General features: G+C 39.2%; 2 protein-coding genes across 7 annotated transcripts in view; both read left to right on the plus strand.

The window, feature by feature from the left end:
* The first annotated feature begins 24,366 nt into the window (after positions 1-24,366).
* Eif2a (eukaryotic translation initiation factor 2A) lies at positions 24,367-60,471 on the plus strand. 6 transcript variants are annotated; one of them, XM_048793959.1, is made up of 15 exons: positions 25,082-25,085; positions 30,737-30,742; positions 32,476-32,545; positions 35,888-35,962; positions 38,398-38,516; positions 40,235-40,334; positions 40,933-41,015; positions 44,296-44,369; positions 44,512-44,656; positions 45,050-45,166; positions 47,931-48,502; positions 49,806-49,919; positions 53,813-53,941; positions 54,935-55,000; positions 55,740-56,122. In XM_048793959.1, the coding sequence occupies exons 3-15, from the start codon at positions 32,499-32,501 to the stop codon at positions 55,803-55,805; spliced, it is 1,707 nt and encodes a 568-aa protein (XP_048649916.1). In that variant the 5' UTR covers positions 25,082-25,085; positions 30,737-30,742; positions 32,476-32,498; the 3' UTR covers positions 55,806-56,122. The 6 variants fall into 6 exon arrangements, with proteins under 6 accessions (XP_015342388.1, XP_048649920.1, XP_048649917.1 ...); XM_015486902.1 differs by lacking the exons at positions 25,082-25,085; positions 30,737-30,742 and adding an exon at positions 24,367-24,470; XM_048793963.1 differs by lacking the exons at positions 25,082-25,085; positions 30,737-30,742; positions 54,935-55,000; positions 55,740-56,122 and adding exons at positions 24,381-24,470; positions 60,461-60,471 and having other exon boundaries at positions 53,813-53,839.
* A 3,528-nt stretch (positions 60,472-63,999) lies between these two features.
* Selenot (selenoprotein T) overlaps positions 64,000-72,089 on the plus strand; it is a 24,591-nt gene continuing 16,501 nt past the window's right edge. Inside the window, exons 1-2 of the mRNA XM_015486732.2 lie at positions 64,000-64,054; positions 66,677-66,812. Coding sequence (XP_015342218.1) covers positions 64,000-64,054; positions 66,677-66,812 — 191 coding nt within the window. The remainder of the gene's footprint in view (positions 64,055-66,676; positions 66,813-72,089) is intronic.

Genomic DNA, 72,089 nt, shown 5'->3' on the forward strand with positions numbered 1-72,089 from the left:
AAGGATCAGGTGTCTAACTCTTTAGCTTCCTTCTGTTTTACATCATGAAAGAGCCAGTAGATGCATGCTGTCAGTTTATAACCATGTGCAAGAAGATTATAAAGGCTTGATACTGCTCCTTAAATTGCAATAAGCAAGTAAAAAGCAAGCCGTGGTAAAGATCAGCCTGCAGAGGGGCCAATGAACAGGAAGCCAAAGTCCCCAAAGCACTTAAAGTACAGGCTGACACTAGTGCAAGTAGAGGGAGGTCCCTGGGTGGCAAAGTCGTGCTCCTGGTGTGTGCACCTGTGGAAGAGAAGAATCAGTTAAGAACGAGAAGGCAAGATGGCCAGAGATGGCAGGCAGCTGGGCTGTGAAGTCCAGTGCCTCCCCAGCTTGCAGGGGACCTGTGCCCTACTGTGGAGTTGGTTTAGGTATTCCTTGGGGACAGGTGCCTTTAAATTTTCAACAACAAGAGGCTGACAGGCTGATCTGCATCTGACTACAAGGTGGCTGCGTGTGTTACCTGGAGGGGTCAGTTCCCTCCTAGAAGGCCTTTGCAGTGGCTGTCACTCTTTTGACAATGATCATGTGATCATTGTTGGCTGGACACAGGCATAGCTGAGGGAGGGGTAGATAAGAATTCCAAGCCACATGTCCAAATTCCACTTTTTCATTTTTTGGAGCCCTAGAAACCAGTCATTTTGCAGCATGTCCACTTAGGAGATCTGAGATACCACACCCACCCCTTCTTTCCTTTCCTCTCCCGCTTCCCCCAGGTCAAGACTAACTCTTTCACCTTACCTGCTGTCCCATCTGAAGGTTTCATTATCTTATGCAAATGAACATAAATCCTCAGGGGACTTTTGTGATACTTGCTTGATTAAAATGACTGCATAGCACTTCCAAACACTCTGTGCTATGCACTATCTCGACTATAAGGAAGCAGCACTGCTGATGAATGGGGACATGTGATTCTGTCAGGTGACATTGTTCTCCTGAATTGTTCCTAATTAGCCAGTAGTTTGTTCAGCAGGACAATAAGCACCAAAGGCCTGGGGAATATGTAGGAGGGTAATGCAAGTGACCAGAGGGTCACAGGGTCTGACAGCACCTGCTAGGGAGACGCGCATCTGAGGTTACCTAACTGCTTAAATAAATGCACAAACACCATGAAGTGGCACATGATCCTTTTCTATGTACCTTTCCTCCAAATAATGTTGTCCTCAAATCACAAAAGTATTCCTTATAGCAAAAGTGATCCAAAACCCCCGAAAGTAGAAGCTACCCAAATGTCCACCTCTGAATGAATGGATAGACAAAATGTGAAACACACACACACACACACACACACACACACAGAGCAATGTTAGGCTGCTTTAGAAAGGATGTTCTGACATATGGATGCCCCAGCATGGATGAGCCTGGACAGCACTGCCCAAGTGAGAGCATCCAGCGACCAGATCAAACACTGCTGATCCACTTAGGAGCAGCACCTGCAATAGCCAGGTTCATAGAAATAGAGAAGGGCAGTTAGCCTGCTGGGGGGAAGGGATGGGGGAATGGCTTAATGTGTAGAGTTTCAGTTTTTTTTTTTTTTTTTTGAAGTTGTAGATTGACACTGCCTTCGTTTTACTTACTTATTTTTATGTGGTGCTGAGAATCTAACCCAGTGCCTCACATGTGCTAGGCAAGTGCTCTACCACTGAGCCCCAACCCCAGCCCCCAGTTTCAGTTTTACAAGATAAAAATGGGATTAAATTTTGGAAAATCATATTAATAAAGGTTTATGTCTGTATATAAGGAATTCTTACAACTAAATAATAAAAAACAAACAGCTCATTTTTAAAAAATAAACAAAGGATCTAAATCGATTTCCCACAAATATATACTAATGTGTAGATGGGTGGGGTGGTGCACACCTGTAATCCCAGCGGCTCAGGAGGCTGAGGCAGGATTACGAGTTCAAAGCCAGCCTCAGCAACAAAGAGGCACTAAGCAACTCAGTGAGATCCTGCCTCTAAATAAAACACAAAATAGGGCTGGGAATGTGGCTCTGTGGTCAAGTGCCCCTGAGTTCAATCCCTGGTACCCCCCGAAAAAAAGGTACACTAATGTGATCTCGGAAAGATGCTCCACATCACAAGTCATGGGGAAATGTGAATCCAAAGCACTGTGAGATGATGATTCACAGCTGCTAAGACGGCTAGAATCCAAAAGGCAAGAGAGGAGAGTGGTGAAGACAGGAAGAACTGGACCCTTACACGTTGCTGGTGGAAATACAGATGGTGTAGCTGCTTCTTAACCAACCGCTTAACCAGTTACACAGCATTACAAATGATCCAGCCGTTCCACTACCAGGTATGGACCTCAAAGAAATTAACACATACGTCCACTGTCCACACAAAAATGTGACCTGAGTATCCACAGCAGCGTTATTCATAATGGGCAAGGGGTGGAAAAATCCAAATGTGCCCCTGGTGGATGGATAAAGAGAATGTCTATGCTCAGACAATGGAATATTTTTCAGCAATAAAAAGAAACGACACAAAGATGATTAACTATGTGAGGTAATGAATTTGATAATTGGCTACAGTTAACTGTTCCACAATGAATCTGTGCCTCAAAACATCATGTTATACATGAAAAAAAAAAATACAATATTATCTGTTAGCTAAAAAGAAAAATGAGACACTGATAAATGCTGTGACTTGGGTTTACCCTGAAAACAAGCCCATCACAAGGATTGGATATTGTGAAATTCCATTTATATGAAATATTCAGAATAGACTGATCTACAGGGAGCAGAGGAGTGGTTTCGTGGGCCTACCTGGGGAGTGGGGTTTTTGGGGTGAAAAAGAACAAACAGTGCCAGTGAATTTAACCAGCACAGTGCTGAGAAAGCCAGGCATCCTACCTGGGGAGTGGGGTTTTTGGGGTAAAAAAGAACGAACAGTGCCAGTGAATTTAACCAGCACAGTGCTGAGAAAGCCAGGCACCAGGATGCACATGCTGCTGGAGCAGGGACACCCGTCCAAGGGCAGGACAGGACCGCAGAGCTGACCTCTGAGGTTACTGCCTGGGCACAGGGCCCTGGGGCACTGGAGTGGCCTGTTAGGGAGACCTGGAGGGACAGTGCACATGCATACAGAATGCGCTCAGTTGCATTTGCTTACTGTGTGAGTTAAACCACGATTTAAAAAACAAAGCTGTCTGGCAAAATAAAGAGCACCATCCCTCTTGGTTAGCCTGCGCACCTCCCCTCCCGAGACCACACCCACCATGCCTGCTGCTCTCCTCTCCTCCAGGGCCTGCATTTCAGCCTCCTTCAATTGTCACTGCTAACTGGCTTCAAGCAGATAGGATAGTGGTGACAGGGTGACAGGAAGGAAGGGGAGGGACAGGGAGAGGGAAGGAGAGACTTGTCGGGTCCCAGCTGCTCCCCTGTTTGTCCTCCTTCACTTTAGGTCATTTCTACTCATGTCAGAGCTGGAAATAAACTTTTGGGGTTGCTTCTCTCGAGGGTCCAGTTGCTCTGCATTGAATGCGGCTCCTCTCCCCACACCGCTCTCCTCCTTCACCCCAGAGAAGGCCAAAGGCCATGCATGTTTCTGTCCACGCAGGACAGGCATAGGATTCAGGCTCCACTGCCCCTGACCCAGCAAGGCCAAAGCAAAGATGGCAGGTCCTTGTCGCAGGAGGCCACGCTGGCTTGGGAAGCCCAGAGTTTCCGGGGACAGTGGTGGGCCCAACTGTCTCTCTCCTGGTGGAGGCCTCCTCCTCTCCCCAGTCACAGCCTTAGTGGCAAGGTGCGTTCCCAGGGACAAGCTGGGGAGCCGCTCTGTGGCATCTGGTCTTCCTCTCACTGTCCCCTCCCGCACCCCTTTGCCACGTGTACCTGCCAGCAGCTGGTGTGGAGTCACTCCCTTCTCTGTGACCGACACAGAAAAGGGGAAGAATCCTCCGCTTGCCTCACAGGACAGCTGCTAAAAGTCCCCAAGACACAGTGTTGAATACTCCCAGGAAGAGAAACACAACTACCTGATGCATGCGACAGTGGCTTAAACTGAAAGACGTCACATAAGTGACCAAGAGGTCATTTTAACTATGGAAATCCAAAATTCTGGTCAGGCAGCAAGTAATTGAAAGCACAAGAACGGGCTCCTCTGTGGGGCCTTTGGGTCCCTGAAATCTGAAAAGAACCGAACCAACCTCGAGGGGGCAGCAATGCTCAGGAAATGACATCACAGCACTCCCAGAGCCTCAGCCAGCAAGACTCACCAGTGCCTAAACACAGTGCCCAAATGGGTGGCCAAGGACTGTCCAGAGGTGGGCTCAGCCTGAGGGGGCCCTGGGTTCCATCTCCCACCCTGGGGATGGCCAGCAGCAGCAGCTGAACTGCCAACCTGCTGAAGTGCGTTCTCAGCTCTGCCCCAGGCTGCTGAAGCAGAGCCCTGTGTGTGTGTATGTGTGTGCCCCATGAGTGAGTGTGTGTGTGTGTGTGTGTGTGTGTGTGAGAGAGAGAGAGAGAGAGAGAGAGAGAGAGAGAGAGAGAGAGAGAGAATGAGAATCAGGCTTTAGGGCCCTCCAGGTGCACCCAGCTTCTCCCAGCTCCCAAGCACCAGCGCGATGGAGGTCTTTGACCCTCCTCCAGTTCTGGGCAGAATTTATCTGCTCTGTGTGTGGTTTCAGGCTACAGCCTTGGCCTCACTTTCTGTTACCTTCCTTCAGACCCTCCTGACCAGCGCGGAGGGAAACAGGCACAGGCAGAGCTGGAAACTGGGCCTCGCCCAGAAGCCATCAGACTCTAGCTGACTTTCTCAAGGTCCCAGACTCCACACCCCAAAGGCCTCAGCAATCCTCTGCTCCCATGGGTCCCCCACTTCCTGTCCCCTGTAGCACTTCCAGCCCCAGGAACTTGCTGTACCACTCCACTCCCAGCCTCCAGGTCCCACCCTCCCACCCTCCACAGTCCCATCCTCCTCATCCTGGTTTCCTTGGGCTTTTACAAAAGACCTGGGAAGGCTGGACTTTGGGTGGCTTCTGCATTTAATCCTGCAAGAAGAGCCCAAATTTAAAGAGAACCAACACAAATTAACATGGGCATTTCCTACTCTCACTGGAGTAATCTGATGGTATATGCTATTTAACACCCTTTGGTTTATGTATAACAGGAAAAATATGAAAATTTGCAAACAAGTTGTAATTACAACAATAAGCAAAAGTGTATTTTTCTCTTTCTTTATCTTTGCTTTTTAAACAATTATCAAATGTTTATTATGGACATATTTATCAAAATATAATTTTTAAAAACACACCAAACCTATCACAATAAAAAAGAATCCATTGAGTTAATATGTCCTGTTTTCCTTTCCCATTTTAGTATGCATAGATCAGTACACTTGGTATTTTATATCCTTTCTCAGTTACTATCCATGATTTCCATGTTACCACACAGCCTTGTGAAACTAATTCACAGGACCGCCTGGAACTGACTAAAATATGTGCATATATTTCAACATACTAATTCCACTCTCGGAATTCCATTTACACAAGCATTCAGAGCAAGTTTTTCAGTCTTCTCTCCCTGGGAAATCTTTCACTCCTCCCTACATTAGAATAAACAGAATGCTTGGAGAATTCACCCCATCCCCAGACTCTCCTCTGCTTGAAGAAGCAACTGCCCATCAAGTGCCTCTCTGTGCAGGACGCTGACAGATAAAGGCCTGGCCACTCCTGAAGGAGGTCAGTTTCCTGCTCTCCCTGCTCTTCACCATTTCCCTAGGTGAGGCTTGCAGTTCCTAGGTGGGGCTTGCAGAGTTGCCCACAAGGTGCTTGCGGAGCTGTTATATGGCCAAAATCTGCTTCATCTTCCTTCCAAAAAACAAAAGTGCTAAGGCCCAACCCTGAAATCTGAAGGAAAGAGTCCTGAATACAGTTCATTTTTCAAACTCCTGTACAAAGGAGCTGTCTGGAGGGGTTCGGAGAATGGATTTCTGTCCCCAGAACTTTGAAGCATTTCTACAAATCAACAGCAGCACCTGCTACCTATCCAAAGAGAACTAGAATCAAATGTTCATTTAATACTCTCTTAGATTTTCTCAGAAATTTCAGGAGGAAATAAGAGAAATGTTAAAGTACAGTTGGCCTTCCATCTTGGTGGATTCCATATTTGTAATTTAACCACCACAGATGGAAAATATTTTTTAGAAAATTGTGTTTATACTGAACAGATTTCTTTCTAGTCATTATTCCCTGAACAATATAGTATAACAACTATTTACATAGTTACATGTATATTTACAAAGTACATAACAACTGTATACATTGTGTTAGGTCTTATAAGTAATTTAGAGATGATTTAAAATATGCAGGGTGTGTGTGTGTGTGTGTGTGTGTAGGTTCCATGCAAATGCCACATCATTTTATATAAGGGACTCAAGCATCCTCAGATTTTGGTATCCCAGTTGGGTCTTGGAACCAGCCCCCTGTGGACACCAAAGGATGAATGTAGCAAGGGATGCACCTTAGAAAGGAAACAGAACCTAGAAGAAATGACATGCAAGAAGGAATGGTGACCTAGGCAGTGGAGGAGCATGGAGGAGCAAGGAGGGAGGGAGGGAGGCAGGAAATTCATTAAAAACAACAGCAATAGGGGCTGGGGCTGGGGCTCAGTGGTAGAGCAGTCACCTAGCACACGGGTCCTCGGCTCCACATAAAAATAAATAAATAAAATAAAGGTACTGTGTCCAACTACAACTAAGAAAAAAATTAACAAAACAAAACAATGGTAACAGCGTACTGTGGGAAGCCATCTGTGAATTACATGAGGGTCTTCTCTCAGAGTGGAAGCCAGGGAGATTTAGGTTTGGCCTTGGGAACTTTCCATGGCTCTCCCACAGCAATAGCCTGCCCAATGCACGTGACCTTTATCTCAGCTCTACTAGGAAGCTCCCTCCTAGTTCCTCCAGAGATGGGTATAACCCACTGGGAACTGGACAGCCCAAATTTAACCTTTTCTGGTGAAGAACATTCTATGGAAGGCCTTTGATGTTTCCCGATATAAATGAAGCAGGCGCAGGCTCATTTTGCCAGAGTCTAGAAGCGCAATCCATCTGGTCAGCCTGCCCGTCCTGCCCCTGCTGTTGAAACTGCTGTCTGTGTCCTGTGTTTTTTCATGGTTCTACTTTTCTTAGCTGTTATTTCTCAGCCAACCCATCCCACCAGGGGACCCCTTGCCCACCCAGGGAGTGGGGAATCTCAGCCAGCCCATCCCACCAGGGGAACTCCATGCCCACCCAGGGAGTGGGAGTCTCAGCTAGCCCATTCCACCAGGGGACCCCATTCCCACCCCAGGGAGTGGGGGTCTCAGCCAGCCCATTCCACCAGGGGACCCCATTCCCACCTCTGGGAGTGGGGGTCTCAGCCAGCCCATCCCACCAGGGGACTCCATTCTCACCCTGGGAGTGGGGGTGAGAGTTTATTTTTGCAGAAGATACTAGACATGAACATAAAATAGGGAAGAGAGATTGTCCTATCCGTCATTTAAAGGTCTTTGTTGGAGAAGAAAGTAGAGGTCAGATTAATTTTAGACTTCACCAAATACAGCTGGTGAGGTGGAAAGGGTACTTGTTGGGAACACAGAAGTAGACTGTGTAGTCAAGGAAGGCACAGAGGGGACAATGTGACAAAGACACGCAGGCCGCTGTCCTGCTACACAACAGCACCAGGTGGCCCTGGTGTGTCTCACACACTGGGAGGAGGTGGAGACCCAGACCTCCACTGAAGTGCTGCTAAGGAGACGTGACAGCAGGAGAGGTGAGGATGTGACGGATTCTGAACTGGCCTTCAAGGAGATCGGTCCAGCAAGCCCATGTGAGGGGAATGTTGGAAAGTGGAAGCAACATGTTTCAATGAAATTGAAAAGCAGTTTGGAGACAGTCTTCAGACTTTGCATGAATGAGCCTGGGAGATACTGCCTGACAGGGCTGTGGTACTTTATGTCATATTCCAACAAAACTGCACGTCGAAAGCCACGTGAAGCCTAGGGACAAGCTGCAGCAGGGCAGGTTCCTTGCACCCTGCAGATGGTGCCAGATGAGGGCCTGGGAGATGACGGTGACAATACTGAGAAGCTCTAAATCCAGCTCAACACTCCGCAGTTCTTCTGAAGATTGCCGCACAACCTGGACCAAGGCCATATCCAGGAGGAGGACTAAAGGGGATCAGGATGAATGAAGAGCGCTGGACATTGATTTCCAAAGTCTGTTTTAAAGTATGTTTCTTTACAAACTCACGGTGCTAAATTATCCTAAGTCAAATGTTAAACCCACTTTGTTCTTCTGTTGTCATGGAATTTACTTGGATCAAAGAACACACATCTGCTTTTTAGAGAGAAAGGGGAAAAAAAGTGTTGCTAGTTTTCCTGATCTGATTACTTAGTAACTTTATGTTTTGAATAAATTCTCTGCCCTAAAATGATCCTGGATCATGTGTAAAGCCCCCTTCTGACTAGCCTGGACACTGACCCTCGTCTTTTTCTAAACTCCTGCTCCTTCAATGTCCCCTTGAAATTTTGATGACGTTTTAAGGAGGGCAGAAAGGCTCTGATATTGCAGTGCCTGCGCCTGTGTTCGTGGGGCAGGGGCTCGTGGTTATTTTTAGTGACATCAAACACATCCCTTTCCTAATCTTCTGTTGTCATCACAAAGAAGTCAACACCACAATATTCCCAGATAGTTGATAGTTGGCTTTGATTTTATAAGATTAGTAGTTGCAGAAATTGAACTCTGGGTGGCACCCAACTACCATCAAAAATACTATTGTGCTCCTTTTTGTTTTAATAATGTGAACGGAAAATTCCACAAGCAAAAGAGATTATCATTTTAATCCTTTGCTACAGCTCAAGTTTTAAATCTTTTTTTTTTTTTTTAAGTGCTGGGGATCAAACCAAGGGCCTTGCATATCTAAGCAAATGCTCTAAAACTGAGCTATAGTCCCAGCCCCCAAATTTTTGCTTGGAAATAATTTCTAACTTGTAAAATATTGTGAAAATAAAAATAGTGCCCAAACAATATGCCCTTTACCCAGATTACTCATATTAAATCATTCACTTTGTGCTGCTGTGTGTGTGAGCACATGTGTGCAGATAAATCATGTCGCGGGTCTTTACCCTAAATATTTTAGTGTGCTTTTCTTCATAACAGGGATACTCAAGAGTATTCTTTTGATGAACAAGCATTATAGTGAATATTTTTACAGTTCAAAAGATCATGATTAAAATGTCGTTTTTCCCCCCAAAAAAGCTACATCGTAAGCTATAGTTCTATGTGCTTATGTAAGCTTAAATTATGACTTATAACTGAAAAAACAATTTCATATTAAGTTCTACAAAGTAAGCCTTTCTTGAATTAATCCCAAACTAGGGGAAGAAAAGGAACTATAACTTAATGAGAAGAAAGTATTGGTATGTTCAAGTTCAATCCCCAGCACCTCCCCCCCAAAAGGTGAACATATACATGTATTTATTATATATGCCATTTTGGATACAGAGGAATATATTTGATTATGTGTTCTAAATAAAAATACAGTTGAATATATATTTAAAGACTATATATACATATATCCCACATCAAATATAGTGAGGAATATATTTAATTATGAATTCTAAATAAAAATACAGTTGAATATATATTTAAAGACTATATATACATATATCTCACATCAAATATAGTAGACTGTAGTGGAGAAGCTTTATTAGAAATTAGGATGGATATTACACAGTAAAAAGAAAAGTACCTTGAACTTGAACATACCAATCAGAGCCTAAAAATATTTAAAGTAAAAATTTAAAGAAATATTGAAAGAATTTACAAACCTATGAGCCTCTATCAAAAAGTTAAAAAGACTAATAAGTATCTAGATTTAAACCACATAATTAACAACATGAACAAAGGAACAAATAAACCTGGCCTTGTGGTCCAGAGAACACACATTGTTCAAGCATAAATAGTAGGTCACCAAAAGTGACCAGCTAGGGACACTGCACTCCATCACACTGCTGATGGGAATGTACAACATCAATGGAAGGGCATTTGACAATCCCTAACACGTGTATCCCTTGACGCAGAAATCTTACTTCTAAGGATTTATCCCCCAAATACACTTGCAAAAATATGAAAAGACAAAATACCCAGGACAAATATTTTTTCAGTTCTCTATTTGTAGTAACATGAGGTGGTAAAACAACCCCAATGCCCCTGAATAGTGACTGGTTGGATAAGTTATGGCGCGTCCTGATTGTGAGGCTACAAAGCGACTGGAATAATTTCTGTTCGTTGAAGTGGCCAGATGCTCAGCATATAATTTTTTTTTTCCTTTTCTTTTTCAGGATATATTTTAGGTAGAAGAAATAGGGTGGAAAAAGAGCATCTGTGCAGTGCTGCTATTTATCTAAAAAAAATGGATAATTATACACCCAGAGCTATCCATCTAATTACCTCTCTGAATGACAGAAGAAAGCAAAAAAGTTTTGTTAAAAGTTACCAAAAGTTCAGCAATTATTATCCGAGGTAAATACCTGAGAGAGAAGAAACACACATGTTCAACACAAAAAATGTGTAACCGAATGTTCACAGCAACATTGATCATAACAGACACAAATGGAGACAACCCAGATGTCCACCAGCTGATGAACGGATACACAAATAAAAAGAAATGAAGTCTTAATTCCCACTGTAAAATAAATGAACCTTGAAAACATCATACTAAGTAAAAGAAGTCAGTCATAAAAGGCCACATGTTGTATCATTCCATTTATATAAAGAGTCTAAAATAGGTAAGTCCAGAGAAAGAAAGTAGGTTACTGTTGCCAGGGGCTGGGCTGGGCTGGGGAAGCGAGGCTGCATGGGTGCGGAGTCTCTGTGGGAGGAGACAAAATATTCTTAAGGGGGTGAGAGTTATAGTACATTAATTGTATCTCAAAAATGTCAATCGTTAAACAACTCAGTGAGCCTCTGTCTCTAAATAAAATACAAAAAAATCGGGCTGGGGATGTGGTTGAGTGCCCCTGAGTTCAATTCCTAGTATTCAAAAAAAAAAAAAAAAAAGTTGATCTTATCAATAGGAAGAAGCAACAAAGTAGAAATGATAGGAATAGAAACTGAGTTTCTCTGAATATACCTTAATACATTTGAAATTAGGATCATGTTAAATAAGGCACATGGCTATTAAGGTAAATTGAATTAAAAGTTAAAAGACGACTCCTAACATTCTACCTCTGGATGGCAACGTGAACCCTCCTGGGCCTACTCCACAGTGAAGTTGCTGAAAAGCATTTAAAAAATATTTGAATTCTCTGGAAATTGCCTTAGAGCTGTGCAGCAAGTGAAGAAACATTTATTCAAGAAAAGCTATTTAAACTAGGAAAGAATAAGAAGTCTGTGACATCAGAACCATGACCCAGTTCCTTCCCCTTCCCCATTCAGAGTTATGGAAACTACTTGGGATAAACATAGCTGAGAACACAGGCCCCCTCTGCCCATGGCTCCAAACCCAAGGAGTAGTGTTCTACGGTATTCCTTCCAAGAAGGCTGGGAGGTCTGCAGTTCTCATAAACCCTGGGGAGTTGGCCATACCTGGTCCCCAGCTGTGGTAGAGGCTGTGTCTTTAGTTAGGTGCATTGAGAACATCTAGTCTGATTTCCTTCCCCCAAGTTCAGTCATAAAGCCAAGGATAGGCAAGCCAGGAATTACCATCAGCTATGGAGCAGAAATTAGAGAAGCTGAGATGAGGAAAACAACAGAGAAGATGAATGAACCTAAAGTTGGTTCTCTGGAACAACAAAGTTGACCAGTCTTGAGCTAGGTTGATCAAATAAATGAGAGAGGGGGTGGGGAGGGAAGTCTCAAATGAAAGAGTAAACATTACTATTGACATTTAGAAATATAAAAAAAGACTGTGAAGAAGTATTATGAACAATTGTAAACCAATAAATTATATAAACGTTGAGAAATATAAGTATAAATAAATAATTTAGAAAAATGGGCAAATTCCTAAAAAAGACAAAAACTGCTAAAACCAAGTCAAGAATAGAAAACCTAAGTAGACCTACAACAAATAAAAGGTTGAATTTATACAATAGAAATAACAAGAAATCCATAAAGAAAAGCCCAGGCCCTGATGGTTTCCTGGGTGAATTCTTCTGAACATTTAAGGAAGAATTAATGCTAATTCCTCACAAAGTCTTCAAGGAACTAGAAGAGGAGGGAATAATTTCTGTTTCATTCTAAGAGGCTATTGTTATCCTCATACAAAAACCTGCACCTCAAAGTAAGAAAACTTACACCAGGATCGCTTATGAGATCTCTTAAGATACATACATACAGAAATCCTCAACAATATGCTACCAAACCAAAATATCTACCTGAAAAAAAAAAAAAGGTATCTACAAAAAATCCACAGCTAACATCACAGTTAGGGATGACAGACCAAGACAGAATGCTGTGTAGCCACTTATACATTGCCTTGAAACAATCTCACGTTCATAAATTGGAAGACAATTTATGAACTGAAGTTGCAATGCTTCCCAAATTGATATAGAGATTTAACACAATCCCTATCAGAATACCAACTGGCTTCTTTGTAGACTGACAAGCTGATCTGAAAATTCATACGGAAACTCTAGGAACCCAAAATAGCTAAAACACTCTTGAAAAAGAACCATTCTGGGTGACTCATGCTTCCTGATTCGAAAGCCTAATACAGCTGGACACAGTGGCACATGCCTGCCATCCCAGCAGCTCTGGAGGCTGAGGCAGGAGGATGGCAAGTTCAAAGCCAGCCTCAGCAAATGCGAGGTGCTAAGCAACTCAGTGAGACCCTGTCTCTAAATAAAATACAAAATAGGACTGGGGATGTGGCTCAGTGGTCGAGTGCCCCAGAGTTCAAACCCTGGTACCAAAAACAAGCAAACAAAATAAAAAACAAAAACACAGGCTGGGGCTAAGGCTCAGCGGTAGCACACTTGCCTGGCATGTGTGAGGCACTGGGTTCAATTCTCAGCACCGCATATACATAAATAAAATAAAGGTCTATCAACAACTAAATAAATAAATAAATAAACAAATAAAAACAACAATAAAACAAAGCAAGGGTAATCAGGCACTGGGACTGATACTGGGCTAGACATATAGATCAATAGATCAGAACTGTGAGTCCAGAAATAAACCCATATGTATATGGGTCAACTGATTTTCAACAAGACTGACAAGATGATTCACTGAAGAAAAGTGGTGGCAGACACCTATAATCCTAGCACTCAGGAGGACAAGTCAAGTTTGAAGCCAGCCTCGGCAATTTAATGAGACCCTCAGAACCTTAGCAAGACCCTGTCTCAAAATGAAAAAATAAAAAAGGACTAGGGATGTACCTCAATGGTAAAGCATACCTGGGTTTAATCTCCAGTACCAATATATATTGGCATATATATTTAATTTAAATATTTATTTATGTATATTACACACACACACACACACACACACATATACACAACTTCAATGAAGAACCAAAACTGTAAAACTCTTTAAAAGAGAGAAACATCCTCATGACCTTGAATTTGGCCATGGATATCTTAGATATAAAATCAAAAGCAAAAGCTACAAAATTAAGAAGTAGGTAAATTGGGTTGTGTCTAAATTTAAAAATCTGAGTTAGGTGCAGTGACACATGCCTGTAATCCCAGCACTCAGGAGGCTGAGGCAGGAGATTGAAGGCAGATTAAAGGCCACCTCAGCAATTTAGTGAGGCCCTAAGCAACTTAGCAAGACCCTATCTCAAAATAAAAAATAAAAAGGGCTCATTATGTAGCTTAATGGTAAAGGGTGCCCATGTCCAATCCCTAGTGACAAATAAAAATAAAATCTTCTGGAATCTAAAGGATACTACCGAGAAAGTGAAAAGACAATCCACAGACTGGGAGAAAATATTTGCAAATCATGTATCTGATACAGGGTTTATATCTAGAATATATTTTTAAAATGCTTATAATTAAATAAGAGATAAATAACTTAGTTTTAAAAATGGGCAAAGAATCTGCATAGATATTTCACCAAAGAAGATGCACATGGCCAGTAAACACACGAAGATCATTAGTCATCAGGGAAACAAATCAAAGCTACATGATATCCCACTGCCCACGTGCTAGGGTGGCTGGAACGGAGAAGACAGGCAATCACAGGTGTTGATCCAGAGAAGAAACTGGAACCCTCTCACTGCCAATAGGAATGTAGATGGTTCAGCGCTTTGCAAGCAGCCTGCTGTCCTCAGAAAGGTAGGCACACGTGCCACTTGGCCCAGCAGCAGTACTCCAGGGCGTGTGCCAAGACAGATGGAACAGGCTCTCACAAAAATTGTATAGGAAGACTCACAGCAGCCTCTGCCATGAAAACTAAAGGTAGAAACTACCCAAATCTCCACCAACTAATGAGTAATCCACAAACTACAGGAGAGCCGCATAATGGAAGGTCCGAAAGAGGAAGCGTTGATACAACAGGGGTGAAGCCAGTCCAGAGACAGCGGGTCCAACCATGCGCTGATGGAAATATCCATGCAAGGCAAATACAGAGGCAGAAAGTGACTTCATGGTTGCTCTAGGCTGTATGTGAGGGATGAGAGTTGAGCAGTGATAGTTATAGATTCCTTTTAACATAATAAAAGCATCATGATTATAGTGATGGTTGTACACCTCTATAAATCCATTAAAAACCAATTAATTATATGCTCTAAATGGGTAAATTGTATGGTATGTGAATTTCTTCTCAATAAAACTTTTCTCTTTTTTTTTTAAAGAGAGAGAGAATTTTTTAATATTTATTTTTTTAGTTTTCGGAGGACACAACATCTTTATTTTATTTTTATGAGGTGCTGAGGATGGAATCCAGAGCCCCACGCATGCCAGGCGAGCACACTACCACTTGAGCCCCAGCCCAAGCCTTCCTTCCTTCCTTCCTTCCTTCCTTCCTTCCTTCCTTCCTTCCTTCCTTCCGTGTGCCAGGAATTGAACTCAGGGCACTCAACCACTGAGCCACATCCCCAGCCCTATTTTGTTTTTTCTTTAGAGAGGATCTCACTGAGTTGCTTAGCACCTCAATTTTCCTGAGGCTGGCTTTGAACTCTTGATCCTCTTCTCGCAGCCTCCTGAGCTGCTAGGATTATAGGCATGCTCCACGGTGCCCGGCTCAACAAAATTTTTTTTTAAAAAGGAAGCTCTAAACATAAAAATCAAATGGAACAAATAAACCTATGTATCCAGTTAGTGGCATAACTAAATATAAACTTTGGGTGACTTAAAAGCAGGAATTTGACTCTACTTTCCTCAAGAAATATTATCTAGGGACAAAAAGGAGTGCAAAGAAACTTTGAAAACCAAACTTTTCATAATTGCATTGCTAGTAATAAAGTTGGTATTGTTATTCTGCAAGCATTGTGTAGGTAATAAGATAAAGCAGCTAGACAATTATTTTAACGTTAGGAACCAAGATTTTCAATGTAGTTTAAGGGCGATTACAAACAGAAAGTTAAGGACATAAGTGAAGACCTGTAATTTCAAATTTGAGTTGGTAGTATCAGTGTAAATTCATGGTACATTTTCTCTTAAAACAATGTGTTCTGGGGCTGTGGCTGAGGTTCAGCGGTAGTGCACTTGCCTGGCATGTGTGAGACACTGGGTTTCATTCTCAGCACTGCATATAAATAAATAAAATAAAGGTCTATCAACAACTAAAAAAAAATGTTCTGGGGACAGCTCAGTCATAGACAACATGCTTAGCAACATGTATAAGGCCCTGGACTCCGTCCTTCTTCCCCAAAACAACAAAAATAAAAGCTTTGTTTACTAAAGTCTTAGAAGCAAGTCAGCACAGTTGCATGAGTTCCCTTAGAGTGGACATTGCAGTCTGTAAATCCACATCCTGATGGAAAACAGCAGGCTCCTTGGGGAAATGGCTTGTTCAAGCCAGGGAGGGAAACATCTCAGATGAACCTGGGGCTTCTGCTCTGCCTGTCTCACTTCTGCACGCTTTCCATGAACAAACCCACCTCATCTTGATTTTATACTTGAGGAAACTGAAATAGATTGCTCAAGGTCACATAGGTACAAAGTGACAAAACAACAGAAACAAATCTATAATTAATTTTGTAAGATGTATATAAAAGGAAGCTAAGTAGAGGATATACAGAAATTTTCTGTACTATCTTTGAGACTTCTCTGTAAATCTAGGTTTATTTTAAAATGATTAAAGGTATCAAATCAAATTCCATACATTTTCCCTAAATGGTTCTCCAGTTGTCTTAATGAGGACCCAAGCATTTTCAGGTTCAAGGCTGGGAGCCCATATGTTTGTGAAGGGCCTTTTCACATCCAGGTGGCTTTGGTATCATCACTGCGCTTCCCCAGTGGTGCTGATTTGGTTGTAAGTAATAGAAGGGGTGCGGTAAGAATCACCAAAGCAGGTTGCTGCTGTGAGGGAGCCATCTTTATGGTTTGTTTTTTAAAAGTTTTGTTTGCTTGTTATACAACTTACATCAAGGAAATTATATAGAATGAATGAGCAAGCTCTGGGAACAACAAGCTCTCTAGTTTCTCCTCACTTTTCCAAATGCCAACAGATCTTCCTGGAGGACTGGCACATGGCAGTCACTCCATAGCTGGACATGACTCACAATCGTACAGGTTTCCAGTGGTCCTTCAGAGGCAAAGCTTTGAAAAGGTTGAATTATAATTTGGGGTTTGTAAATAGCCAATGATACTAAGAAGATGGATCACTTCCTGCCAAATCAAAGAGGAAGGCTATTATTCCTTTTATTTGGGGTGGGGAAAGCACTTCGCCCTATCACAAATCTGTTTTTGCAGTTCACAAAGTCAGTCTTATCTTATTTGCAGAGTATTTTTAAATTTAAGTGTTTTTGTCATCATTAGATTTCATAAGGGCTGCTTGAGGCAGAGGGTGCTTCCTTCACCACAAAGAAAAGGAAGCCTGAGGAGGTTGTGGGATTGATCACCATGGAGCTAGTTAGTGCCAGAGCTGGATGAAAACCCAAGCCCTTTCAATAGTTCTCAAAGTTCTCTGTGCAGGCAGATCACCAGGGGGATGATCCATAAAGATGGAGATTCAGTGGGCCTTGGGTGGGGTGGCAGATACTGTATTTCTAACAGGCTTCCAGGACTCTGCTGGTCCCAGGACGATACTCTGAGCAGATTAGCCCAGGTTAGGCATTGAATTTCACTGGTCAGCTTTCCTTGTGTGTACTTGGCACCATATGGATTTCCACAGCATGTTTTGCAAAAGAAATGTTTCTCGCTTCAAAACACATCTTAATACTGTTCTCATGCAAGAACAAGTGACTAAGATTTGGGGATGGATTTCATTTCCTGTGGTGCCTTCCTTCTCCTTATAATCCACTGGTAATTAACAGGTGGGCTGTACACTAGTGACTAGGGCTGGAGTTAGGTAAAAGCATGCTTTAATGCTCCCAATGTTTATATACCTTTATGATTTGGGCCTTATAAGAAATTATGTCTCAATTCCAGATGGATTTGTGCTCAGGAATCTGCAGTTGTGCATTTATTGGTGCATCAAATAGAGCAGGTTTCCTCTGGTCTCAAGGGGCTCCCGGTGCCAGGAGCTGAGCTGTGTGGCTCCTGTGCTCTGTGTGGCTCCACGGATGGTATTTTCCCACAAGGGTCTAGGGAGTGCCCCTTGCACAACACATGTGGCCTGGTTTGGTAACCACACCACATTCTAAATGCTAGTCATGTGGTATGACCCTGCTGTGAGGGAATCTGTGAGGAGGAGCTGTCTTCCCAGGGCTAGGTCTGGTTTGAGAAATGTCCACAGGCCTGGTATGGAGAAGAGGCACCCGGGTGGTGTCCTGGCTTTCCTGAATCCTGGGATGGAGGTAGGCAGGGGCAGCTGACAACTCACAGGCACCCCTCTGCAGGGCAGACACAGCTGTGCTTCTTTCCTGTAACTGGACTGACTGGTTGGTGAAGTGTTAGCTTCTTTGATAAAGCACTATTTGGTTTTCTCAATGACACCAGCTATGACTGTTCTAAATATGACTGAAGGACAAATATCACTCTGTTGAAATATTTCCAAATATCAAGCCTATCCTGTGTGACTGTGCTTCGTGGGTAGAGAAACTGAATTTTGGTAATGAAGGCAGACATTAACCAGAGATCACTGGACTGGAAGTAATGAGTGACTGTTTTGCCAGGGTTAGAGGATTTACAAGACATGTTTCTTAAAGATTATTATTTTTATAAGGTTTTTTTTTTTAGTTGTAGATGCATACCTTTATTTTATTTATTTTTATGCGGTGCTGAGAATTGAACCCAGTGCCTCATGCATGCTAGGCAAGTGCTCTACCACTGAGCTACAGCAACAGCCCCAAGATTATTTTATTATAAGGCATTCATTGCTCTTTTTATCACTCAACAATGTTGAGTTCCCACTATGTGTATAAAGCTCCATACTAGCCTTGGGGGTGGTCAGAGTAGAAAACAGTAAGAAAGAAAAAGACTTGGCCCCTCTCTATACTTGATCTGAGAAACTCAGAAACAAAACAATTCAATATGGTCTAAGTGCTAACTGCCCAGTCATCAATCCCCAAGTGCATCTGGTTTCTAGAGGAAAAAGAAACTTTACAGAGGAAGTGAAATGAAAGCTGGGTCTGAAAAGACAGGTAGAACTTTAATGTGGGAGAATGAGCAGAAACATTTTCAAAAGTATTGGAAACTGTGCAATGAGGGGAAACTGGGGACAAGGCTGAAAACGCAGGTTCAGCCACGTGGTGGAGAGCCCTGAAAACCAGACTCTTTCAGATTTCACCTCTATGAAAAACCCACGGGGCCTCATGAGATTAATACACAAGGTAAAAGGAGCCCTGTTTCCTCAGGTGCTGGGGATGTGACCTAGGGCCGTGCACAGCCCAGGTGAGCTCTCTACCTCTGAGGCACATCCTTACCATACTGAAAAGCCAGTTTGGTTTTTCTAATTTTTGTTGTGTTACTGGCACTGGTGGGAGAAAGATTAACTTTTCTTGACTGTCTGTCATTTCCTCAGATATAAAGAGGCCAATGAAGATCATATCTAGAGCTTCTAAATAAATTATTCTAGTTCTAAATCAATTATTCTCATCTTCCTGCTGGACCAACAGTGAGAAAATGCCCGTTCCTAGTTTATCTACTGACTATGAAACAATCTTGTAAAATTCTTTTTATAAGTTTCACAAATATGCTTTTTTAAAAAATTCTTTTCATGTTTCATAGATTTTTTTTTTTTTTAAATTAGAGCTTTATAGCAATACATAGCAGTTGGGTGAAACCATTGTAATTACTTAAATTTATAGATTTAGTTCTATCTGCATTCCAAAATAGAAACACACTGAACCTTTGGTATCAAAAGTATCTTTGGAGAACACTTGTTACATTTCTTGAACTACTAGACTACCTAATCATTATTTTTAAAAATAAGTTTATTGTAGGATTATTCTTAAACATCACAGATAAAAATATTAAAAACAAAATACAAAATAATTCTTAAAGACATAAACCTTACTAATTTGATCTTTGATTTTTCTGCTATACAAGAAACACCAATAGTAATTGTCACTTAAATTCACTCTCAAAAGAAATTGCACCCAAAGGATCAGATAGGGAGCGAAAGGGGAAGTGCTGAGGAGTGATATTCGCCAAACTATGTTATACTGTGTGCATGTACAAACATGTAACAATAAATCCCACCATTATGTAACCATAAGGTACCAATAAAAATAGTGGAAAAATGAAAAAAAAATTCACCCATTAAAGGATAAATTTTTGATTAGCAACCTGAAAAAATAAATATAATTTTTCTAAAAGCAGAAGCAAAGTGCTCATGAAACAGAAGTGCTATGTACATTTTGCAATTTCTGACTTCTTCAGCGAGTCAAGAAACCTCAGTTCTGTTTCTGCTCCCCAATAACTCTGTGACGGCAAGATCATTTATCTTTTCCTTTGAAATATGTACAATTATTCTTATGCTTTCTGTTATCTGCTCCCCTCCACCAGATTGAAAGATACTTGAATATTGGGACTCTATTCACAGCTCTATCTAGATATAGCATGTTACTGAGTATTCACTGAAAAAATATTTTATCTGTAAGTTAAAGCGGTTCAACTAAATTCTCCATGTCCTGTTTCTGTGAAATGTATGAATTTAATTTGAATTATGAAAGCTCAGTTAAAAATTTCCTTTCAGTTTTTTAGCCTTTTACTGCTCTTAATATTCCTTCCCAGTATGGACGTGTCCTAATTCCACTTGAAGATAAAGTAATTGAATTGTCTAGAGTGGAACTGCATTTAACAGGAAAAGCTCTAAGAGAGTGACAGAATTTGTTGTTTAAGTCAACTCCTGAAGTTAAAGTCAAAAACAATTTTAAAAAATCTAACTAAAAAAGTAGGTAAAGTCAAATCAAACCTAAGAACAATTTCTAAATGGAGAATCTGATGATATTCTAAATTTTCAGATGCTAAAGCACATGGGAATTTTGTTAGTGGATCTACTACTGAGCCCTACAATAGAGCTGTGCCTGTTAGTCCTTTGGGCCAACAGAACCCAAGTAACCTCAGTGAGAATTCACGGCTCTGCGGGTGAATGTATCTGTACATCTTTAATGTTAGTTAAAATCTGGTACGTGCACCCTGTTACACTGAGAATCTTATTTTGGAAGCCCATTTAGTTTGAGCAACATTATATATAACCTAACAGATGCAATGAAATAACTTAACTCCTGAAGTATTAGAGCAAAAATCAGAGTAAATAGATGGGGACAATCCCAAGTAAGCACTTATTCTTAAGTTGTGCTCAACATCAGATGATCTGTAAAATTGAACTGAGAAAGGAGATCAAAGAATTGTACTTTTTCCTTGAATCAGACTTGGGTAATGAAATGAAAATACCCTAAGTAGAAAAAGTTCTTAATTCATTTTACTTCTTATATATTTTTCTTTTTAGTCACTTTAAAAAAATACTTTAATTAACAAATTAATTAATTTATGTGGTACTGAGAACCCAACCCAGTACCTCACACATGCTAGGCAAACACTTTACCACTGAGCCACAACCCCAGCCCGCTAGCCCCTTCTTACAAATCTTATATCTGTGCCTCTCGGTATTATTCTTTTAACTTAAATGTAAGATAATACACTCAGATAAGAACTCTGTAAAATCATTTTCTTTGAGAAGAAAAGCATCAAATATTCAGGGAACTTTATTTTTAAACGATAAATCAAATAGACACAGCTTTCATTTACCCAAACATGCATAATCCAACCTGAATATATAACGCACTCAATTGGCAAATTACACATGAAATACAAAGGGAATGCAATTTTACATATGTGAAATGATTGCCAGCTATAGCAACTTAACAAATTAAAATTGTTGTACATTAAAAAACAAAAACAAAAACCACCTTAAAGCCAATTATCTATAGTAAACCAAGGGCAAGTTTGATACGGAATGATTTGATTCAAGCAAAGAGTAAGGCACCTGCTATGAATTTAGAGCAATAACTTTCATTTTTAAAGTTACAATAAAATAGAATTAGGTAACCAAGACTTGTTTCAAAGAGGAAAACAAGTATAGGGATTGATTTACTGGGTGAGAAAGGCAGGTAAAGTTCAGCTAAAAACCTGCTGGCCCAAGGTTGGCCAATTCCTCTCCTAGGGGAGCAGTTAAGTTCCTAGATGCCCTTAACCACTCCTCCCCTTTACTCTCCTCCTTCCACAAGGGTATGTCGGGAGTCCCCTATGAGGTTCGCACTGTGTATATATTAGGTAGCAGATTTCCCTTCTGTTCCTCTTAAAACAGCTTATTTTAAAAGAGATATCCTGAGGCGATTAACAAAGCAAATATAAGCAGCCTTCTACCAATTCATTAGTACACACACGCTGCTCAGGCTTTTTGCACCAAGTTATGGCTAAGTAGAGCCAACACTTGCAGTTTTCAACAGTACTAGAAAACACAGAATCTGCCTTATCACCCTCACCCTTACTATTAATAAGAAAATCTGATCAATCATGACCTATAAAATCATATAAAGGAAGACCGATCCTTAGCAGTAAACCCATTTAATTTCAAATGCCACTATACACTGATATATCTAGTACCCATCCTAAGGGCATTTTAATTATAAACCTAGAAAAAACGCTTTCAAACCTTAAGTGGAACTTATTAGTTGATGTGCCTTTTTTGGTATTAAAAAGTGCTATAGATATGCTAAGATGTCTTATGGCACTCTGGACTCAATGGTAGGTCTTGATGATACATAGATTTCTAGTAGCATTTTTCCTTAAAATTTTGTCTAACATAGTAAACTCCTTTGATATATTAAAATAATCCTGGTGAAATCAATGTGACATAAACCTTCCCTGACTTCACTCCACCATGGTAATTTTTAGTGAAACCTCAGTGACTGATTAAGTTACAAAATGCTTTATTTTTTTCCCCCTAAAAACGGGATCTTACGTTATGCTCACTCATGCAAAATCCAAGGTAGTGTAATAGAAACAAATTCATGAAAACAGATGTGGCTTATATATAAGCATCTCTGCTTGTATTATGCATTCAGAAGCTTTTCAAAATTTTTGAATGCTAATTGTTATGGTAAAACTAGGCTGTGTTCCATTTATAAGCACCTTATTACAGGACAGTTACATGACCCTATAATGGAGTGTGCTTTTGACTCAAGAGTAATAAAGTGCCTAGCTATATAAAAACCTCAAGATTCCAAATTTTAAATTAAGCTGACTACACTTTACATGTTAGAGTTAACAAAATCTAGACTCTGTCTACACAGATTTAATCTAATTATTCATACTGCATACTGTTTTAACAACCACATTAAAAAAAAAAACTTACACTTTACTAAGTAGGGTCCACTACTATAGTTTAACAATCAAATTTTATTGCTTTATTCATGTGGTGCTTTTTGCAAGGCACTGTGGTATGAACTAGAAAACCTGGAATGACTCGTGATAAACCTTGGAATGACACATGAAGGATGCTATGAAAGTCATTCTGAGGCAGGATGCTTTACTGAATCGGTTTTAACCAGGGTATCAAACATCAGGAATGAGTTCAAGTTAAAATTCACAGGAGAATGGAAACATCTTAAGGTGAGTGACTTCACATGCCCATCCTGATACTCTGAATAATCTGGAAAATTGCTGTGAAGAGAAAGAACAAATGTTAAAACAAGCTTTGAATAAAATACATCTAGCAACTGCAAAATTACCTATTAAGGTAGTTAAGAATCTGAGGTTACTCTTACAATCATTTGCAAAAGCCATCTAGCTTCACTGTAAGAAGACAGGCCTATCTTAACAAATAAAACAATTAAATGCTCATAAAGTTTTATTATTTTCCAGTGCTAGGAAATGAACTGAAGGCCTCCCACCTGCTAGGCAGATGATCTACCTCGAAGCAACATTCCCAAATCAAGTTATATTTTATTTTATTTATTTTTATTTTTATAAAGAGAGAGGGAGAGAGAGAGAGAATTCTAACATTTTATTTTTTTTTTTTAGTTCTTGGCGGACACAATGTCTTCGTTTGTATGTGGTGCTGAGGGTCGAACCCAGGCCGCATGCATGCCAGGCGAGCGCGCTACCGCTTGAGCCACATCCCCAGCCCCTCAAGTTATTTTTTAAATCCTAGCTTCCCTAAATTTTATGTTAAGTGTCCAAATGAGCCTGCACATATAGGAAATCATTTTAGAAAGAACTTAAAGCCAGCCTGGGAAGCTGAGGCAGGAAGACTGTGAGTTCAAAGCCAGCCTCATCAAAAGCAAGGCGCTGAGCAAGTCAGTGAGACCCTCTTTTAAAAGGGCTAGGGATGTGGCTCAGTGGTCGAGTGCCCCTGAATTCAATCCATGGTACCAAAAAATAAGTAAATAAAAATAAAAAGAACTTAAAACACCAGCGTACACAGGTTTTTCTAGATAGATTGATTTTGGCTTATTCCTAAATAATTAAGCATCCTTTAAAGCCCTGGCCAATAACATATGCATGTTTCCTCATTCTCACAAAGCTGAAATTCAATCATCTTTGGGTTATATAAACTGCTTGGCTCTCAGCCATTTATCAGGAAAGCTTCCAATTGGTAGGTTTAGGAGAAAGGCAAAGCAAAATGTTAAACAGAAATCTCAGAAACATTAGAATGTGGAAAACAGAATCATTTACCTCAATATGAACAGTGGGCATAATAAGGTAATAAATGAAAAAGGCCATNAGTCGGCCCCGAGGCTGGCGGCCCCGGAAGCACTCGCTCGCAGCCTCCACGCCTGGGGAGACGTGTAGGGGCCGGGTTCGGCCCTCGTTGAACTCTCACCCCAGCGCACGGGTTTCTTTTTCCGGGACAAGATGGCGCCTTCCACGCCTCTGTTGACAGGTGAGTTCCGAACTAGCGCGGGACTCCTTTTCTCGGGCGTGGTCTGTCTGTGTCTTTGCTCTGGAGAGCCAGCCGGCGGTCCCTGGAGTCCGACCCGCGCTTTCTCATGGCTTGCGGAGTGCCTGGCCCGTCACCCGGGCTTCTTGGTCCACCGCGTGGCAGTCGGAAGTCAGGCCCTTGTCGCTGGTGTCCCCCTCCCAGCTGCCGTCCGCCCTCCTCCCTGCGCTCCTGCCGCTTCAGCAGCGGGAGCGGCACTCGGCGCGCTTGATGCGGGCTGCAGTGCTGCTGTTGCGGGCACCGCGTTCGGAGACGAGCCTTGAGCCCCCGGGGCCCGCGGAGCTCCGACGGCGCGCTCCTGGCCCTGGTGGGGCTGCGGCCAGGGGCCCGTGTCGCTCGCGCTCCTCGAGGCTCCTACCAGTGCGCGATGGAGACCTCTGGCCGACATGACGTGGAGACAGTTGTGGACGTTTTGGAAGTAGAATGTTACATGGCTCCTGGGGTTTTGAAGCTGAACTCGTTTGTAGTGTTGAAGATGAGGTTTCGGACAGTGCTGGGCGGGACTCGATGTCAATGTGAAGGAGAGGGCGTGGGAAGGGGAACAAGTCTTCAGTCGTGGTCACCGTGTAGCAGGAAAGGAGAAGGCGTGAAGACAAGAGTCTGCTCTGGAGAAGGAACCAAAGGGAGCCATAAAATGCTTTTGCTCTGCTGGACGCAATGCTGCACACCTGCAATCCCAGCGACCCCAGGGCCGACGCAGGAGGATTGCATGTTTGAGGCCAGCCTTAGCAACCTAGCAAGACACAGTGTCAACACCAACAAAAGGAAAACAAAACAAACAAACAAAACAAAGAAAAAGCTTTTGCACTTATTGACATTCTTGCCATTCAGCATTTTAATTTTAAGATCCATGCCCACTCCTGTACAATGGAGTACCACAATTCATTCACCCAACATTTATCAAATGCTGACTACAGTCTGATAGATAAAATGCTGGGCTGAGACTATTTAAATGGCATAATTACGTAATTAAATGATTTCCTTAGCCTCACAAACCTAACTGTATAATTTTTGAATACTAAATGGCTATTTGAACTCTAGTTAAAAATTAGTGGATTTTAAATCTGTAAAAAGTGGTACCTCACTTCTTACAATCTATTCTTCAGCTTAGGACTATTTTGACCTTTTTGTTGATTTGGCAAACCTTTTGTCATCTATTAAAGTTAGTTTCAGATATCATTGCTCTGTAAAAGCCTTTCCCTTTGTTCCCATATAGTCAGTCACTCCCTGAACTATTTCTGAACTCCATGTGTACTTATTATTTTTTTTTTCACTTTTTACATAGGATAATTATCCAGTTGTGCTAGACCCTTAGTTTCTTTTTTTTGTTTGTTTTTTGGGTGTGGAGGATTTGAACTCAAGGGCAGTAGACCACTGAGCCACATCCCTGCCCTATTTTGTATTTTATTTAGAGACAGGGTCTTACTGAGTTGCTTACTGCCTCCCCTGTTGCTGAGGCTGGGTTTGAACTTGGGATCCTCCTGCCTCAGCCTCCTGAGCTGCTGGGATGACAGGTGGGTGCCACTGTGCTTCTTGATGTTAAGAGCAGAGTATTATTAATTCCTGCCTTCTCAGTACCTAGAACTGAACCTGAAAAGCAATAGGCACTCTAAATGTGTAGTGGAGGAATAAATTAATGAAGGGTAGCTCGTTTATTTCTTGTCAAATTTACCAAGAATGACAGTTTTCTTACAATACCTATACGCAAGGATTTTGTAAGAGCTTAGAGATTATTGTTCAGTCTGTCTCTCATATGCTCATATTCTTGGAGGCCAGAGGTATTACTTCATCAGAGTCATACTGCGGATGGCAGAGTGACGATTTTATGCGCATTATTCCACTTCATGCTCCCTTTTCTGTCACTAAAACACACTGTTTAATATTGTAAACATTCTTAGTTGGGGTATTTCATTTAATAATAGATTTTTTTTTAACTTCCTAACTCTTTTGTTAAATTAGATTCATAGGATCTTAGAGCTGTGAATAATTTGGAGGTTATCCAGTAAATTTTATTAGTCAAAACTTTTAGTTGGAAATGACGAGAACCAAAAAAGAAAAAAAAAGGGCAGGTGAGAAAGGGAGATTTTCAAAACTCACATAACCTAATAGCTTCCATACTACTGGATTCAGTTAGTCACATGACTCCAAAAAAATCTGTCTTCATCTGTAGGCCGGGTTCCTTCTGGATTCGTTTGTTCTCAGGCTGACATCAGCCAGCTCGGGCACCTCCAAAGGAAAGAGAATATTTTTGCCACTGATCCCAGCAAATCTAAAGGCTGCCATCTTTGGCTTGTCTTGTCTAGTCTCTTACTCGGCTTTGTATTAGTTTTTCATCAGAAGTCAGGACCAAATTGTATGCTCACCTGTATTAGTGTGGCCTAAAAAAGAGGGGCTTGGTGCTGGGTATGTAAAAATAACAACATCCATTACAAGAAATTCTTATTCTTTTTTTTTTTTTAATTTTTTAAGTTATACCTGGACACAACACCTTTATTTTATCGATTGATCGATTTTTTTGTGGTGCTGAGGATTGAACCCAGGACCTAGCATGTGCTAGGCAAGTGCTCTACCACTGAGCCACAACCCCAGCCCCCACAGTACAAGAAATTCTTTTTCGTGTGTGTGTGTGTGTGTGTGTGTGTGTGTGTGTGTGTGTGTGGTTCTGGGGATTGAACCCAGGGCCTTGTGCATGCGAGACAAGCACTCTACTAACTGAGCTAAATCCCCAGCCCCCTACAAGAAATTTTTTTTAAGAGAGAGAGAGAATTTTAATATTTATTTTTTTAGTTTTTGGCGGACACAACATCTTTGTTTGTATGTGGTGCTGAGGATCGAACCTGGGCCGCACGCATGCCAGGCAAGCGCGCTACTGCTTGAGCCACATCCCCAGCCCCAAGAAATTCTTGATTTCTAAGCAACTTGCCTAGATGAGGTCATTGAAATAATTTACTTAAAATTGAGTCATTTTTCTAAATTGATATGTAGTTCAGCAAATATAACAGGTGGGAAAAGTATATTTTAAGAATCACCATATCCTTGACATATGACTGTGTTTGTTGAAGCCCGGTGTTTTTCTAATTCTAACTCAGGCCTAGAGTAATAAATTGTATGAGCCTCAAAAAGGCTAGTAAGCTTAGAAAAGATTATGTAGATACAATAGTTGTTGTAATTATTGTTTTTTAAACAGTTACTGTGTAAAACTCTAATATTTATTGTTTTAGAACTATTCCATTCTGTTTGCTGATCCTCTTTTACTAAAGATCACATCAAGTGTGAACATACGCTCTCAAGCTAGTTTCACATCTTGTTCACTGTTTCACCTTCAGATATTAACTCAAGTGGTTTTTTATTAAAGTTTTGTGTAGAATAAAATTGTTGCAGTTATGGAAAAGTTTGTTTTGCATCCATATTTATTTTTGCTTTTATTAATTTGTGAAACAGTTTATGTTCTCCTATGAAATTGAATTTGTTTTTCCTAGTAAGTTTATGTATCCATTTATTCACATTTTTATAAGGAAATCATGCAAACTGGTTATTTAATCTAATAAAGTTTCTTATAGGTCCAAAATGTTAGGCTTCAATATAGCAAGATATGAAATAAACCTGTTGTTATAAGTGGTTTATATGTATGAACAAAACTATGATAATCCAATATGATTTTTATTCTGAATTCTCCTGTGAAATATTATGTGCAAAGAATGCCTAGTTTAATGGTCATTGATAGATCATCAACTTCATAGTAGCTTTGGTTTGTATTGTTGTCTCATAAGATATGTTTTTACCTTTGTACAAAAATCTTGGTCTTTTTGATATGTGATTATAACTTTACAATTTTATCCAATATTTCCAACCAAAATCATTCTTGGGAATGTTGAAAAACTTTCATTTGATTTGTTTCCCTTTTTTGTTTGTTTGTTTTTTTGGCTGTACTTTAAACAAAGTATAACCAAAATGATGTTGCATTTTTTAAAAAGTTTTAAAAATTTGTATATAATTTAAGACTCAGAGAAGTTGTAAAAACAGTAGAGTTCTATGTACCTTTCACCCAGCTTTCTCCAGTGATAACCTGTATAACTGTAGTGAATTATCAAACCTAGAAATTTGGTACAATAGTATTTATTAAACAAAATTTCTTATTCAGATTTTGAGTGTGTGTGTAGTACTAAGAAATTTTATCATATATAAATTCATACAACCACCACTGTCAGAATATAGAACTGTTCTGTCACCAGCAAGAAATTCCTGTGGTGCCCTTTATAGTGAAGTCCTTCTTCCAGCATTAATGCCTAACAGTCGTTGCTCTGTCCTTTGTCACTGTAGTTTTGTCATTTCGTGAATGTTGTATAAATACAATTATAGAAACATAATCTGGATTTTTGCTTTTAAAGTTGCGTTTATTTAGAATGTGAACATATGTATGTTGAAAAGCAGTTGATTAATTTGACTTATTATTTTGCATCTCCAGAAACATACCAAAACCAAAAATTGGAGACCCCATGAAATTTAGTTTCTTGAATGGGAAGGACATGTCACTCTCCACACTGGCACTAAAAATGTCATGTGTGCCTTCTAAGATTTGGGTGAATATTCTACAAGGAAAATTGTGACTCAAGTGTTTTTTGTTTTTCTCACTACTCCATTGTGATTTTCTCCCTGTATTAGTTTGGGACATAGGTCTGAAAAACAAATTTTAGAAAAGGAAAACCTACTGGTTGCCCTGAATAGCCTGAGAGTTCCCACTGCTATAGCCAGAAAGATAATCTTCATGAAATCCAGGGTGTAGATGCCACTTTAGTAATGGATAAGATCTTTGAATTTCCCTCAAGTAAACATTATGTAACATCAAAATCATCAAATGACTACTAGTTACAATTACTACTAGAACACAGGAAGCCAAGATGAGCCGGGGAGAAGATTTTTGCTTTATCTTCTTTGCCCATCAGTTCAGGCCTGTGTTCTTGGTGTCAGTAGTTAGGGTCCTTAGAACATAATTTGATTTCATCAGCATTTTCTTTTTTTTTTTTAAAATATTTATTTTTTTAGTTGTAGTTGGACACAATACCTTTATTTTATTTATTTTTATGTGGTGCAGAGGATTGAACCCAGGGCCTCGCATGTGCTATGCAAGTGCTCAACTGCTGAGCCATAACCCCAGCCCTCATCAGCATTTTCTAATTAACTGGGGCTACACTGACAATGTGCCATTTAGGCATCCTGGACCCACGTGTTAATTCTGAGAGAGTGCTCTTAACGTGTTAGGTTTTACTACAACTTATGAGAAGACCCTCATTATGCTGGCAAAATTGTATGTAGTATAGGAATAGGGTGTAATCTGATAATTATAAACTTTCTAATTTGAAAAATTCACTTTTGGTTAATTCCCCCAATGTCTGTTAGAACTTCATTTATAGTATTAAGAAAATAATTGCCTATTCTCTTCTAAATCCTAATGTATCATATGAAATATTGCAGCAGATGATTGATTTAATAATGAAAAATAGCACTTCTTTGCTCATGTGGTGAGAAAATTTTAATGCTAAAGAACTAAACTTTAGGCTGGGAATGTATCTCCATGGTAGAGTGTGCTTAGCTTACCATGAGCAAGGCCCTGGGTTCAATCCTCAGTATCACCAAAAAATTAAAAATAAAAAAGTTTAAAAGTTTTAATGTTTTAAAATATAAAAAATAAAAGGAAGGAAGGAAGAAAAAAAACAGTTCATAGTCTTTAAATTTAGGAAAACATTTTCTGGCACAAGATGTTGTATAAATTTTGACTGGTACAATAGTATTTATTAAACAAAATTCTTATTCAGATTTTGAGTGTGTGTGTAGTACTAAGAAATTTTGTGAATGTCATTTGAGAATTTTAGAATAAATATCTTAAGTGTATAATTAAAATTGTAGCAAGAGACCAAACTTTTTCTAAATCACTCTCTTGAAAGCAGTGATAGATTCTTACTTATTTTAACCCCTAGTGGTCAGCACATAGTACAGCTACGCAGGGGCCATGTCACAGACTAGGTACCAGACTCATAGGTACCGTGGTGGCGGGAGTTGGGTTCTGAAATATGAAGAGCACTTTGCTGGGCTCCGGCCTGTTCTAGTGCTGACTCACAGGGGCAGTTGTTTCCCAACACCTCTCAGTAGGGTGTTCCACACATGCAACAGTAGGGGGTCCAGCTCTGTGACTTGGAGGTGTCCTTGTTCAGTGCTCTGTGTATCATCTATTTACTTTCCCTCCATTAAGTTGGGAGCTCCATTAAGACATGGGTTTATTGTTGTTCACTAGTAGTTCTTTGGGACCATTGGATACCTGAAATTTGAGCTAGTTAATCACTAGGGAGAATATAATATTCTAATAACTTTGATTTGACTCTTCTCCAGAAGGGGAAGGCAGTAGGGATCAGAACTGGAGCCAAGGCTGACCCTAACTGTAACTGCTGCTTTCCCAGTAACCCAGAGAAGGCTGGGAGATGTCTGAATAGCTAGATGCAATGGTCACCAGGGACTCGGTAACTATCTTTTCTTCAGCTTTTATACTGTTGCTGGTAGCAAGAATTCTAGGAAAGATACCAACTCATTCCCAATTCTGTTAGTTTTTTTTTCCTAACTATTGCATACTGAGGTGTCATCTGAACTGTCCCACCATGGTCTGGGTTTCCCTAATCTCCTGTGGGACTCAACAGAAGCATTTAAAATAGTTTCCCCATGTCCAGTCCACTCTTGATCCTTTCCTGTTCACTTTCTACAGTGTACTAGATTGACCTTTTCAAAATGCAAATCTAATTTTAATGATCCACCTAAACCTCTTGAGCATTTATTTATTTATAGTTGTATATGGACAGAATGCCTTTAATTTATTTATTTACTTTTATATGGTGCTGAGGATCAAACCCAGGGCCTCACATGTGCTAGGCAAGTGCTGTACCACAGAGCCCCAGCCCCAGCCCCAGCCCCTAGCATTCTTAAGATAAACCAACATTGCTGAGTTCAGTCTTCTTTGTGGTCTGAGCCCTGAGCCCTGTTTTCAGCTTCGACTTCTTCCAGCTGCTCGGGCCTTTGTCCCTTCCTCTGGTGTACTGCCTTTTCTCTGGCATGGGGGTTCTGTATGTGGCCTTGTTCTCCTTCCTGTTAACTGCTGTTCATCCTCCTGCTCCTAGCATCTAGGGACTAGCTCAAGAACACTTTCCCTGTCTTCTAGTTTGGGGGCAGAGCTCCCTGTTGTGCCCTCTGATACCATATGTTTTCCTTTGTAGTTCTCCGTCTGTGGAAATCATTTGCTCACTGTAGACTGAGTTCAATGAAGTCAGGCATGAGACAGGTTTTCCTCCCTCTTGTGTCTCCAGTACTCAACCCAGAGCCTGGGAAGGGGTTTTCCTTCTAGTAAACATCTGTTGAATGAATCAGTCTGTATATTTGAGTCAGCTTTAGATGCATCCAATTCAGCCCTTTTGAAAAATAGTTAGTTCTCCAAATGTTTTATTTGCTTATTTGTTTTTGAACTTTGTTCCCATTTAAATTTTTTATATATTCCTGTTATTGGGATTAGTGAATGAGTGTGTTTCATTCTACTTGTTCTTAGTTTGGGAGACTGCGAATAGATGAACAATAGTTTGTGTTCTAAGAACTTTAAACATGTACTACATTTTATGTTATTCTATATAAAGCATGTAGCTCCGCTGTATGCCAGTGTTTCTGTTTTATAGACGAGGCAGAGGTTCAGAGAGTGCCACATCCACAGGCTCCCAGCTGCTACACACCTGCTGCCTCTGAATTGATGGCTTTATGTCATGATGTGTACCCTTTTAATGATAACATTCTCTGGTACAGCTAAGTGTTTAATGATTTCCTTAATATCTTGAAAACTTTTGCTTTTTAAAAACATTTACAAATATAATCTACCCTTTATTAGCAAAGGGTAATGTGTTGGTTCTTTCATGTTCTTTAGTCCGAGGATCAGAAGGATTGTACATGGTGAATGGGCCGCCGCACTTCACGGAAAGCACAGTGTTCCCAAGGTATGCTTTATTTTGTTGAGTGATGTTACCAGAGTATACAGTATATAGTAAATGGGTTTTGTGTAGTTTGATGTATTTTCCACGAGAAAGGGAAGAGATAAGCTAGTTTCTTGGAAAATATTGTGTGATATTAACAGGAGATGGAAAAAATATATATTCTTTATCAAGTAACATGATCTTTAGATTTGAAAGTAATTGTGTAAACCTGTTTAGAAGAGGGGGGAATAACAGTAAGGAAAAGTGCAGACACTGTGTCATTGAATGCAGCCTTTAGTTTGGAACCAGAGTTTTATCTTGGAGAAGGAGAAAAACTGGCAACTATGATAGTCAACCTGCTACCAATAATCTTCATGAATTTAAGAGAATGAAAATGGTATTAAAAAAGGAATAAAATAGAATATATATGTCTAATATGTAGCTAAAGACATATATTTGGCCCCAAAAGAAACAATGCAAGGACAAACCAAAAACTAATTAAAATAGTTTCCTTGGGAGAAAGTGTAACAGGATGCTGGAGATGTATCTGTGAATGAACTTTGGTATATATAGTTATGACTTTTAACCATGTAATTGTTTTAAATAGTAAAGTTAAATAAAGTGGAAAACTGAAACAAATGAACCAAGCTCTGTGTCAAGGTGGTCATATAACCATGTGAAATTTCACAAAGTTCTTAAATGCAGTCAGTATTTTATTGTTAACTGAAAATACATGTCTTTTGAAGTGTTTTTTTTATTTTTTTATTTTTTGTGGTGCTAAGGATTGAACCCAAGGCTTGCTAGGCAAGGGGTCTACCAACTGAGCCACATCTCCAGCCCCTAGATGTTGTCATTTCAATCTATTATAGGATAAAGTAAATTAATAATTATATTAATATCACTAGGAACCAAGATCTTTAGCGTGAGTGTAAAGAGAGGGAGTTGCATATGTACATATGAACTTGTGATTTTTTAAAACATTTGTATTTCTTAGTTCTTTCCACTGAAGAGTCAAGAAGCAGTGAAGATGGGCTGGGGTTGTGGCTCAGTGATAGAGCAGTTGGCTTGCATATGTGAAGCACTGGGTTCGATTCTCAGCACCACATACAAATAAATGAATAAAATAAAGGTCTGTCAACAATTAAAAAATATTAAAAAAAAGAAGAAGAAGAGTGAAGACCCTGTGCACAGACAATGGCTTTCTGGGTACCACCCCTCACTAAATGGAATCAGTTCCTTGGGGGACAGGTCAGCTCTAGGTCTAGAGCAGCAAATGTACAGGTGAGGTGGGAACATCTTGTGCCAGAAAGCAAGGAAGCCGCAAAGGACCAGTGAGGTCTTTGAAAGGGCCATAGGAGTCATCTAGAAGGGAGGGGCTTAACACCAACCTGAGATGGAACAGTTTGAGCCTTAAGAATTATAACTAAAAGAATAAAACACGTTAAGTATATCAATAATAATTTTTTAAAAACCTTCTAAACCTTATTCATTGCATTAGTGGTTGATTGAGTCCTTGCTTGTTGCTTTGAAGATTGGTAAAGGGAAGGAATCAGGCATTTCTCTTGCCTTTTCTGTACAAACTATATTTCAGAATAACCAAATAGTTGATGAGGGAAAGTTCTTTTTTTTTTTTGGTCCCAGGGATTGAACCCAGAGGTACTTAAACACTGAGCCACATCCCAGCCCTATTTTGTATTTTATTTAGAGACAGGGTCTCACTGAATTGCTTAGTGTCTAGCTTTGGCTGAGGTTGGCTTTGAACACACAACCCTCCTGCCTCAGCCTGCCCGGCTTAATTTTTTATTTTGAGACAGGGTTGCTGAGGTTGGCCTTGATCCTCCTGCCTCATCCTCCCAGGTTGCTGGGATTACGGGTGTGCACCACTGTGTCTGGCTTCATTCAATGTTCTTATAAATAATTTAGATGATCACTTAGAAAGGATGTTCTCTAATTTATACTTCAAATGGATTTGTAAGAAATGACTAATATTTTAAAAGAGCAAATCAAAATGTAAGTAAGTTTTAGTAGGGTAGAACATTACACCAAAACCTGTGAGGAATTTAATAAAGACAATATAAAATTGTGCCTTTAGGTCTGGAAGTGAGTTGCACAAGTGTAGGAGTGGGGACATCTTGTTCACAGCTGTCTATGAGGGAGAAATGTTTTTAAAAAGTTCACTAATTGGGGCTGGGAATGTGGCTTAAGCGGTAGCACGCTTGCCTGGCATACGCGGGGTGCTGGGTTCGATCCTCAGCACCACATAAAAATGAAATAAAAGATGTTGTGTCCACTAAAAAATAAATATTAAAAAATTTTCTCTCTCTTAAAAAGTTTCACTAACTGTAAATTGGGTATTAGCTACCATTATTGGTTTGCAGAAGCATAGATGTCATTTCTTGATAAGTCATTCTGAAGATAATGTCCAGTTAAGATGCATACATCAGTTATCAGTGCATTTGCTGTTATTAGTTTCTCATCTAGTGTGACTGTGCCAATAGACACCTGAGTGTACGCAAACGCACATTTCAGTTTGGGTCTTACTTGATATTAGGAGATGTATTCACAGTGGCTATCTCAAGTAGAGAGATAACAGTACTTACAGTTTTGATTCCTTGATAGAATGTTGCCAGGTAACCGGATTTCCACAGATGCAGTCCAGAATGCTGCTTCGTTTGTTAAAAGTGAAGATCCTCTTATTATGTAGCCTGTGTCTGCACTGGAGGAGTCAATGGAAGGCCTTTGTCCTTTAAGCCCAGGGCCACTTGAGGATGTTCTGTCCTCCATTGTTTTGCTATGTAGTCTGGGACATTGTCCAAAGCCTCTGTGTTGAAATTAGCCTTCTCAAGATCAGGGTTTACAGCTGGCTACTTTTATGTTTAGTTACATTTTGTGGGTTCCCACACAAATAGTTCACCCAAAGGGCTCTGTTTTTCTTTCAAGATTCACCCGTTGGTATAAAATTGATGTCCAACTTATTTTAACAGTGATTATTCTCAGAGATAATGCTTTTTGGCAGAATAAAGCCTTTTGGAATTATTTTCTTATTTTCTAAAATATAAGTTTTTAATCATTAAATTAATAGATTATAGTCTTTTTTTAAAAATAAGAGGCTCTGAACTATATATATATATATATATATATATATATATATGTATGTATGTGTATATATACACACACACACACACACACATATGAATCGTTATTTTATTTGTTTTTATGTGGTGCTGAGGATCGAACCCAGTGCCTCACACATCGTGAGGCAAGCACTCTGCCACTGAGCCCCAGCCCCAGATTATAGTCTTTTTAATCATATTTTTTTGAAAAGTATCAAAGCTTATTAATTTAAACTGTTTTTGTTATTTTCAGGGAATCTGGGAAAAATTGCAAAGTCTATGCCTTTAGCAAGGATGGAACCTTATTTGCCTGGGGCAACGGAGACAAGTAAGTGTTCATTTACATGGCATGGTGTTCCGTGTGTGTCGTGGGTATAAATGTAACTGGCATGATTTGAATAACATGTATTTAGGTGTCATTAATAAAGCCCATCTTCTGATGTCATGATGTAGTAAGACAACTTTGAACATTTTCACAGGTATATATATATATCAATCATACCCCAAATCTAACCTAAAGAAATGAGAAGTTATTTTAAATAGTGCTCTGGTTATTGGTTAGCATTTCTTAAGTTCTGCACTAAGAAAATAATACTCTTGCTTGTTTATTTTAGATTTAGATAAACTTATTTGCTGTTAAATTAACTGTAGTTAATGTAACTATTAGTCCTATTATAAAAGCATATAAATTATTTAAAAGAAGATTTAGTATAATCTGTAGTGCATAAACCACCAAATCACAAGGTTGGTCTTATTCACAATGTTAATGCGTAGTCTTAATCTTAGCTTCAAAGTGTAGGAATGGGGACATCTTGTTCTCAGTTTTTTGTTTGTTTGTTTGTTTTTGTTTTTGTTTGTACTGGGGATTGAACCTCAGGGGCACTCAACCACTGAGCCACATCTCCAGCTCTGTTTTGTATTTTATTTAGAGACAGGGTCTCACTGAGTTGCTCAGTGCCTCACTGTTGCTCGCAATCCTCCTGCCTCAGCCTCCTGAGCTGCTGGGGTTACAGGCGTGCCCGGTTATATTCTCAAATTTTACATCTTTTTATACGACCTAAGTATTTAAGTTTTATTTTTTATCCATAGTTTCAGTTTATACTATTTGGAGTCATTAGATATTTACTGCCTAGTGAGATATACTTCTTTTCATTGTCTTTTTTTTTTAAACGTTATCCTTTATTCTATTAGCTTACTCTATTGAATATCTATTTTCACCCTGGCAATTATTGTTAATGATTTTATATATTTCATTTATATTCTCACTTAGTCGTCTATTGGATTCAACTTCAGTCTTCCATATATCCCCCATATCCCTTTTTAAGTGTCCTGTCCATCACTTAATAGATAACTTTATACATAGATGCTGGCATTTATTTCCTGTGGCTTTGGCCATAATGGTTCATAATGTCTCTAATAAAATATAAAAAAGGACTGGTCATGTGACTCAGTGGTGAAGTGCCCCTAGGTTCAACCCCCTGTACCAAAAAAAAAAAAAAAAAGAAAAAGAAAAAACAAGAAAACTTCATGTCATTTTTATGCTTATTTTTTCCATATTTTTTAATTGGTGTGTTATAGTTGTACATAATGGTGAGATTTGTTGTTACATATTCTCATGTCATTTTAAAATACGTAATTTACAAGGGTGTGTGTGTGTGTGTGTGTGTGTGTGTATTATAACAGTATGCTATAATCTTTGATTCCTATCAGTTATTATTTGTCCTAACCGAGGTATCCTCTTCAAACTAGAGTAAAACAAAGTTTCTTTTAGCAGTGTCTGGAATAAAATGGAACATCTTTTTTTGTTTTTTTAACTCTAAAATGTTTATGTACAGAAAAGTCAGCCTGAACTGATTCAGAAGCTTGGCCCTGGCATTTATCAGTAGTATGATCTTGGGCAAATCATAAACTAGTTCGATTTTTTTGTACTGGGGAAATGAATCCAGGGGTGCTTAACTACATCCATAACCTATTTTATATTTCATTTAGAGACAGGGTCTTTATGAGTTGCTTAGTGCCTCGCTTTTGCTAAGGCTGGCTTTGAACTCTTGATCCTCCTGCCTCAGAGCCTCCAAGCTGCTGAGATTACAGGCATATGCTACCATGCCTTGCTAATTTTTTTTTAAGTCTTAAATTTAAAATTTAAAAAATAGAATTGATGAGACTGTTGAGGATTAAATATGGAACTGCTTTTATTATATGGTCATCATCATTTTTGTCATTATTGTACCATAATAATTTGTATGCCTTTTGAAGATTGCTTTTGAGATGTTAATAGACATCCAGAGTTTTCTTACAGACTTCCTAGCTGCTTTGGTTTGCACTTATTCGAATGAAGACAATATACTTTGCTGTTCCTTGCCTCTCTGCCTTCCCTTAGTTTGGAATATCTCAGCTTCTCTGTAGCTTAGCTTTTTCTTTTTCTTTTTTTATCCATCTTTTAGTCTGTAGCTTACTTTGTGTTCACTTATAGAACTTGTTTCCTTTTCAGAAATCGAATCATCTTTTATCTTTCTGCTAATACTCTATTATTTTCAAACATTAACCTGCCATAGGGTCTTTTTTGTAAAATGTCCTTTTGTTTTTAAAGTTAAGGTGTTTTTGGATATTTTCTAAAACTAACTGAAAATTGATTTTTATGATAAAGAAACATTTTGAAGTGATCCATATTTGAAAAGAGGTGTGAATGTTTTGGTTAGTGTTGGCTATTAAAAAATATTATAAAATGGTATTTCATCACTGAAGTCGTTTCTTTTGAACCAGAGTAAATACCATCAGTATCACTAACAAGGGACTGCTGCACTCCTTTGACCTCCCAAAGGCAGTTTGCCTTGAATTCTCACCAAAAAACACTGTTCTGGCGACGTGGCAGCCTTACACTAGTAAGTACTTTCCCACTGTATACCTATTCTGGCAGGACCAATTAAATTTAGTGGAAAAAAAGAGATTGTATTTGTGTAATAGTAAGTTTGTATTTGTAATCAACAAGTAATGTCTAATTCTCCCAGTACAACATACTGTTCGTAATTTTAAGGTAAGGTAATATCCCTTATCCACAGGGGTTATGTTCTTACTGGATGCCTGAAACTGCAGATAGTGCTTAATCTTTTAATTGAATGCCTTTTCCATCTTAACTAGGCATTTACCTATATTTTTATATTTTGAGATGTCACAGCAAAATTAACAGGGATTTCTCTTTTTTTCGCAATTTCCTGGATGGAAGATTTGTTCTTACTGGTGATCTTGGCAATTTAAGCAGTTTTTTTTTTTTTTTTTTTTTTTTCCCTTACATTAAATAGTTGAGAACTCTCCAACTTTTTACTTAAAAGAAATGCTTTATGTGCATATCCGAATTTCCAGCTACTTTTCCATATCCAAATTACTTCTTTTGTGGTTTGAGCCATTGCTGTGTAAATAAATTATTACTTGAACTCAAGTGCTGTGTGCTCCAGCAGTCAAAATGGTGACCAAGATGGCTCCTAAATGACCAGTGGGTGGATAGCATATGGATATAGCATGGATACCCTGGATGCATGGGTGATTCATGCCCTGTGTGGGACAGAGTGGGATGGCACTCAATTTAAAACTTATGAACTGTTTATTTCTGGAATTTTCCACTTAATATTTTTGGTCTTCGTTGACTAAAATAACTGAAACCTCAGAAACTGAAACAGTAGATAAGGGAGAATTACTGTGTATAGTAAGTTAGAAGGAAGATCAATCATGAGATAGAGAGAAAGAAAAGGCTCAAGAGAAAATTTAAAAAGTAAATAACTGCTGGCTAGAGAAGATCATTAAAGATTAAGAAGAATAATAACCGATAAATATCATCATTATAAGTGAAAGGAAGCACCATAGATACGACGTCTAAGAGGTGTGTGTTATATGACTGGAAATGGTGTGCTATTTTCTTACACATTTAGATATCTCATGATAAGATATTATATGAGCATATTATATAGCTGTGGTTTAAAAATGAGTGATAAAAATGAGTGATAATAGGTCATTGTTGGGCTGTAAACATGGGTTTTATTCTTTTAAAGAGTCATCAACTCTGGAACTGGGATTGTAGCTCAGTGGTAAAGCGCCTGCCTGCCTTGCATATGTGATGCACTGGGTTTGATCCTCAGCAACACATAAAAAGTAAATAAACAAAATAAAGGTGTTGTGCCCATCTACCACTAAAAACTTTTTTTTAAAAAAGTAGTCATCAACTCTAATGAATCTTATTGTTCCAAGTAAATAAAAGGGAAATTGAAACTCATGAATGGTTGTAAGTAACATTTTTTTCATAACAAACTTCAAAGTTTCATTATTTTAATCTATCTGTTTAACAGAAATGCATTTCAAACTTAATAAATAAGAAATCTCAAGTATTTTAAAACCTACAGTGGTCACTGCAGGCGCTGGGCTGGCTCAGGCAGCTGTTGTCCTTGTGTGGGGAACGAGTAATCAACTCCAGAAGGATGGCCAAAGAGTTGATTTGGGGAGACTTTTTAATTTGATCTTCATACTCCTTTTCAATTTTTTCTAAGTCTGAAATTTTTTTATAGCTGTTAGACAATTAGTGCAAAATTTTTTGTTTTTGTTTTTATTGCAGCTTCTAAAGATGGCACAGCTGGATTACCCAACCTACAGTTATGTGATATGAAAAATGGGACATGTTTGAAATCTTTCATACAGAAAAAAATGCAAAATTGGTAAATAAATGCTTTAAAGTCTAATTATTTACATAGTATTTTAAATATCATGGTATAATATTTGTTTCCCTGGTATTGATTTTGAAAATACTTTGAACAAAATATAGATCATTTAGGGATTTTGTATATAGGAAAATAAAAGAGTAAAAATGTGATCTTTATTTTGTCTTTAAAAGGAAAGGAATTATATTTTCCTATATGTATTTTCTTTTTAGTATTCATGTGTATTTGTTTTTTAATATCTTTTTTTTATATTTAGTTTTTAGTTTTAGGTGGACACAATATCTTTATTTTACATTTATGTGGTGCTGAGGATTGAACTCAGTGCTTCCTGCATGCTAGGCAAGCACTCTACCACTGAGCCACAACCCCAGCCTCTATTTTCTAATATCTGTATTTATTTATTTTTATGTGGTGCCACACATGCTAGGCAAGTGCTCTACCTCTGAGCCACAACCCCAGCCCCTGTATTAAACATTGTTTAATAAAACTATTAGAAATTGACTTGGTAGGTATTTTCCCTTAAATAGTGAACAGTGTCACAGACCTAACGTGGTAACATAAGTTGTCCTCTAATTTTGTTTTTGTTTTGAGATAGGTGTCCATCCTGGTCAGAAGATGAAGTTATTTGTGCCCGAAATGTTAACAATGAAGTTCACTTCTTTGAAAACAACAATTTTGGTATGGAAAGATTTATTAAAAAAAAAAAAAAAATTTGTTGTTGTTGTTGAGAATCTTTATTTTTATTTATTCATTTATTTATATGTGGTGCTAAGAATCAAACCCAGTGCCTCACACATGCTAGGCAAGTGCTTTACCACTGAGCCACAACCCCAGCCCTGAAATAATTTTATTATTTACTTTAAATGTATGAAGTGTTTATTATCTTATGTGGCATCAAAGGGTTCTCCTAAATACTAGTAATTTGCTAATCAGTAATTGCTGTTATATCCACTTGTAGAATTCTCTGTAAGTCTAAATACCAATGAAATTCAGTATCACAAATTTTGATTTATAATAACATTATTGTTTGATAATTGGTATTAAATGAAGAGATTAGAATGTCTCTTGCTGAACTTAATTGCTGTTGAAATTCTGTAACACAGATTTTTTAAAAATGTCTTACTGTATAGAATTTCAAACACCAAAGTGGACATCTGGCTCCTATTCCTCTTATTCCTACCTCTGTCCAAAGAATATCTCTGAGCTAAAGCAAATTCTAGAGATCATATAATTTTACTAGAAAATATTTAATCATTTATCTCTGAAGATTAGGGCCCTTAATTTTTAAAACTTAGCCACAATTAATCACAATATCACAAATCATTAAATTTTGGTTCAGATTTCCAACAGCTGCAAATGTTGTGATTCTTTTAAAACTCAGGATCTAAGTAAGTTATCACATATTACAAATCGCTGATACATCGTAAGTTTCTTTTAATCTATAGTTTATCACCACATCTCTTTTTTTCTCTTGTAATTTATTATTTAATAAACAAAATTAGGCTGCACGTGGTGGTGCACACCCGTAATCCCAGCTAATCAGGAGATTGAGGCAGGAAGATTGCAAGTTAGAGGCCAGCCTCAGCAACTTAGTGGTAAAGCACCCCTGGGTTCAATCCCCAGTACTGGAAAAAGAGAGAGAAAAGAAAAACATCAGGGTTATTTTTCTTAGTTATTTTCCTGTGGTTTGAATTCTGTTTTTATATCCCATGGTATAATTTACATGTTCTTTTGTTCCCTACAAATTGCCATTTAGATTTAGAGTCCTTTTTGATGGCAAGGGTAAGAGTTCATCATATGGTGGTATTCTTTTATCAAGTAGTGTTTGATTGTCTCTGTTTTTACAGGGTTAGCTGACATTCATGTTCAATGCCTAGGTCAGTGGTTATAAGCTGGTGATGTTCTCATTTTCTTCTTTCTGTTCTTATTTATTAGCTAAATTATGTCTACAAAGATTTATTTCCCAATGTACTATTTGGTTGCCCACATGGTGTTTATATAGAAAAGGCAGGAATAAGTATTCTTTTCCTTGATCAGTTTTAACATAATATGTTCTCTAGCAGCCTTCATTGTAAGCATTTAATTCTTTACTCCCATCCTAATAAATGGTGGATTTAAAATATCATGTTTCCATCTATTGTACTTATTATTCTTACTGATGCTTAAATTGCTCCATCCTTGTTCAGTTAGCTGTCAATGATTTCTTTGCTATGTGATGAGTTAAGCTATTCTAAGATTAATGTATGTGTTTCCTGCTACAGAGCTAGGATCAGTTAATCCTCTAATACATCCTAGTTACATGGTAGAAACTGTAATCTAGGTTCCAGCGGTTCTCATTGCTTCTGTGTTGATCATTGTTTCTCAACTGTTTTTTTCTTTTTTAAAGCTTCCATTTAAATGAAAGACTACAAGGTTTTTTCGTTTGTGGGTTGGTTTTTTTGGTGGTGCTGGGAATTGATCCCAGGACCTTGTGCATGCTAGGCAAGCACTCTATCAACTGAGCTATATCCCCCAGCCCAATGAACAATTTTGGGGTGAGGGGAATGGGGGGAGTACCAGGGATTGAACTTAGGGCTATTCAACCACTGAGCCACCTCCCCAGCCTTATTTATTTATTTATTTATTGGTACTGTAGAATTGAACTCAGAGGTACTCAACCACTGAGCCACATCCCTAGCCCTATTTTGTATTTTATTTAGAGACAGGATATCACTGAGTTGCTTAGAACCTTGCCCTTGCTGAGGCTGGCTTTGAACTAGCTTTGATCCTCCTATCTCAGCTCCTCCGGAGCTGCTGGCATTACAGGCGTGTACTATTGTGCCCAGCTGCATTACCTTTTGGTGATGTCAAGAATCCTATTTCTCTGGGATAGTAGGGATGAGAGTTGGGGAATATCACATTCACATAAATATTTATTTGCTTTGTTCCACATTATCCGCATAGTATTCTTGGAATAATTATACCAATAGTAACATGATCACTGAGAACAGCTTTCTTTTTTTGCAGTGCTGAGGAATCTAACCCAGTGCTTCACACACATTAAACAACCACTGTACCACCAAACTACATCCCCAGCCCCTAAAAATAATTTAAAGAGAAAGGATTGCAGTTGTATTTGTTTGTTTATAGAGTACCCTATTACAATTGTGCACTTGTGAGCATGTCATGGAGTAGCAGTTGGCAAGTCTGTTCACATGCACCAAGAATGGTCAGTGGGCTGACCTCCAGCAGCTTTCCACAGCGCAGTGTGCACTTCATCTCCCTGCTTTCCACTTCTGCCCCAGTGTGTTTGATTAGCTTGCTTTTGGGCTTGCCTCTTGGTTAGCATGCCAGAGGAAGGAGCGTCACCAGGTAGGGAGTTTGGAGTACTTCTTTTGAATACCTGTTGACCTCTGAAATGGAATAAAGAAAGTAATAAATGGAATAAAGAAAGTAATTAACTCGGACAGCAGTATTATTAAAAATGTGAATTCCAACGTCCTGGCATAGAAGAAACAATAAATTTCAGCCATTGTTACTGTTGTTTTGATCATGATTATGATGTTACTACACTGTTACAGAATTTCCATATTTTCATTCTACAGTAGCAAGATCAATCTTTTCCATCTAATAGGTTGTGAAACTGCTGTATCTCAGAGGTTTAAGAGAACTGACATTTATTAAATACATGCCTTGTGCCTGACACTCTGTTCTTGAAAATAGTCACCGGGAGTAAGGTGGTGTGATCCGTTACTGCGGGAGCTTAACAGCTAGTAAATGACTTGAGTAGGAAATCAAGCCTGTGTCTGTCTTGCTGCCACCCAGACCTTTTGCACTGTATTGCACTGTCTCACCCACATTCGACCACAATGAGCAATATTTGTATGTAGTTACAGTGACCTTTATAATACATTCAGAGTTTAACATGTTCCTGTTAGTGGCTCTCATCCATCTAACACCATTTATTCTTTTCTTTTAGATACAATTGCAAATAAATTACATTTGCAAAAAATTAATGATTTTGTTTTATCACCTGGGCCTCAGCCATATAAGGTAATTGCTGTTTTTGTTGGTTAATGTGAAATATTAATTTAAGCCTTTTCCTAGTTATTTTGGTAACTGTGAAAACATATCCATCTTACTTTACATACTTCAGAACATTAAGTGATGATTTAATGATTTGCTTGTGTCTTAGGTTGCTGTCTATGTTCCAGGGAGTAAAGGTGCACCTTCATTTGTCAGATTGTATCAGTACCCCAACTTTGCTGGACCTCACGCTGCATTAGCCAATAAGAGTTTCTTTAAAGCTGATAAGGTGACAATGCTATGGAATAAAAAAGGTAAGGTAAACATTTTATTCCTCATTTTGTTTATCATGTGTTAATTGGATTTAGACATGTATTTCAAAAGGAGTATCGGTGATGATTTGTGGGTTTTTTTTTTTTTTTTTTTTTACTTTTCTTTTAGTTGTAGATGAACACAATACTTTTTTATGTGGTGCTGAGGTTTGAACCGAGGGCCTCACACGTGTGAGATGAGTGCTCTACCGCTGAGCCACAGCCCCAGCTGGTTATTTTTTAGTTGTAGATGGACACAACACCTTTATTTATTTTTATGTGGTACTGAGGATCGAACCCAGGGCCTTGCACGTGCTAGGCGAGTGCTCTACCGCTGAGCCACAACCCCTGCCCATGACCTGTGTTTAAATTTAATTAAAGTGTTTGCTGTTGCAGCTACTGCTGTGCTGGTGATAGCCAGTACAGACGTGGACAAGACAGGCGCTTCGTACTATGGAGAGCAGACACTGCACTACATTGCAACCAATGGAGAGAGCGCAGTAGTGCAGTTACGTGAGTATTCCTTTGTCTTTCTTTGATAAAACAACAGTATAAAAAAATAATATGCCACAAAGATGCTATAATCTAAATCTTGGTCAGATAATAGAACTCAAATTCTTTAATATAAGATATAGTTCCTCTTAATTAAGAAACTTAAAATTATTCTTAGACATACCCAATTTTGACAGAACCCAGTTAATTTATTTGCGTTATGCCAACATGCTGATAGTTAGGACTTCCTGAATGTGGCAATCCTGTTGTGTTAGTTCTTCTAGAACTTCTAGTCAAGTTCTTCTTGACTAATTATGGCAGCAAGTCCATTCTAGTGAGTTGAAAATTACTTTCAGAATTGTGAATAACATCCAGGAATATCACCACTGTATCTCTTGTTTTGATGAACTCAATTAATAATAGTTTTAACATTCTAGCAGGTCCCTGATTTTTTTCTATTTTGAATTGAACATGTGTAAGTAGAATAATCTTGCATGCAAAAAACTATATTCTCATTGAAGTCAGATACAAAACAAGAATGGCTAAAATACCTTGCAAATGTAAGTGATCAAAAGAAGTAGAATATGCAATTTGGAAAGGAGAAAACTGAATTATCTTTGCTGGTATGGATGAAGTATAAAAAAAACAGCCACTTGAATAATGGAAGAAAAGTTTCCAAATATAGCACAAAAATAAAATGTATATAGGACTGTGGAAGGAAAACTTTATAACTCTTCAGAAAGACAATTATGACCTTTAATAAAAAGCAATTTTTAAAAGATGTTATTTCTCCCTATTAGTCTAAAAATTAAATTTAAGTCATTGTTGCTTTTGTCTAATTGGATAAGCTGGTCCTAAGGTTGATAGTGAAACATGAATATGTTTTGAAAACGTTTGTAAAAGAAGAGCAATGATAATTACTTGTTTCTGACTTATAGACAGGCTAATAAATCCATTGAATAGAATTGTCCAGAAAGAAAACTGTATTTCTATAGGCATTAATATAAAATCAACATTTGAATCAATGGAGAAAATCATTGTTTTATTTGTGGTTTGGGGACAACCAGCTAGCCATTTGAAATAAAAAATTGATATCTCTACCTCTTCACCAAAATAAATTCCAGTTAGACCATAAAATTATATAAGACTGCAAAGGAACTAGAAGAAAATATGAAATAAATTTTTGTCTAATCATAGGGTAGAAAAAGATTTTCTAAGTAAGACAGAAGTCATATGTAAAAAAGTTGAATATGTTATAAATTATAGATTTTTACATTGAAAGAAGAAAGGAGTTAAACAAAGCAAGCAAAAAAAATGGGAAATATATTTTTTAGAGCAGACAAGGGATGAGTATGAGAAAAGGTGAATATTCTTAATATATCAGGTAAAAATCCAGTCTGTAACTGGGAAGAAGAACAGGCGTGGGACAGTAAGAATTGTCCACAGGAGCAAAAATTAAATTGCTTGTAAGTGTGTTAGAAGATGTTTAGTTTATAATTAAAAGAGTAGAAATAAACTTAAGATACCAATTTTTACTTAATAAACTGGCAAAGGTGAAAGCATGAACCTGCGTAGTACCAGAGCCAGGGGACCTGCGTGGTCACATGCTGTTGCTAGGCAATGCACGGGCACACCTCCTGGGAGGGCACTACGGTGGGCGAGGAAGGGCATGCCCTGGTAGCTCGCAGCTGTATGCCTGCAGATGCAGTGCACACACAGTGGGAAGGAGGCAACGGGCTGGTGATGGAACGCAGTGCGGCTGAGGAAGAACTGACCAGCTGCACGTGCCCATGTTGAAACCCCAAGGTGGAGACTAAATCAATAACAGGTCTGGAGCTGTGTCACTTATGTGTCTATTTAGGAGACAGATGCTTTATTTCAACAAAAATATTCTGAAAGAGTATGCAAGAAATATAACAGGGAGGGGATTGCCTTTTTTAGAGGGTCTTATTTTTGTGGCATGTATATCTTTATATAGTTTATATTTTTATTACCATTTTATATATTACTCCTTCAAAAATAAAGACAGACACTTGCCAGGCACGGGAGGCTGAGCAAGAGGAGCCTCGAATTGAGGAGTGTGAGATCAGCTGGGACATAGAGCAAGACCCCATTTCAGAAAAGTGTGTTTTTGTTTGTTTTGGCTTTATATTTAACATTTTTTTAAAAAAATATTTATTTATTTATTTTAGTTGTAGTTGGACACAATACCTTTATTTCACTTATTTATTTTTATGTGGTGCTGAGGATCGAACCCAGGGTCTCACACATGTGAGGCAAGTGCTCTACCGCTGAGCCACAACCCCAGCCCCAACATTTTTTTAATATTTATTTTTTAGTTGTAGTTGGACACAATAGCTTTATTCTATTTATTTATTTTTTTATGTGGTGCTGAGGATCAAACCCAGGGCCTTCCATGTTCTAGGCGAGCACTCTACCGCTGAGCCACCACCTCAGCCCTTGTTTTGTTTTTTATTAATAGTAATAGACTCATATTGGTTTCCATGAGCCCATATTGCCAAAATGTTTAAAATAAATTAGGATTCCATAAAAGTTCTTAAATAAACTTATGATTACATATTAATGCTCATAATGTATCATATAGGAATATTCTAACTTCAATATGCCTTGAAATTTTTAGAGGTTTTTTTTTTTTTTACTGTTTGATATGTTGTTATTTTACTGTTTGATACGTTTATGATTTCTGTGTATTTATAACTTGTGCTAATATAATATTCATATAATTCTTTATTTCTAATTTGGATTTTTTGTATTCTTTTTCTAGCAAAAAGTGGCCCCATCTATGATGTAGCGTGGAATTCCAGCTCCACCGAGTTCTGTGCCGTGTATGGCTTCATGCCTGCCAAGGCGACGGTCTTCAACCTGAAATGTGACCCTGTGTTCGACTTTGGCACTGGGCCTCGCAATGCAGCCTACTTCAGCCCTCATGGACACATATTAGTCCTGGCTGGGTTTGGAAATCTGAGGGGACAGATGGAAGTGTGGGATGTTAAGAACTACAAACTCATCTCTAAGCCGGTGGCTTCTGATTCTACATACTTTGCATGGTGCCCAGATGGTGAGCACATCTTAACAGCCACGTGTGCTCCCCGGTTACGTGTTAACAATGGGTACAAGGTCTGGCACTACACAGGCTCTGTCTTGCACAAGCACGATGTGCCATCGAACGCAGAGTTGTGGCAGGTCTCCTGGCAGCCATTTTTGGATGGAATATTTCCAGCAAAAAGAATAACTTACCAAGCAGTTCCAAGTGAAGTGCCCAATGATGAACCTAAAGTTGCCACAGCTTACAGACCTCCAGCTTTGAGAAATAAACCCATCACCAATTCCAAACTGGTAAGTAAAGTTTTACAACTTTGATAGGAAAAAAATTTTCACTGTGTAGACTTCTCTGGACCTATATCTTGTGTCCTGTGTGTCTCAGTACCTGGTAGGATCCAGACTAGGGCAGGGATTGTTGAGAACCTGGAGCTGAGGAAGGCCAGCCATGCACCCTGTTAAGCCGATGAGGAGATCACTCTTGAGGAGGCCAGGCCACGCCATTGGAGTGAGACAAGGCAGGCCCTGCAGCTGGGCTGCCACAGCTGCTGCTTCCCATGGGGATTCAAGTTGCCCAAATGTTTGAACTTCAAGAAAACATGGATCTGATTGCCTTGTGAAATTTCTGAATTTTAAAGACACTGTTGGTCAAAAACACATTTGTTATGTTTAGGCCATTAGTTACCCACCATTGCTGTAAAGTTATGACCATAGTGTTGGTCAGATTCTGATATTTTTTTAAAAAGTTAGCATTTCAGAGCTTAGGGAACACCCTGGGTTTCTAGGATGGTATTAAGAAATAAAGGTGCTCCAAGAATAAGCAACAGTATTGCTGGTGTTATTATGAAAGTCACTGTACAAGAACTGTGAACTGGTCTGTTCAGGTCAATTGGATGTACAGATAGCACTTGGGGAAATAGATGCCTTTGAAGATTAAATAAATATTCTTACATCTTCCTTATGCCAGTCTTCACTTCTACATAAACAAAAACAAAAGACCAGTGCTTCCTCCTTGACTGCACACAGTATCTGTAACTGCTTGAGTTCTACTGCAGTGTCCCATTCAAACATGGCTAGGTCTGGGGGAGGCCCAGTGGCAGAGCACTGCCCAGCGGGTGCAAGGCCCTAGGCGCCATCACCAGCCTGGGAAAATTGCTCACCTTTCCCATCTCTGGTTTTACAAGTCGAGGCCTGGCGGGCGGTCCCTGTGTGAGGAAGGTGTGAGGTGACTGGGTTCCTGCTGAAGGACAGATACCAAAAGCAGCTCCTGGTGGTATCCCCTCTTATGAGCCCTGTGTCTCTAGTTGTGCCAGAGAAAGAAAAACTCCTTGTTTGAATAAAACTCAAGTGAATTTTACCTGGTTTTAGAGAACCAAAAGATGTATATGAACAAGTAGAAAGATCCTCTTTTAGTCCATTATGACAGTGGGCGTGTGCCACCACTAATAAGAGTTTTTCAATGATCTTTGTCAGTGATTTTAAAGTAAAATGATAAAATAAGCTTATCCTATACTAACAAAAGTATATTATTTGTTGTTATTATATGTGTTTTTAGAAACATGGACTCCATTTCACAATTGTTTGTTTTATGTTTCCACAGCATGAAGAGGAACCACCTCAGAATATGAAACCACACACAGGAAATGAGAAGCCATTATCAAAAACAGCCCTTAAAAATCAAAGGAAGCATGAAGCTAAGAAAGCTGCCAAGCAGGTATTTGGGGTACTGATCTCTTCAAAATAGAACAAACAAACCAAAAAGAAAACCAATTAAATTTTAGCTTTGAACCTTTAAATGTAATGAACTTTGGTTTTGAAGATTTGAATGTTATGTTATAAAATGTAGCTGGAGTTAGACTTAAATAGCCAGAATTTCTTTTTTGTTTGCCTATGAATTTCTAAGTAATCCAGTCTATATGATGGGTGACTATTAGTTTTCTATCACTGTAACAGAATACCTGAGGTAGTCACCTTATAAAGACAGAAGGTTTATTTTGACTCACAACTTTAGAGTTTCAGTCCATGATCTATTGGCCCTATGGCTTTGGACCTGTGGTGGGTAGTACATCATGGTAGTAACCTGTGGTAGAGCAAAATTGCTCACCTCATCATGAGCAAGGGAATAGAGAGGAAGAGAAAGGGGCTGGTATCCTACTGTCTTCAAGAGCATGTCCCCAGTGGCCTGAGAATCTTCCTTTGACTCCACCATCTAAAGGCTATCTTTCCTCCCATTAGCACCACCCTGAGCATCAAGTCTTTAACATACTGGCTGGAGTGTCTGGTTAGTGAGGTCATAGTGACTGCATTTTTAGGTTCAGATAGAGTGGGTACTGTAAGAAAATACCTTAGACTGGGGTTTGTAAACAATAGAAATTCATTCCTCATATTTCTAGAGGCCTAAAAACAAGGTACCGGCAGACTCTGTGTCTGGGGTCTTGTTTCTCATTGACATGGTCTTCTGCGTGTCCTCCTGTGATGGAAGAGTCCAGGGAGCTCCTTGAGGCTTTTAAGAATCCTGATCCACTCCTGAAGGCAGAGTCTTCCTGGCTTACTCACTTCCCACAGCCCTGCCTGTCAGTCTCGCTCCCATCAAGCTCTACCAACATTCAGACCAGAACAGTGGCATGGATTTTTAGCAGCTAATTGCTGTATCATTCGTTCAGTCTTGCTGGTAACAGGCCTAGGTTGCTTAGGTTTTTTGATAGGAGTACTATTTTAAGAGAATTACATTATGTAACCATATTCTGCTAAAATCTGGGCTTTTAAAAAACACCATTGTTCTCTTTTGTAGTTAATATGTTTCATCTCCAGAAATATCTTAAAAGATCACCTTTAGGTTATTTTAAGTAAAAAAGAAAAATCCATTCTATGCATTAGATTTGTATAAAAGCAAATTTGTCCTCCTGGTAGGGATCTGTGCTGGGGCTGGTTGTTACCAGAAATCGGTGTCTTCACAAACACTGGTAGGTCAGATTACTCTTCCTGGAGATTGAGGGTCCCTCTGAAATCTACTTAACTTAGAATCCTATTTTCATAAGCAAATTTTCTTCATCTTATCAAAAGGTATTTTAATATGATCATTGTTGATGAAGATTCTTTTATGATAAAATATTAGTTGTTTATTTTGTATGCTTTTCTGATATATGAGCACATAAAATTTGGGGGAGATTACAGAATCAGTATGTCTTATTTAGAAAAAAATAATTTTAAAATAGTTAAATTTTCTTAAAGGTAGTCTTTGTGTCTCTTTAAAAAAGAAAAAATAGTGCCATTAATTTAAAGCATAGTAGTTACAGAAGTCCCCCAGTGCATCCATGAAGCCATACAGACACCTACAGTTGTTGGTGCCACTGATCCTGTCTACAGAGGTGCTCTTTGCTGTTCCGGTGGGCAGAGAGTTTTCACCTTGCAGGTACTCTGTGAGTGCGTTTTAAGATGACTGGCCAGAGTCAGTAAAAGTTACGGCTGTGTGATTAAGTGGAGCTAAATGGCCCAAGACAGGATCGTACCCTGCCTAGATCTTCCAATCCTGACTGAATTAAATAACCAAAAATAGCATAGTCAGGTTATGATTTTCTCAGCTTATCAACTTTACCATAAAGAGTTGAGACTTAAGAAATAAATCTTTTCATGTACACATGACCAGAATTTAAGTATAATAAAGCAGACATTTTCACTTACTTTTGGTTAGTTTGTGGTAGAAAATTAAATTTCATGTTTTACCTAATTTTAACATTTTTTCACATTTATAACTAATCTTTCTTCCTAGAAAAGAGATACATTCTCAGCTCATTACGAATAACTAAAGTTTTAAATTTTTATCTGATATCAGAATTGATTTCTTTTTTTAAAATTTCTTTTGGGTACTGGGGATTGAACCCAGGGGTTCTTTATCACTGAGCTCCATCCCCGACCCTTTTTTCATTTTATATTTTGAGACAAGGTCTTGCCAAGTGACTGAGGCTGGTCTTGAACTTGCGATCCTCATGTCTTAGCCTCCTGAGTTGTTTGGATTACGAGTGTGCACCACTATACCTGACCAGAAATGAATGTTGATGGACAAAATATCCATCCTCTTCTTTAAGCCACTTCTATCATCTATTTTTATATTACGAAAAAATGAAAAATGCCAGACTTTACATTATCAAAATTCATAGGCTCCTTAAGAATAGAAACTAACACTGAGCCCAAGGGACACACCTGTAATCCCAGCTACTTGGGAGGATAAGGCAAGAGGATAGCAAGTTTGAGACTAGCCTGGACAACTTAGGGAGGCCCTATCTTAAAATTAAAGTCAGGGGCGGGGGTGCACTAAGGCTGTAGCTCAGTGATAGAGTGCTTACCTAGCATGTTCTAGGCCCTGGGTCTGATTCCCAGTACTGGGGGTGGGGAGGGGAACTAAATATTTTCTTTCTGAATACATGCTTAATAGTGTGTTTTCACATAATAGGAAAGGAATTAATATTTCTTGCCATGTACAAAAGTGACACCAATATGCCTTTAAAAAAAATGACTACAATCTTATCCTCTTTACAAAATCTTAGGCAGGCTCTTTTAGAGTTGGAGAACTAGAGTAACACCCTATCTGTGTTATTCCTGGGATGCAGTGGGAGTTAAGAATTTCCCATCCAGAAGGTTTCCAAGGCTTGGGGCACTCAGTGTTCTGTTGACCTTCAGAAGGAAGAGCAACCCAACCTTTGCCTGGAAAGACTTGAATAGCTTTTTTCCTCCTCTTGTCAAAGCACGTATCTTATAATTACAAAGGAGAGTTGTGGTTTTGCTCTTTTCATTTATTTTGCGTATGCATTCAGGCCAGTGCTGTGCTGGGGAGCCAGCTGTCCTGGGGAGTACCTGCCAAGGTGGGGAGCCTGGGATAGGTGCAGCTAACCCAGACCTGCGGTGTGGGAACTTCCCAGGAGGCCTAGAGGCTGGGTAGGCCAGCAGGTAACTTGTGGGGAAGTATTCTAAACATGAGACAGTGTATATAGAGGCAAGGAGGCAAGAGTGTACGGCACCTTGGGGATGTGAAAGTGGCTCACAGGTGGTCCTTCAGCAAGGAGGGTGGAGGCTAGAGGGAGTCAGAGGTCTGGTCGTACTGAGAGCATGCAGGGGAAAAGGGCAGCCTTCCCTGGTACCTGGCTGTAGAGTTGAGCTAGTCTGGAGGTGAGCAGTGAGCTGCTCTCTTTCTAGCACCCTCTGTTACACGGACTGCCCCTACACACTCTGTGCATTGGGAGGGCATCACAGATCGAGAGGTGACATACCTGCATGCTGGCAGGGTATCACAGAGCGAGACGTGACATATCTTCATCAGCAAAGCCCTCTGCAGTCCCAAACCATCCACAACACGGTGGCACATCCCAGAGTACTGGTCAAGGAACCTCTTGGTGCACCCCTATGTGGTCATTATGGGAACACGAAAGAGCCTCCGATGTGGTCATTATGGGAACACGTAAGTGCCTCACGAGGCCTTTAATCCAGGTTCTTCAAATAATAAAGTGTAGGTGAAATTGACATTTGGCTTTCATGTTACATGTCAAGATTGTGGATTGAAATGCTTTAATGTCTTCATTTTTAAAATTGAATTCTTAAAAATATTTCCTGTAGGAAGCAAAAAATGACCAGAGTCCAGATGTGGCACAAACTCCTGCTCCGCAGAGCACATCTCGGAACACCGTCTCCCAGGCAACTTCTGGTGACCCTGAAGTAGACAAAAAAATCAGGAACCTAAAGAAGGTAAGAGACTTTTAAATGAAAAGCAGATGTGTGTGTTGAAAAGAATATACTCGAGAATCACATCCAGAAAAATAGCAGTGCTTAGCTGCCCAACAACAGGGAGCCAAGATGCTTGCTTTGTTGTTTTCTCACTATGAATTACTGTAATTAGGATAGCACTCATTTTAGTTTTCATCACAAATGCTTAAGGGCTACTTTCATTAATTTTTTTGAGTAATAAGAAATAATGTGCATTTGTACAGAAAATGCTGATACTTTACTCACTATTTCTTTAGATACCGGTGATATTTTGTCCCAGTTTTAAGTTGAAGAAGTTTATTAATTTATGAAATTTCCCCTGTGGGGTAGGAGGTCTCTGAACCTTGTCTAGCTGTATGTGAGCTGCTCTTATGGCCTCAATTGTAGTCCAACATGGTGGGACGTGTCTGCAGTCCCAGGGATTCAGGGGCTGAGGCAGGAGGATCGAGAGGCCAAGACCAGCCTGGAAAACTTGGCAAGACTCTCCTTCAAAATAAAAAATATAAACCAGGTGGGGATGTATCCCAGACTCCATTCCCCAGTACCTGCTGCCAGCACTCATAAGGCCTGTCGTCATCCAGGTACAATGGATGTCAAAACAAATGGCAAAATAAGTGATGTATTTAGTGATAACTTAATTAAAAGCTTGAAAAAATATTTTGCCAAATCTCATGTTTTAACTTGTACAGTTTTATTTTTGTATTTTGGTGGTGCTGGGGATGAAACCTAGGGCCTCATGTGTGCCAGGCAAGTCCTGTGCCCTCAAGCTATATTCCTAGCCCTAATATACGTGGTCTTATATTTAACTTTTAAAAAAAATTAGTTTACCCCAGTATTTTCACAGGCCATTCTTGATAGAAATGTCAGAAAATTCTCCTTATTCAAGTTTTATATTCATATGATTGAGTTGTTAATAAGAAAATTTGCATGAGGACATGACTTTTCTTCCTCTTGACCCCTGTTTGATATTTATAGAAACTGAAAGCTATTGAACAACTGAAAGAACAAGCAGCAGCTGGAAAGCAGCTAGAAAAAAATCAGGTATTTTTTTCATTTTTCCTTTGGTCTCTTAGTCATTACCTTCATTCCATGTTTATTACAAGCAATTATTTCATCAGGAAAATGAGCATGTGGATTTAACTTGTTTTGGAAACTGCATGCCAGATTCTTTTTTTTTTTTTAATATTTATTTTTTAGTTTTTGGGTGGACTCAACATCTTTATTTTACTTTTATGTGGTGCTGAGGATCGAGTCCAGCGCCCTGCGCATGCCAGGCGAGCGTGTTACCGCTTGAGCCACATCCCCAGCCCCTGCATGCCAGATTCTTTTACTGGTCACCTTGGACCAGTGTCAGACTGCGAAGAGTGGATGTAGATCATGGCAAGTGAGCCGCTATTCCTGGGGGCACTGGTGCTGGAACTGCTCTTTAGAAGAGAAGAGGCAAATGTGGGGTCTCTCCCTTCCTGTGGCTCTTGCTGCTGTGCTGCCTGCCCACTCTCCTCAGCACTCTTGAGCCCAAATGAGGAATGGGAATTTCACTGGACTGAAGGGACATAGTGAGATAGCTTCTGTCTTTTGCCCTTTTGATTCACCATAGATATCAAATTAGAATTTGGTTCTTATACATGTTTTTTTATCTGTTTATCAGTAGATCTGATAAAGTATAAGCAATCCTCCTTCTCTAAGTGGTTTCTCTAATCTCCTCTAAGTTTGTTCAGTTATACAGGCAATAATTATTTTATTTCCTATTTAATAATTTTACTGTTTCAAACTTTTCTAGTTGGAGAAAATTCAAAAAGAGAAAGCCCTTCTCCAGGAGCTGGAAGATTTGGAATTGGGTATTTAAAGATTCACAGAAAGCAAGGTGGTTACCATAAACCAGTACAAGCACATCTTCTGTGAAACCTGTTTGTGTTCATGGAATATCCATGTGCCAATATTTAATGTTGGTCTATAATTTTAAGGAGTTGTACAAGATTCCGAATATGTATGAAATTATTTAATGTCTATTAAATTGACTTCTATATCCTGCATCCTGTATCATGTCAATATGTGATGGAAAAAAGATACATGAGATTTTTAGCTAAGTTGACAGATTGAGAGACTTTTTTAAGTAGGGTACAGTATTTGCTATATAAATGAATAAAGACATTTTAAATTTAACTGTTTTTGCCTTTAAATTCGTCAAGTTTTTTATCGGGCTAGTTTGTAGCTCAGTGGTAGAGCAAAAGCACTTGCCTAACATGTTTGAGGCCATGGTTTCAACCTCCAACACTGCAAAAACAACAGCCATCCTGTAGTAGTTACAGCTTGGCATGGTGGCACATTCCTGTAATCCCAGCAACTCTGGAAGCTGAGGCTGGAGGAAAGCAGGTTTGAGGCTGGCCTTAGCAACTTAGTGAGGCCTCTAAGTAACTTAACAAGACCCTATCTCAAAATAAAATACAACAGACTGGGGATATCACTCAGTAGTGGAGTCCCTCTGGATTCAATCCTGAGTAAAACGTTCTTTATAAATTTAAAAAGTATGTGTTAAATTATTTAATTCTCATAACAAGTCTGTGAGATAGATGCCAGTGTCACAAAGTTGGATATGAGATCCTAATGCAGGCAGTGTGAACCCAGTGTGCTGTGGGTCACTGCAATGCACTGCTTAGACACCATGCCCTTGTACACTCATTTGGTGTTACTGAAGGGCATGGTTCATTTCTTTCTTTTTGCAGTGCTGGGGATTAAACCTAAGGGCCTTTACTACTGAGATACATCCTCAGCCCTTTTTATTTTGAGGCAAGAAATTATGTAGTTGATGAGGCTGGCCTCATGTTTGCAGTCCTTCTGCCTCAACCTCCTGAATCACTGCACTTACAAAGCATCAACCACTCTGCTGGGTTGTTTGTCCTTTTCCTTTGGCGTTTCTCTATTCGATTGCTTGTCCTTCTTCTCATTAGTTGGTGTGTCCTCTGTAGGAAGAGCTTATATGGAATATTTAATGGTTTAAGCAGCACACAAAGGCATAAATGAAAAGTGTCTCCTGTATTCTAGAGCAGCAGTGACCAATTTTGATGTTTCTAAAGATGGGTGGCATACCTATATTCAAGTAATTGTATATCCACAATTCTGTGTACTCTTTTTTTCCCCTTAAAGTATTATAGAGTTCATTCTGTATCAATACCTCTCCGTTTTATATATATGCAATCCATAATAATGTCAATGTATCATTTCACCTGGTGCATAGGATTGCACGTTTAATTTTTAAAACTAGGTTGAACATATATACACATACTTAAACAAAGTATAGGTGCTTATCTGTGTTCTGGAATTGGGTATATCCCAGGTTTTGAAAAAGTAATGTAGTCTATAATCCCAGTGACTTGGGAGACTGAGGCAGGAAGATCACAAGTTTGAGATCAGCCTCAGCAACTTAGCGAAGGCTTAGTGAAAACAACCTGTCTCAAAATAAAAAAGGCTGGGGATGTGTCTCTGGGTTCAATCCCCAGTACCAAAAATATATATATTAAAAACATTTATTCAAGTAAGATTTCAAACAATTCTTGGGCTCATCCACCTGTTTAGTTGCATTAGTATCCAAATCTGGGCAAACTGGCAAGAGTTTATAAGTAGTGGGGCTGGGGATTTAGCTCAGTGGTAGAGCTCTTGCTACCATGCATGAGCTTTTGGGTTAGTCCCTAGCAACACACACACACACAAAAAAGAATTTATAAGTAGGAATGACTGTGACAAGCCTTGCTGTTCCAGTCTTACCAAAGGTATTTGTTTTGTTCTGCAAGGAGGGGGAAAGAGGAGAATAAGCCCACATGATGTGCCTGCTTTTTTAGGTCATACTCGGCGGCAAACCATCAGGTCATGCCAGATTTGGAAATAATAGCCTTCATGTTTTTTTCTTCAAATTATATGGATCAGTTTGACAAGAGTTTATTTGGTACAGTATAAGTTACAAAGGAATGCAGTGTATCATTTAGAAATATGTATCATTTAGAAATATCAGATTATTTGTAGATATATTTATTTGTAGATTTATAAATTAGTTCATGACATGAAATAGAAGACAAGATTCAAGACTTGGAACAAAATGATGTGGCCAGGGAACATCATAAAGGCAAGCATTCAAGTGTATGGTGATGTGAAAATGTAGGAGATACCCATGCTCTCTGTTTCCTGTTCTCCTCTCCTGGGCATGTGGAGAACCACAGTTCCCCACAGTTAGGCACAGGTAAGTACGAAGTAAGTACATGGAATGGTAGGCAGAAGTATGGTGTCTTGTTTCTAAGCAAAAGCATTTGTGAGCCGTGGCTCTTCATGCCTTCTCTCCAGCTGTGTTGGTCCCTGAGGCCTGGGGTTGAAAAGACAGTGTCATAAATAGTGGTCTTGAGTGACTCTAGTAAGCAGTCTCCTTGAGACTCATGTTGGACTTGTCGTGTGAATGAGAAATATATTTTTTATTTTTAGGCCAGTAAGATTAGGCCCAGTGGTTCCCAAATTTTGCTGCACATTACAGTTACTCAGGAGCTTTCACAATTTCGAATGCCTGAATCCCCCTTACCAACTAAATAAGAATATATTGTGTTAGAGATAGAGATCCATATTTTTCTAAGGTTCCCCAGTGGATTCCAGTGTGCTAGCAAAGTTTGAGAACCCTGGATGGAGCCTATGATATTCAGACGCCCACGGTGTGGGTCATCCTGAAGACAGGGAAGAGTCAAGTGAAGTTGTTTCTGTTGGGTATGTTCATCCCTAGAAAGTGTCAAATATACATGTATTACAGCCTGCCTTAGGGATATAATATTCACTGTACAGGTGGTCCCTGGGCTCAACTTATTTTCAACTTCATGATGGGTTTTATTGGGATATAAACATATTTTGAACTTATTTTCCATTTAAAATATTTATCAGGATGTGGCCCAATCTTAAGTCAAGGTACATATGTATCACTGTTTCTTATGAGGTTTATTCTTGGTTTACATCAGAAAACATCAATCCTGTGGTGCATCTAGGACTACATGTTTTCTACTTTTGACTAACCTAATTAGTTCCCTCTTTTGTCAGGTATAAGCATCCTCCCATCATTTGTGTAGAATGTGATGGACATTCGATCGGAGTAATTGATGAGTGCACGACTGCGGAATGGACCCAGGACTGGGCTGGTTGCCAGAGAGTAGCGCCATTTGTAGTTCAACATGTTGATTTGTCCGTAGGACACTTGAATATTAAGTTGGCATAAGAAAGACATTGGGATGTGTTATGGATGCAATGTATCCTCCCCAAATTCCTATGTTAAAGCCCAACCCCCAATCTGATGATATTTGGATTTGGGGCCTATTAGATATGCTTTGTTCCCCAAAAGCTTGTTGTGAGACAATGCAAAAGAGTATAGAGATTAAGTGTTTGGGTTATATGAGTCTTAACCTCCCCAACACACTATCTGTGGACAGGGATAACTGAGTGGTAACTATAGGCAGGGAGGGTAGGCTGATGGAGGTGGGTCCTTGAAGTGTGCTTTGGGGCTTATATTTTGCCCTAGTGAGTGGGGTTCCCTGCTTCCTGTCATGTCCTGAGTTGCTTTCGTCGTCCACACCTTTCCAACCTGATGTGAGAAACTGAGATATGACATGTATCTGTTATGGGTGCCCTATGTAGAAAAAAAATGCTTTTTGTTTAAGGTTTACCATGTTGTCATGATTGGCACCTAGAAAGAATCTACTATTCAGACCCTCCCCACATAAACAGGGGTGGAGATTTTGCAGTCCTGCTGTTTTCCCTCTGTATGTCACCACAGTTTGGATTCTGCCAGTCTAAACACACTCAGTAGGATGCTCATTGTTCCGTGGTATCAAGCTCAAGCTCATGATAAAATGGAGTACTATGCAGCCTTTGCAACACAATGCTGGAAGACAGGGCTTGGCAAACTACAGCCCTTAAGCTAAATCCTGCCCAACCCAGAGTAGATTTCTATTTCAGATGGTTGAGAAATCAGAATCACTTAGTGAGATTCAGATTTCAGTCTCTGCCGTGACATTGGGGCCAACACAGCCATGCGCACCCCTTAACACACTGTCCACACTGCTCCTGCCACTGCTGCAGAGTTGCATGGTTGCAACAAATTGTGTTCTTGCAAAACCTGACACAGTGACTCTCTGTACCTTTACAGAAAAATTTACTCACCTTGTTGTAGAATACAAAATAACACGAAAATAATCATCCTTATGCAGGTGTTGCACCCCTTGTGATCTCTACCAGGTAAACCAGAAGTGAGATTGCTGGGTCATGTCACCTTTGTGTTTATTCTCGGTCTGTTTCCATCTTTGGTACTGCCACCACTCTGAGGCCATTGTCTTTATTTAATGGAGGCATGATTAAGTTACTTAATGTCACTTACTAATGTTAGAGTCTGGGTCTCACTGAATTGCTTAGTGCCTTGCTGTTGCTGAGGCTGGCTTTGAACTTTTTTAAATGTCTTTAGTTGGGGCTGGGGTTGTGGCTCAGCGGTAGAGCGTTCGCCTTGCACGTGCAAGACTCTGGGTTCGATCCTCAGCACCACTTAAAAATAAAGGTATTAAAAAGGAAAAAAAAAAAAAAAAACAATGCCTTTAGTTGTAGATGGACAAAATACCTTTATTTTATTTTTTTAAATGTGGTGCTGAGGATCAAACCCAGTGCCTCCCATGCCAGGCAAGTGCTCTACCACTGAGCTACAGCCCCAGCCCTGGCTTTCAACTCTTGATCCTCCTGTCTCAGCCTTCCCAGCTGCTGGGATTACTGGCTCTTGGTCCTTCCTTCCTTCCTTCCTTCCTTCCTTCCTTCCTTCCTTCCTTCCTTCCTTCCTTCCTTCCTTCCTTCCTTCCTCCCTCCCTCCCTCCCTCCCTCCCTCCTGTAATCCCAGTGGCTCAGGAGGCGGAGGCAGGAGGATCCTGAATTCAAAGGCTGTCTCAGGAATTTAGCGAGGTGCTTAGCAACTCAGTGAGACCCTGTCTAAATAAAATACAAAATAGGGCTGGGGATGTGACTCAGTAGTTCAATGTCCCTGAGTTTAATCCCCAGTACCAAAAAAATAATAATAAAATAAAGGCGGGTGGATGCTGGGGGTGTAGCTAAGTGATAGAGCATTTGCCTAGCCTGCTGGAGGCCCTGGGTTCAATCCCAGGTAATATAAAAATAAATAAATGAATAAAAATAAGGCAATGGGTCCAAATGATTTAGGTACAGATTGAACCTTTTATACATTACACAAAAGATCAATGACATCATGGGTTGCCAACCTACTTCAGACAAACTTGTACTAATTTTGTTAAAACTGAATTGATTACTTTCTTAATTTCTGCCCCCTGCTAAATAAAAAATTGTATGCACACGTTCTAAGAACAGTTTTACATCAGAAAGTTGAAGATGTTTGTGTTGCAATCCAAAAATATGAAAAATAGCTAGATATTGAGTTTTCCAAAAATAAATTTTAAGGTGAGCATTTTATTCTTGGCTCTTACCTGAAGACACATCCATGAGACCACAGACATCCCTCCAGCATCCCATCCCTCCATGGGTCAATCCTAGCCCCAGTGGAAAGATGACACCTGTAGGGACAATAGCCTGTGGCCTTGGGGAGGGTGGGTGACAGAATGGTACTGCTGCCTGCTGCGGGAAGATCTGTTGGCACCAAGGGGTTGTGGCTGGTCCCGGGACAGGCAGGGCTCCTGTCAACATGCTGGGATGGCACAGGACCCTCACATTTCCAACTTAAAGGTTTCCTTCTCCCTCTGGGGAGCTTCTTTTTCTCTTTAGAACTGTGAGGAAGTCTGGCGTCTGAGGCTCAGTACTGTCTGTACAAAGCACCTTGCAGGGCTCAGGAATCTGCAGAGGAGAGGGTCCACCCCTAGTGATGCTTCTCATGCCCACTGGGGGCCTAGCCTCAGGGCCCTGGAGCCTCTCCGTGTGTACTGCACCTTTGGTAGGACATGGAACTGACAGGAAAACCAATTGTTTTGGATCCATTACTTTCTATTTTTTAGAGCTTTTTTTTTGGTTATGTTTTTTTACAGTCTCTGGACCACTGGTCCTTTTCTTTGAGGTCATGGATAACTTGCATGGCACTTTTCTGTCATGTCAATGTCACTGAGATCTGAGAAGAGAGAGAGGTATGTGCTATTGTTTTGTTTTTGTTTTTAACCTTAAATTTATCTTAAATTGGAAGTAAAAAAAAAACATATTCCTAAAGATTTTTTAATCTTTTATGAATTTGAAAATGAAAAGCATTTTTTCACATGTCTTCATATGGCCACTAGAGGGTTCCAAAGATTGTAGTAAAGGGAAATCAATGAGGGATTAGAAATTGTAGAACATATGGAAAATGTGTTCATTCACTTAAAACTTGCTGTCTTAGCACCCTGGGCTACTCACCTTGGTTTCCTGTTTGTCAGACTCCTTGCATTAGCCTCTCGTCCCCTGCCATACTTCCCCTAAGCTTGTTCTCTATCAGTGATCCCTGGTTGGCTGCAAATGAATCATATTCCAAGAATTTTTAAGTCAAGCATTTACAAAATGAAATGTGTTCTCCTACAGAGGGAGTAATATCACTGGTCCCTGGTATTGAGGAAGAATCTTGAAAACCTTAAATAGGTGCACTTTAAAAATTCATCTTAAGAAAATGAAAAGATATAAAAATATTTGTACAAGTTGGAGCTGATGAAGGATTGTTCTCCAAAATAAATAACTCTTAACACTCAATAGTAAGAAAAAAAGCCTCATTAAAAAATGGGCCAAAGTGGAAGGCTGGGGCAGGAGGATCGCAAGTTCAAAGCTACCCTTAGCAACTTAGCAAAACCTTAAGCAACTCAGTGAGACCCTGTCTCTAAATAAAATATATAAAGGGCTGGAGTTGTGGCTCAGTGGTAGAGCACTTGCCTAGCATCTGTGAGGCACTGGGTTCAATTGCCAGTACCACATTAAAAAACCAAAACTAAATAAACAAAAAAAGGGGCTAGGGATATGGCTCTGTGGTTAAGCATCCCTGGTTCAATCTCTAGTACCAAAAAAAAAAAAAAAAAGATGAGGGGAGAGCAAAGACTTGACCACATCTCCCTAAAGAAGATAGAGGGCAAACACATGGAAAGATATTCCACATCATGTCATCAGAGGAATGAGGATTCAAACAATGCAGTACCCACCACCATACCCCATTCAAATGGCCCAAACCAGAACATTACTGTCACATGTCACATGCAGACAAGAAGGGGAGCAACAGAAACTGGTTGATAGCTGGCAGGACTGCAAAACCTTATAACTACTTTGGAAGACTATGGGGCAAATTTTTTTTTTTTTTTTTGTACTGAGGATTGAACCGAAGGATGTTTCATCACTGAATCACATCCCCAGTTCTTTTTATTTATTTATTTTTATTTTGAGCAGGGTCTTGCCAAGTTGCTGAGGATCTCACTGTGTTACTGAGGCTAGTCTCAAACTTGCAATCCTACTGCCTCAGTCTTCTGAGTCACTGTGAGATTACAAGCATGTACCACTGTGCCCAGCCAGTTTGGCACTTAACAAAAGTAGACATACCATATAATCCAGAATGGGCTTTCTGGTATTTATCCAAAGGAGGTAAAAACCTAGTTCCACACAAAAACCTGTGTATGAATATTCATAGCAGCTTTATTTATAATTGCCAAAACCTGGAGGCAATCAGGATGTCCTTCAGTGAATGAATAGATAAATGTCCAGATGATGAAATAGTATTCAGTGCTAAAAAGAAATGAGCATCAAGCCATGTAAAGACATAGAAGAAACTTAATACATACCAGAAAGTTAAAGAAGCCAAGCCGAAACGGTCACATACTATGATTCCAACTATATATATACTCTTCTGGAAAATGCAAAGCCAGAACAATGAAAAGATCAGCTGTTTCCAGGGATTACACAGGAGACAAGGAGCATAAAGGATTTTTAGCATGGTGAAAATATTTTGTATGGTACTATAATAGTAAATACATGTCATTATACATTTGCCAAAACCCATAGAATAGACTACATCAAAAATGAAGCCAAATATAAACTTTGAATTTTGGGTTGTCAACAGAGAAATCACCAGAAGTGAGACTCAAAGAATTCTTGGAGAAGAGGGGAGCTCAACTCAGGAAAAGTGAAGTCCTTGACCTACGTGGCCAATATTGATTTCCAGGGTGTATCAGTAAAGGCACGGACAGTGATTCATTAGGAAATCAGATGCACGTTCAAGGGAGAACGTGGGCTATTTCAAGAGAAAGATGTCTTAGGATAAACCAAGAAATATACATTAAAGAAGAGAATGTGGGCCATCTAAAGATTGAGACAAATTTTGGGGTTCCCACTTCCTTTTTTAAAGGAAACTTGGTGAGCACTGTGTATGGGAAGGAATGTAAGAATCATATCAGTCTGGTGATCACAAGATTGTTTATGGTTTGATCATTCTTAGAATTCTTAGGCTGATATGGTCTCCATTATCTGATCAATTAACACTGGAAAGTCCCCTAAATTTTAGGTTTTCTTAAAATATCTGCCGTTTGCTTAATATATTAGTGGGCTAATTAACAGTGCATAAGGTAATTATAAGTAAGGGAATTTATGGTTAACTGCAAGATGTTCAGATGTCCCAGAAATTTGGGAGTGACAGATCTGGGCTAGAGCTTGGCTTTAGGAGTGACAGGCTTGGAAAGGTAGGCAGAAACCTCAGGTTAAAACTAGATTTCCGGGCTTGGGAAATAGCTCAGTTGGTAGCATGCTTACCTGCCATATACAAGGCCCTGGATTCAATCCCCAGCACCACAACAAAAAAACAAATTTCTTTGCTTTTCCCTCCCTCCCTCCCTTTCTTTCTTTCTCAGGGGCACTCAACCACTAAGCCACATCCCCAGCCCTTATTTTGTATTTTATTTAGAGACAGGGTCTCACTGAGNTTATAATATTAGAACTTGACACCTTTATATATTTTAAGACATAAAAATAGAAAATGCTAGATTATGGTGAATTAAATTAATTGAATACAAGGCATAAATAGAAAAAAAAAACACCAACAGAATTAATGTGGAAAACTATATACTAAATTAGTATAGGAAATATTTATTTTTAATAATTTAATGTATAATTTGGGCACAAAATTATACAAGTGATAAATATTTTTAAATCCTTTCTGTTAAAACAATAGACCCAAGGGATTTTATTTCTTTACTATCATATTTGAGAATCATCTGGAAATATATTTGACCCAAAATATTTCCTCCATTAGAAGGATTTGTGAATTATATTTTACTTTAAAAACTTGAGTTTTGCAAATTTATATGAGTGAAACTGAGAATTACTAAATACATTAACATGGTAAGTGAAAATTTGAGCAGCTAAGAAAAACACCCAGGGTGGGTCAGAGTTTCTAGGGTTTAACATGTGGCAAGAAAAATTTTAGATGGTAATTATGAAATTGAGTAGATATCATTTCTGAAGTAGAAACATATGGACACTATACTCAGGACCAAATGGTAATTGAAAAGAGCATAAAGAGGAATGATCAAGTTAAAAATAAAGTTTCCCACTGCATAGTTATTTCTGTGCACAGTGATATACTAATCTCTTGCAAAATAACTATTAAAAAAACACTAATAATAATATTTTTTATTTTGATCAGAACTCTGGACTTAGAAATCCTGTTAAATTGTGTCCATGATAATACCATTTTATTTTTAAAAGTACATCGTAAATTCCAAGTTATATCATACAGTGATTATATAAGAATTAATCATTTAGGATTTATAATAAAAAGAATGTGTATAAATTGCTGGGTAAATGGAAGCAAATTTCAGATTCGTAATCAAAGTATGGATAATACCTGAACATGTACTGAAAGATCAAGTATTCAATTATAGTAAAAGTAATGGCTATTTTACTAAGACAATTTAATTTATATTGTAGCATCCTGTTTTGCATGTATTGTAGATGCCCAGAAGAATCAAATTATTTATTTAAATTTCCATGACTTAGAAAATAGAAAAAAGTTGTCTTGTTGCTTTGGAAAACTAACATACACAATTTTATAAAATTTTTCCGTTTTTAAATGTTATAATTCAATCACCCATAGATATAATATGCAAATTCTTTTAATTTTCATAATTCTCTAGGTCATTTTGTCAATGAGAGTTTTGCAAAATTTCATTAGTGGGAGAATATTTGAGTTGATATGGGGATACATACTAATATGCTAATATTCATGAAGAATTTAGATAAAAATTCGATCACCTAAAATATATTAAAACAAATTCCCATTGATAAAGAGAAAGGACAGAGAGGACTTCATTAAGGCTTATTTACTAATCAATTTATTATGTTAATTCATGTGCCCCAAAGATGAAAAATTGAAAAATCATATTTACTTAATGCATTTTAACATGAAATTCTCTAACATGTTTCAAGGAGACCTATCGATTCTTTTGACACTTCCCCAAAACTTAATTTTTATGCATTATTTTTTTATTCGAGAGTTATTTTCTGTATATTTTATCGCAGCTTTAAGATTTTCAATTCCATTGAGCAAGACAATAAGAAAATATTTCCTAATCTGTATTTTTATAATGGATAGATTGAAACTAATATAGGAAAAAGACTTTAAGTGGGGGAGCCGCCGGCGGCGAGGCTCTGGGCGGCCGCAGTCTCAGTCTGAAGGCGGCCTCAGCGGCAGTCTCGAGTAAGAGAGGCTTCTGCTGCTTCTCCTGGTGGCGGCGTCGGCGGTGGCCCGGAGCGAGGCCTCGGCCAACCTGGGCGGCGTGCCCAGCAAGAGGTTAAAGATGCAGTACGCTACGGGGCCGCTGCTCAAGTTCCAGATTTGGTGAGTGGTGCTCCGGCCCTGACGTCGCGTTTTACGCGAGGCCCCGGCTTCGCGGCCTAGACGCCGCGTCTCCGCTGCGTCTTCCCGGCGCCCCTCCGCAGTGGGCCCCTGGTGGGCCGCCGCGGCCGCGCTCGGGTCTCGGGTACAACCGCTCGCTTGCCTTCTGCCGGCTGGGAAGGCGGGACGGGGCGGGAAGGCGCGAGAAGGGTGGACGCTGCGGGCGCGGACGAGGCCGCTGGCGGCGTCACGCGGAGCCCACGCCGGCGCTCAGCGCAGCGGGTGCGGCTCGTCGCCCGCCGGGGCCCGACCCCGGAGCGCCGGGCCTCAGTAACCGCGGCGGCCCTGGGTGGGAGCCGTTGCTCGAGCGGCGGGACTGTTCGCCCTGCCGCGGTGGTACACCGGCGGTGCCCGGGTTGCGGGCGGCGGCTGGGTCGCAAGGTGGGGACCGCCACGCGCCCGCGGAGCCCTAGCCTTTGGAATGTCGGCGTTGCCCCGGTTCGTCCCAAATCGCTTCCCAGCCCCTTGGGTCCGCCCCCGAGTCCGGTGCCGCGCCTTCCACCTGCGTTTGGCCTCATCATTGAAAACCAAGGATTTTTTTTTTTTTTTTTTTAAGTTTGTGACATTTGAACCAGAGTCAAAATAAGATGGTGAAACCATTTTTGGAATGAAAACTGTTATTTATTTCTGGTTACAAGAATCACAGAAAAGAACTTTATGGTTAATTGTGTGTCTGGAATATGTCATGTTTCATATAATAACTAAGAAATGACAGTAGGGTCTGAGGGTGTGTGCGCGTCCTGGAGAGCCAACCAGGACCTAGCCATGCGGAGCACACACTCTACTGTTTTTTTTTGTTTTTTTTTTTTTTTAATTACAAAGTGGTGATCATTTTAACAACCTAAAAGATTGTTAAGGATTAAGTGTGAAAGTGGTTTTAAAAAGAGTGCTCTTTTCTAGTTATATTTTTCTATATTCTACTGTCCTATTTCTTGCTTGTGCTTTTGCCTTTTCAAAATACTCTTTTAGATTTTCATGCACTGGAATTCTTGTTACAGTTTAAGGTGTACCTTCTACTGAAGTTATTCATAACAAGGTTTTCAAAATATGTAAGCAAAATATAGGGCAGGGCACACAGGACTTCATATGAGGTTTTTTTGGTTGGTTATTTTTGTCGTACTAAGGATTGAACCCAGGGCCTTGTACATGCTAGGCAAACTATACCACTGAGCTACATGCCCAGCCCTTTTTCAGTTTAATAGGTGGTCTCCTTCAATGGCTCCGGTTGGCCTTGGACTTGTTTTTCTCCTTTCCTCAGCCTTCTGAGTATGTGTATAACCATGAAGGGGTGCTCATTGAGCTTTTTAAAAAATTCATAACTTGATATCTAGATGCTTAACTTTTTAAAAATTTTGTTTTAAATATGACTTGTTTCTGAAGTCTACAGAGTTTCATTTGCAGTCATTCTGAATATGTTACATAACAAAAGTGCTTTCATTTTTTTGGGGGGGAGGAGGGGTAGTGGAGATTGAACTCAGGGTGCTCCACTGAGCCACATTCCCCAACCCTGTTTTGTATTTTATTTCCAGACTGGATCTCACTGAGTTGCTTAGCGTGCTACTTTTTTTTTTTGCTGAGGCCGACTTTGAACTCTGATCCTCCTGCCTCAGCCTCCTGAGCCACAGATTACAGGCGTGTGCCCCTATGCCCTGCTTCCATTTTTTTTTTTTTTAAATATACACATGGGAAGTAACTTGTATTATGTCCTACTAAATAGAGATAAATTTAGCTGCTTGTTTGTTGCTTTTCCCCTGCAGAGATTAATCTGTTTGTAATAAAGTGAATATTAAGTTTCTGGTTTTGTTAGATTCTTGAACATTCATTTGCAAGTTTGGGAAAGGAGAGGAAGCTAATGTCGTTCAGGATAAAATGCAGGAAAAATGAAATTTTGTTTGAAATCTCAATGCTATGAAATGAGGTTTTTCTTAACATTTATGAAAGCACTACTTTTACTTTCAATTGATTTACTTTGCTCTGTGTTTTGAATTTATTAGATGTAGTTTTTGCTAAATAACTATAGTTCAACATATCTGGTAATTACACCATTTTTATAATTGTTAGAATGAAATAGCAGTACAGCACACAATGGAATCAAATTGGGGAGAGGTCAGGCTTGTGACAGCATTTCCTACTCTGTGTTCATATATACTTTTTGAATAAATTTATTAGTACTCAAAGATTTCCTGGTGAATGAGACAGGTGTGATACCTCATAAAGTTTGCAAAAATGGTTCAGTATTATTCTTTGTATCTGAGTCTTTGGCTTTTTTGTTGGTTGTTTGAACGATAGAATTTGGTAATTTTGAAGACATTGATTTTATATTTGTGAAAAATTTGTTCTGGTTATTTAGGTTACTAAGCATTGAAAGGAAGTTCTTGCCCAGCACAGTGGTCACCTGTAATCTCAGCTACTTAGAAGGCTGTCTCAGGAGGATTGCAAATCTAAGGCCAGCTTGGGCAATCCTATCCCAAAATAAAATAAAAAGGGCTAGGGATGTAGCTCAGTGGTCATGCACATGCCTTGCATGTGGGAGGCCCACCGAAGCACCACACTTGCATAAAAACCTTCTCTAATGGAGCTTACAGTTCCCTTGTTAACTTTGTTTGCTTTGCATTTTATGTGTGTATTCAAAGAGATGATATTTGGCATATGTTTATTTTTTTCCATGTATATGATTTAACATGTAATCAAATCTGTAGTTGCTGCAGTTTAAAAAGATTACTGACTACAACCTTTACAGTTGATGTTTACTTGAACATTTGACAGTTGGATTACTACTGAGAAAAGTAGGTTAAGTGAAGTTAAGATTTCAAAACATAAGCAGAATATGGCAGAATTGTCAAATTTTGTTAATTACCCACTGCTGTAATTGTAGGACATCCAAGTTCTAGCTGCAGTTTAGGTGGTATGAGAGTAATCTAGTTGGGATCAGGAAGCAAATTTTAAACTGGGATTCAAGTGATAAGATTTATTTGGAATGAGCTTTATAGGTAATGGGAATAATGGACAGTGGCAGGAAAGAACAGAGTTTACATGAGAAGCCCAGCCGACTTCAAAGAGCAAGAGGCATAGGACTTTGAGTGTCTGTCAGGCCCTGTGTGAGAGAGATCAGCTAGCTTCATTATGGGAAGGCACAGAGTGGGGCTTCTGGAGTTGTCCATGGAAGAGATGATGGAGCTTGGGTTAGGGAGCTGGTCGGGGGAATGCATAGAGGTTTGAGAGCTCTCTGAGAGATAAATTTAGCAGCTGTGGGTGATGAATTACAATTGGTCCTCTGTAACTGTGGGCTGCATATCTATGGATTCAGCCAACCTTGGATCAAAAATATCTGAGGGGGAAAAGTGGCATGTGTACTGAACACAAACACAAGTTTTTCTTGTCATCATGCCCTACAGCACAACTATTAACAGCATTGATACTTTTAGGTACTGTAAGTCATCTAGAGGTGACTCAAAGTATACAGGGGGTTATGGGTAGTTGTATGCAAATACTACACTGTTTTATATAAGAGACTTGCACATATGCAGATTTTTGGTATTGGGGGGCAAGTCTTGGAACCAATCCCCCCCACCCCCCAAGGATATTGGAGAGATGTCCTGAAGTGAGAACTGTCCAAGATGATTTCTTTGGCGATGATGCTATGCCATTCCCCAGAATGAAGACAAAAGTGTTTTGGTGAGAAGGAAGAGAAGGAGTCTTGATTTATTTTTATCTACTTATTTCTTAACGTGCTGAGGATTGCACCTAGTAGACAAGTCTCACATTCCCAGTCCTTTATATATTTGTTTTATTTTAAGAGAGGGTCTTGCTCAGTAGCTCAGGTTGGCCTCAAGATTGAATCCCCCTTGCCTTAGCCTCCCTGGTAGCTGGGATTATAGCTGTGCTCCGCTGTACCTGGGTTTGGAATCCTGAACTTTGAAAACATAATAGTCAGAACAAAAACTCCATAAAGAAATGTTAATCATTCCAGAATACCTGTAGTAACAAACTAGAAAAGTTAAGTTAGCAGATGCTGTATTTCGCCAAACCAAAGATACAATGGATTGTTGGATGCACTATTATTTTATATATCATTTAGAAAGAAAATATACTACCATTTATGTCACAGTAATGGTCATAAGATAAATCCTGTGGGTTTTAATTTTGTTTCTTTTTTTTTTTTTATGATGGTAACTATAGGAAAATATGCATCTTGGAATCAAATAACAGCAGACTATTATTTGTGGTAGAATGTCAGAGGAAAAAAATGGTAATGGCTACACCTATTGATGGTTTAGATTTTTAAAATTTTATAAAGTTTATATGGAATTTATAATTTTGTTTGCTTTGAATTTTTTGCCTTTTTTTTTTTTTACAGAACAGAAAGCTGCAACATCTAATTGAACATTGTGCACATAATAGTTGTCTCTCCTTAATAATGAATGAAGTGCTTAGTTCAAAGCTTTTAGATGTAGGTAAAATATGACTGAATGATTTTAAAGTTTCATATTCTATTACAGAAAATTGAAACATCATTTTCTTACAGTTTGCCATTAGATGACTGTTAGAAAATCAAGTCAAATGTATCATGTAAAAATTCAGGATAGGGCTGGGGTTGTGGCTCAGTGGTAGAGCACTTGCCTCACACATATGAGGCACTGGGTTGGATCCTCAGCACCAATAAAAAAAAATAAATAAGCAAAATAAAGTTACTGTGTCCGTCTACAACTAAAAATATATTTTTTTAATCCAGGATATCCCTATAAATTTTGACTATCTTGAACAGGAACCGCTCATTTTCTGGACTAGCAGTTTGGAGACCAGGTTCTTATTCTGTCTAACCCTTATGCTCTGAGTAATGTTTGGTAAATGAGTCATCTCATCAGCACTCAGCTTGTTCATCTGTATAATGAGAGAATGTTGGTTGCTTTCCATTTACCTCTGATATTCTATGTTGTACTGTTAGAAGACTTAAAGGAAGAAAGTGAAAGCGCATATATTTGTTTATCTTCTTTTCTCTCTTTGCCAGTTAAGAGTGTAGTTGGAGCCCTCTGGCTTCTCTGATGGTCACTTTCCCTGTTTTCCTAAAAGGGCAGTCTTGTTTTCACATTCCTCTTCATGACAGGTGCAGCTTGGAATTGCTGAGGAAGACTTCTTGTTATGTCGGTTTTGCTTCGAACCACTGATAATCGGTTCTCTTAGTGATAGTGACATACACTAAACTTTTTTGCTTATGCTTCC

This window comes from Marmota marmota, unplaced genomic scaffold (assembly GCF_001458135.2).
Source record: "Marmota marmota marmota unplaced genomic scaffold, marMar, whole genome shotgun sequence".
In the NCBI taxonomy this organism is placed as follows: Eukaryota; Metazoa; Chordata; class Mammalia; order Rodentia; family Sciuridae; genus Marmota; species Marmota marmota.

Bases quoted from the DNA above. Each gene is read 5' to 3' on its own strand.
- Eif2a (XM_015486902.1), top strand. From the start codon at position 24,443: ATGGCGCCTTCCACGCCTCTGTTGACAG. The intron at 41,016-44,295 runs GTATGGAAAGAT...CTTTTCTTTTAG, and splicing joins CTTTGAAAACAACAATTTTG to ATACAATTGCAAATAAATTA. The intron at 53,942-54,934 runs GTAAGAGACTTT...TGATATTTATAG, and splicing joins AAATCAGGAACCTAAAGAAG to AAACTGAAAGCTATTGAACA.